At 38.7% G+C, this 72,089-nt stretch overlaps 3 protein-coding genes across 3 annotated transcripts; 2 read left to right on the forward strand and 1 right to left on the reverse strand.

Annotated features, from left to right (window-relative positions):
• The first annotated feature begins 3,261 nt into the window (after positions 1–3,261).
• On the forward strand, positions 3,262–5,041 carry LOC132639345 (uncharacterized). The gene is made up of 2 exons (XM_060355798.1): positions 3,262–3,447; positions 4,901–5,041. Exons 1-2 carry the CDS (start codon positions 3,262–3,264, stop codon positions 5,039–5,041), a joined length of 327 nt encoding a protein of 108 aa, XP_060211781.1.
• Positions 5,042–14,030: 8,989 nt separating this feature from the next.
• LOC132639346 (uncharacterized) lies at positions 14,031–15,648 on the reverse strand. The gene is made up of 2 exons (XM_060355799.1): positions 14,906–15,648; positions 14,031–14,709 (listed from the first exon to the last, which is right to left on the reverse strand). The coding sequence occupies exons 1-2, from the start codon at positions 15,646–15,648 to the stop codon at positions 14,031–14,033; spliced, it is 1,422 nt and encodes a 473-aa protein (XP_060211782.1).
• Positions 15,649–36,634: 20,986 nt separating this feature from the next.
• Positions 36,635–39,873, forward strand: LOC132639348 (uncharacterized). The gene is made up of 2 exons (XM_060355800.1): positions 36,635–36,985; positions 39,754–39,873. Exons 1-2 carry the CDS (start codon positions 36,635–36,637, stop codon positions 39,871–39,873), a joined length of 471 nt encoding a protein of 156 aa, XP_060211783.1.
• Positions 39,874–72,089: the final 32,216 nt, after the last annotated feature.

Consider the following 72,089-nt stretch of genomic DNA (forward strand, 5'->3'; position numbering starts at 1 on the left):
GGTATGTTCAACATGAGACGGTGAGTCTAACTCATCGCGTGAGTTCGATTATTGCTTCCACTATGGTTCATAAGAAGGGAGATCCAGGGGCATTTACCATTCCGTGTAATATTGGGCTTCGTGCAATCAATCGTGCTCTGTGTGATAATAGGCCGAGTATCAATCTAATTCCCCTTGCTATTTTTAAGCAATCCGAATTAGGAATGCCTAGACCGACTTCTATGCGATTACAAATGGCGGACAGATCCATCAAGAAGCAAGTTGGGGTTATAGATGATGTGTTGGTACAAGTAGGTAAGTTCATGTTGCCTGCTGATTTCGTTATTCTAGATTGTACGGTTGATAAAGATATTCCCATCATCTTGGAAAGACCTTTCCTTGCTACGGGCAGAGCGCTTACGGACTCTGAAAAGAATGAAATCAAGTTCCGAGTAAATGATGAAGAGGTGACTTTCCAATCAAGTAAGGGAATGAAATTTCCAAGTGCTTATGTGAATATCTCAGTTATTTATTCATTTGAGGACGCTATCAAACATAAAATGAAAGAAGAAAGTTTGGGAGAATCTCTTGCTGCTATTCTAGTAAACTTTGATGCTGATGATATGGAGGGCTACGTGGAAACGGTGAATGGGCTTGAGGGTCTAGGTTTTTACACTTACCACCCAAGAAAGCTTGATCTTGACCTTGCAAACAGAACCACTCCACCAGATAAGCCTTCTATTGTTGAGCCACTAAAGCTTGAGCTTAAGCAGTTCCTATCACACTTGAGGTATGAGTTCTTTGGTTCGAACAATAAATTGCCAGTAATTGTTTCAGCATTATTGACTGAGGAACAAATTGAGTGATTATTGGAGATTTTGCGCGAGTATAGACATGCTATTGGTTAGATCATAACAGACAGTCAGTGTATTCCTTCTAGTATTTGTGAGCATAAAATTTAGCTAGAGGAGGACAACAAGCCGAATGTTGAACATCAGCGGAGATTGAACCAAAACATGCAAGAGGTCGTGAAAAAGGAGATCATAAAGTGGTTAGATGATGGGGTAGTGTATCCGATTGTAGACAGCAAGTGGGCGAGTGCAGTTCAATATGTTCCAAATAAGTGAGGTATCACTGTGGTGCCCAATGCAAAGAATGAGCTGATTCCCACTCGTACAGTTACTGGATGACGTATTTGCATGGACTATAGGAAGCTAAACTTAGATACTTGTAAAGACCATTTTCCCATGCCTTTCATTGATCAGATGCTAGATAGGCTAGCTGGGAGGTCTTACTATTTCTTCTTAGATGGGTACTCTGGCTACATTCAGACCAACATTACCTTAGATGATCAAGAGAAGATGACTTTCACTTGTCCTTATGAGACGTTTGCGTTCAACTGAATGCCCTTTGGGTTGTGTAATGCACCGACAACTTTCTAGAGATGCATGATGTCGATTTTTTCTGACATGGTAGAAGAATTCTTGGGGGTGCTCATGGTTGATTTTTCGGTTGTAGGCGATTCGTCTGATGACTGTCTTGACCATTTGGGTCAAGTGCTGAAAAGATGTGAAGAGACAAATCTTGTGCCAAATTGGGAGAAGTGCCACTTTATGGTAAAGGAAGGGATTGTCCTCGGTCATAAAATCTCTAAAAAGGGAATTGAGGTTGATCAAGAGAAGATAGATGGGATTGCAAAACTTCCTCCACCCATCTCAGTTAATGGTGTTCGGAATTTCTTGGGACATGCTGGGTTCTACAGGCACTTCGTTAAAGATTTCTCCAAGATTGCCAACCTGATGTGTAAGCTTCTTGAAAAATAGGCTAAGTTTGTGTTTGATGGCAAGTGCAGAAAGGCATTTGATGAATTGAAGGAGCGTCTCACTTCTGCTCCTGTTATTGTTACTCCTGTCTGGTCCCTGCCTTTTGAGTTGATGTGTGATGTTAGTGGTTTCGCGATAGGTGTTGCGCTTGGCCAGAGGCACAATAAAATTATGCACCCAATCTACAATGCTAGTAGGACTCTTAATGCAGTGCAGATGAACTACACGGTAACTTAGCAAGAGCTGCTTGCTATAGTGCATGCTTTTGAGAAGTTTAGATCTTATTTGTTGGGGTCCAAGGTTGTGATGCACACTAATCATGCTGCATTGAGGTATCTTCTGGCAATGAAGGAAGCTAAGTCGCGACTGATTCGTAGGGTCCTTTTGTTGCAAGAATTCGAGTTCGAGGTGAAATATCGAAAAGGGTCCGAAAATCAGGTTGTTGACCATCTGTCTAGGCTTGAGGAAACTGGAGTGCCAGCAGAAGAACTTGATATTGATGATGCTTTTCCGGATGAGCAAGTTTGGTGATGACTATGCAAGTGGCACCTTGGTATGCGGATTTGGCTAATTACTTGGTGACTGGTATCATTCCTGACGAGATCAAATCTTACCAGAAAAAGAAATTTTTGCGCGATTCTCATTAGTACTATTGGGATGAGCCATACTTATTCAGAATTTTCACTGATAACAGTATTCGGCGTTATGTTCTAGAGGGATATCATAGTGGTACGAGGACTGCTGCAAAGGTTCTCGAATGTGGTTACTATTGGCCTACTCTCTTTCATGATGCTAATTTGATAGTGCGATCTTGTGATTAGTGCCAACGGCAAGGGAATATTGGTAAGAGTAAAAAGATGCCTATAAACTTTTTGGTTGAAGTTATGGTGTCCGATGTCTGGGGGATTGATTTTATGGGGCCCTTAGTGAGGTTTTGTGGCATGAAATACATCTTGTTGGCTCTTGACTATGTTTCTAAATGGGTCGAAGCGGTGGATTTACCTAATAACGAAGTCAAGAGTGTCATGGGACTTTTGAAAAAAGAAAAACATATTTACTTGTTTTGGTACCCTAAGGGCGATAATCAGTGGTGGTGGTTCTCACTTTTGCAATAGAGCATCTGCAGGATCGATGGAGAAGTATGGAGTCAACCATGGGGTGGAAATCACGTATCATCCTCAGACAAGTGGGAAATTTGAAGTCTCTAATTGGGAGATTAATAGTATTTTGGCTAAAATGATGAATGCAAACAAAACTGATTGGACCCATACGCTCGATGATGCTCTATGGGCTTACCGAACTACTTTCAAGACTCCGATTGGGACTTCAACTTTCAAGATAGTTTTGGTAAAGCATGTCACCTGCCAGTTGAACTGAGTATAAAACTATGTGGGCCCTGAAGAAATTGAACATGAATTGAGAAAAAGCGACCAAACTTAGGTTGTTTCAACTCAATGAGATGGATGAGTTCCGCTATCAGGACTATGAAAGTGCAGCGTTAAATGACGGAAGGACGAAGCAGTATCATGACAAAAAAATCTTGAAGCGGGAATTTTACAAGGGTGATCTTGTCCTGCTATTTAATTCTAGAATGAAGCTGCCACCGGGCAAATTAAAATTAAGGTTGTCCGATCCTTTTGAAGTGGTAAGTGTCTCACCCCATGGAGCGATCGAATTAAAGCCCAAAGATGGAACTTAGACATTTAAGATGAAAAGGAAGAGGTTGAAGCACTACCATGGTTGCATTGAGGGGGATAGAATTATCGATCGATACCTGTTAAAGCATCTGGGAATGAATCCTGAACCAGAGTAAAAAAAGGTACCATTGTCGTGCTGCGACGTTAAATCCAGTGCTTCTTGGAAGGCAACCCATGTCTAAATTTCTGTACTTTTATTTTTTTTAGGTTTAGTTTTCGAACTGTTTAATGGGTATTGAGAACCCTTCTTACCATCACTCAGAACCCCAATACCCTCTGCCCTTCAAAAACAAAATTTTCTCTCTATTTTTTTTGTGTTTTAACTCAAGTGTTCTTCTAGTTCTTGTCATAATCAGGTATGTTGAGCCAAAAATGACCCTTTATTGGTGTTAGTTGGGGCAATCTGTTAGGAAATTGTTCAAAAATATGCCTATGGTTCCTAACTTAATGTATATATGGGATGGGAACTAGGCTTGTGCATATACCATGGTTAATTAAGTTGGGGTTGTGTTAACTGGGTTGGGGGTGTGATATATGTGTTGTCGAATGCAGAGGGTAGAAATCATGACCTAGGGTTTGTACTTGTTGAATGAAATCCATGCTTAAACTTGAAATATTGTGAAATTGTTGGTTGGGGGATGGGAATTTGACATGTTTGCTATCAGTAGGACTCGTGGGGACAAGAATATCGTATCCCCATTGAGTCAGCGGGCATTTTGACCCATAATTTGTGTTGATTCATTATGCCCGCCAATGGTTCGTAAAAGTGAAATTCTGATAAATATGCAATTTGTGGAGTGAAGTCTGAGTAACTCCAACGGGTTGGAGGGTATTTCGATTAAAATTTTTTGGTTTGATATCATTATACCCACCAAACAAAACCCGAGAAATTACCAAAGGTCAAAAACCCCAAATGTGCATAATAATTGAATAAGTGTTTTCTGAATGATTGGATTTAAAAACTCGAAAATGAACCTGCAAACTTACAGTTGCTGCTGCCACGGCCGTAAATATGTCGACGGCACCGTTGATAGGTCGACGAACCATCTTTGTATAAATACGGTACCATTGATCTATTCGACAGTCAGTCGACAGGTTCGATGGTCCGTCGAAGCACATCTACGGTCTGCAGGTTCAAACTTCGGATAACTGGGTATATTTCTTTTTTGAGTTTTGATTTCACTCGTACGGATTGACTAGATTTTGGTTGTGATGATTACAGGTATGGCGCCACCCAAGTTGACAACTACACGAGGGGGTGGCTCAAGGAAGACACAAAGAACAACGGGCAAAAAGCGGCGCAGTGGTGAACCCGCACTAAGAGATGAACCCTCAGATGATCAGCTCGAGATTATACCATAGAGATAGAATAGGGTTGTCGTTCCCATTTGAAATAGGCAGGTTATTGTACCGGCTCCTACACCACCCAGTTCCTCGCACTCTGACGAGGAGGGATCATCTGCATCTGGGTTCAGTGATGGAATCGAGGAGGAGGGTTCAGAGGCTGCTTCTGGAGATGCCTCACCTGCCTCACAGCCATAATCTCCCGAGGATGTTGCTCAGTCCTCCCAGACACCTTTTAGATCCCCGACCCATTAGAGCTCACAGCCCGATGATGGTGATGATAATGCTGATAAGGCTAGGGCTCGAGAAATCAGAAGTAAGAGCCTTGAGGACTGTTTCACAGTTGAGGGTGCCAGGGAAATGTTTGATTATGGCATTGCCCTAAAAGACGACTGCAGCAAGCATGAAAACCTCACTATAAATGAAGAGCGGTAGATCAAAATTATTTAGGAGACCTAAAAAATTCCTGTCAAATGCAATTAACAAAGAAGATGAAAAGCCCAGACCATACACTGGGAAGAATTTTTTAGGGAACCTCAAAAATTGCGGCACAACGAGACGACAAAAAAGTCAATCAAATAAAGGCCTGAAATTAGGGCAGAATTTTTGAGAAAGATCTCAAAAATTTCATCGATTCAGGGACTCAGCAATGAAATCCCCTGAAAGATTAGAAGACTTCATTCGAAAAAACACATGTCATGACATCCAAAATGAAAACAAAGATTTTCAAAGAAAACAACACGCATTTTATAACTTTACTTTTAGATTTTCAAAATTAGAATAAGTTCTCTCTAAAGCCATCTCTTGAAATACCGAGCCCAAGAGGATTCAGAGGAGCTTCAGGAGAAGACACTAGATGGGAGGACAACGACGTTAATCGGCCTCTTAAGAAACTAACTATTTTTCTGTGGATGCAGGTTTTTAAACAGGAAGGTGGATACGTCATCAACCGGCTTACCCGCAACAAAGCAAAAGACAAAACTCGACCAGACATCGAGTGGCCAAAAGGAAAAGAGCATTTTTGGCCACGTGGGTCATGAAACAAAGAAAAAGAGCATCTCTGACCACGACGGTCATGAAACTAATGGACAAAGAGATATTCGACCAAGAGGGTCATGAAATGAATGAGACAAAGATATATCCGACTAAGAGGGTCAACAAACAAATGAATGGTAAAGACTTATTCGACCAAAAAGGTCGTATAAAAAATGAACGACAAAGACATATCTGACCATAAGGGTCACACAAAGAGCGAATGACAAAGACATATTAGACCAAAAGGGTCTCAATGAATGAGCATAAAGACATATTCGATCAAAAGGGTCATGACAAGACAAAAAGGACAGATCCGACCACAAGGGTCAACAACCCATACAATGGACGAAAGAAAGATCATCTGGCCACAAGGGCCATATCTTGTCATTTGCATCCGCATGCCAAAAGAGCCATTCATACAAACTGCCAAAAGGGCCATTCATTCAAACTGCCAAAAGGGCCATTCATTCACATAGCCAAAAGGGTTATTCATTCAAACTGCCCAAAAGGCCATTCATTCAAACTGCCAAAAGGGCCATTCATTCAAACTGCCAAAAGGGTCATTCATACATACAGCCAAAAGGGTCATTCATATTGAACTTCCAAAAAGGCCATTCATTCAAACAACCAAAAGGGCGATTCATTCAAATAGCCAAAAGGGCCATTCATACAAACAACTAAAAGGGTCATTCATATCAAACTGCAAAAAAGGTCATTCATTCAAACAGCCAAAAGGTCCATTCATTCAAATATCCAAAAGGGTCATTCGTTCAAACACCATGAAGAATATCTACAATGCTGTCAAAATTAGGAAACAGGCACACAACCTCCAGAAAGGAGTTGGCTCGCTGAACCAGATCCAAACAAATTGCGGAGCAAACCTGGAACTTTTTCTTACGTAGCCGATCAAGATAGGGTGCCCATGAGAGTCAAGCTCTCCAGACAGGATTTAGAAGCCATCCGATCTCAGACTCAGCCACAATTTTTTCTGTTATTTACTTTCTTTACTAAAAAACTGCGACTGGTCGGGAGCACACTGGGAGATCTAAAGATATTCCCATATAAGGGATATACTCTTCTCCAGCGAGTCGAACTATATATGACCTGATTTTATGAGACCAGGGATATGTAGGCGGGCTCGATACCAAAGAGTCGGCCACCTTCCAACAGCCGTCCTGAGAAATCTGAGTTACAACATTGAGGGATTTCAGGACTTTCCATCGAAATCACTTAAAGTCTTTAGTTGAGTCGAACTACAGGTGGCCTGAATTCTCGTATAGCTCGAGATAAGTAGAAAACCTAGAAACCAGGGTCCGGCCACATGTGTGAAAACGGCATAAAAATGAGAGGTAGAAAGAGTCGGGTTAGTAAAAAATTAGGGTTAGTCAAATTCTGTTGCTCAGGGATGGTCCCGCCATCCCTGAACACCGAAGGAGCAGTTGTTGATACCTAATTTTTGACCTCCCATAATTTATTTTAATTACTTAGAGTCCCTGGATGACAAACAAAGTGAACCATGCATTTTTAGAGGTCAAAATAATTTTTATAAAATTACTTAGGTCAATATTTTACCCTTTTAATTGGTAAAATAATTTCTATGATATCATAAATAATTTAGGAATTAATTAGTACATTTTGTGACATTTATAAGATATTTGTTAAATTTAATCAAAGAAAAGCAGTTCAAATAATTATTTGTTTAATTGTTTAAATTGTCAAAAATAAAATTAACAAATATATCATTCTCATTAATCCAAGGAATTTGATTAATTGAAAGAATTTACCATTTTACCCCTCAATTTTTAATTTTGCATATTTAACATGCATTAGCATAATTTTCTAGAATTGGTAATAATTATTTCTAAAATTTAAATAGGATTATGATCATTTTTGTAAATTAACTTTTAATTGTTTAATTGTTTCTGTTATGACCACAATTGAATTAATCAATTCATGGTTTAAGGCAAATGGGGTCATTTTGGCAAATATTAGTCCCTTAATGGCCTTAACTACAACAAATTTGGTCTTCAAGCACCCCGAAAAAGTGTGGCCTTTTATCAAAGGCCACACTTTTTGACTTTTGGCAACGCTTTTGAGAGGGTGGCCATAACAACCGTATCCTTTGACCTATGGCCACGCTTTTCAGACGTGGCCTTACTAGCCACGCTTAAAAGTGTGGCCTATTCCATGGCAAAGACCACACTTGTTATACCTCCGTATGGCAACACTTTCCATTCTACAGAAACACTTTGAAAGTGTGGCCTTTGTTATTTTATAGGCCACACTTTCTAAACGTGGCTTCTAACAGAACACCTATAAAACGTAGCCCTTGCCTATATACATAACAAACGTACAATTCCTATATTTACACTTTTAAAGCGTGGTAATTTTGGCTGGGTTATAAAATACTTTTTTAATAGTTTTGCTAACAAAAAGTTTTTGATTAAAAGATCACATTTTGAATATATCATGTAACTGATATTAGTCAAATAATATGCATTATTAGTACTATCACATATTTTGATGATATCAAGAATTAAATTAGATAATAAATAACAAAACGTAATTCAAATCTATATAATACTTGCAATGGACTTCAACTTAGTCCGTTGATACACATGATAATAAAATTTATGTATCAAAATGCTCATTAGCAAAAAACTTTACAAAACTGAATGTATTCATATAGTGTCATGAATGATAGACATCCTAATAGTTATCCAAAATTCTTCATCCATTCACATCAATAGATCAAATTGACTTTCTACCACCAATTGAATCACACACCTTCTCCTACACATAAAAAGAAATTAATAATTAGATGGAAATCAAATTTTGATCATTTGTGAAAGCAAGGTAAAAGTATGTTCCTATTTCACGGAAATTAACAGCCCATCAAAATAAATGAGGATAACCAACTAGTAGAACAAGCATTTACCTAAGGTACTGCTCAACACATTTACGTGAAGTAGAGGAATCTTAAGCAGCATATCCACCAAATCGGTGCTTTCCAAGGAGAATAACGATTTGAAAATAAAGCATCATACACAAGGAACACCAAGAAAAGAAATCAAGATAGATAACTACCAATTAAAACTCTTGCAAGAACTGAAGACTCAAATAAATTCCTCAAAGCGACTATTCAAGAATATTGCTTTTAAAATGTGCTGGGTTGTCTACTGGAACAAGCCAACCAACAACTTCTTCAATATCAAAAGTCATTGGAGCCATAAAAATAATTCAAGTGGAGGAGGAGCAATGATAAGAAACTCACAAGGAAAGATGATAATGGCTTACTTTTTCCGGTTTGAACCTAGCAAGAGCAACATTGCGGAATCTTAAGAACTCTTGTTTGGGGTCCAATGGTGTATTCATCACAATATTATAAATCTGGAGCTACAAACCGACTCTATTCTTCTCATGTCATGGATCAAGGATGCATTTAAAATCCCTTGGCAGGTTGATAAAATCATTCGAGATATCAAAAGATCCCTGGAGGCTACTTCTTGGTCTATCCAACACTATTTTCATGAGGCCAACAAGGTGACATATTTGCTCGTAGCTATGACTCATAATAATTACACGGACAGAGTCGACACCAACTTTGAAGAACTTCCAAGACAAGTGAAAGGGCTTGTCAATATGGATAAATGGAGATTTCCTAATTTTAGGATTAAGAACAAAAAGATCAAGGACATTAAATATTCTAATGTGGTTCCTCTATATAGTCTAATCTTACACTTTTGGAAGCTTAACTATGATCAAAAGAGTCATACTCTCATCATCTGTTTAGTGACCTTTGGTCTTAATTTTTGTAAATTTTCTAACACTAAGGCTTGGTTAGCAAGAATTGAAGCAAAGGGAATGTCCTTTACTTTACAAACTGTATATAAGGTTAGGCGCTTCATACCTCGAGCGCATGTATTCTCCTTTTGGTTATTAATATACAAGGTAGGGGTCCGGCCTAACACCCACCTTGAAGGTGCTTTTAAATTTTAAAAAAAAAGACTTTCAAGGACACTAAAACATAACATGTACCTCTTGAAACTATAGCCTACTCAATACCACCTGTATCTTTATATGCATTTTTTTAGATTGAAACGCTTATGTGCAGGGAAAAAAAAGACATAATGGAAAGAGCAGAACAGGACAAGGACCAAAAGAATAGTAACTTTAGGTTCAGTTTGCTTCCTAAATATACAGTGAATAAAGCCAACTGCTAGGAATTTGTCCCATAAAAACTTTAAGTTTAATGAGAATGTGGAGTATAAATACCTTTTCAAGAATTAGTCCATGAGTTGATCCAGAAGAATGTGGAAGATTTTGGCCTCTAACAGCCTGTCCACTAGTAGCATCAACTGGAGAAGGTTGGTTAGATCCAACAACCCCGGGTATTTCTTGAACATTCAGTCCAGCGTTGTTTTGTACTAATAGATTAAAGCTATGTCGCAATTGCCTCAATTCTTGCATTTCTTCTCTTATTTCCTTGATTTCTTCTTTCAAAGTAGAGACTTCATTGTTATGCTTCTGTTGGAGCTTGTTGATTTCCTCATCTTTTTTTTAGAGTACTTTTTGTCACTGATCTACCATAGCATCGTACTCGACCAGGCTGCTCCTTTCCAAACACTGCCTGAAATGCTTCATCTGCTGTTTCCCCAGAGTGTTGACGGTTCTGAAGTTCAGACTGTCAAAAAGAAATATTTGTTAGAACAAAATTTATATATAAAAAATCAAATTCCATGATTAGAAATTAACTGCAACTTGACTTACTATTGCACTTTGGGAATCTTCATGAACTTGCTTTCCCTTTTTTGTACGAGTTGCAACAAACATTTCAGATTGTGATGGATCCTCCTTGTTCTCTTTAGAGTCACGCTACAAATTATATTAGAATCAATAAAAAAACATCAACATAGAGTAAAAAAGTATGAGTAGAAATGGAAGTCATTTTTTCACAAACTTCCAAATAAATATTACCAATGCCACGCGTACTCTTGCAAAACTAATAGGTCCCATCCGATGCCTCCACTTTTGTTTTTTTCTATTTTCAGATTTTTTTTGGCTGATGGCCTAAAATTCCACCAACAGAAGTATATTAGTTACTAATCAAAAAGAAAAAAAAGATATAATTTAATAATATGTTCAAGAGTAGAATGCATTGTTTAATCTCACTTGGACATCTTCATCCATCCAATATTCAATTAATTGGCGAAATTGAACTTCTGGTATCTCAGGGGGTCGCTTTTCTACCATATCTTCAATACTACGATTCATATCAAAATGTCTCTCCTCAGTAGTTTTCTTGTGTCGTCTCCAAGCTTCACGAAGACCATCCATCACCCACTTGTTTCCTTCTGCTGGACTGATGAACTTGGTCTATGCAAATGACATATATGTTATCTTCATTTGGTAAGAAACCCAATAAAATACACAATTGAAAATTTATTGTTCTTACTTTAACATAATCCACCATTCGTTGTTTCGTATCATCTGGAACAGCATGCCAATTAGTGAATAGTAATGTGATAAATCTAGGATTCCTGGCAACTGTTCCTATGAAGTTGCTTAACTGAGACACTCTTTTACCGGTTGGTCCCACGACTTGTCCTTTGTCAAATGTCACCTCCTCTCTCTCCTAAAGATTTCTTGCATGAATCAGCATACATTTGTTTGCCCTCGAACTTTCTTCTTATCTGATGTTCCTGGATTGATGTAACAATCTATATATAAATAAATAAAAATATAATGAATACAAACAAAATTACAAGGTTTAAGACATACCACCGTCCATAGCTTCGTCTCTAACACACTCATCATCGCCAACTTCTTCTTGTGCATCAAAATTATCAAGTTCAATATTATGCACATCAACAAGAGGGGACGGCACAGATCTGGCCTCATTAACTGGCTGAATATCAGGTAGTTTCTCTCCACACACATGTGTTCATTTTTGTTGTAGGAAAACATCAAGACTTGTCGTCGGTAAGACCGACTTTCTCTTCACCTTTTTGACATTTTGTAGCTCATGAATGCCAAGTTGTTTTTCTCCTTCTCCTTGTCTTTTTTCAATCATATTTGAAGTGTTAAGAACTTCCTTTGAAGACAATTGGACTGTGGATTTGTGCATAGGTAATTTACCATTTCCTTGCTGCTGAATGGACTCCTTAGATTGAATCAACCTTTGTCTACTTTGTCCTTCTCTTGCATTTGATATTGTAGACATAGGATTCTTCCTTTTATGACTTAATGGTGCTTGCTGTTTCACAGCTCTATTCTCCCGATCATTAGCAAGTTTTTCTCTCTTAATCTGATATTGCTTGGCTAGTTCAACACTCGATCGAAATTGGAAATCGTAACCTATCTTCTTCATAGGACTTTGAGCTTTGTTTGGATTCAAAACCTTTTTCTTTTCTCCTGGATTCATTCTTCATAAAGATAAAAAAAAATACTTTAGTCCAACAATAAAAGGAATACATAACATTGTACAAAAATATAAAAATGCTATGCAGAAATGCTGTGTGAAAATAATAATAACGCAGAATGCTAAAAATAGTGTTTCTTGTAGAGGAAGGTGTGAAATATGGGTGATGAAGGCAGTTGGAGAATTTCTACAAATCTGCTTATGATGGAATTTGCTGGTGTTAATAGTCAGATGAAGACAGCCTTGGTGCAAGGAAGTAGGATGGTGCTACTGGCATGCATGGAAAGAATTCAAGATTACATGGACAATTCAAGGAAGAAGTGCAAATCTGGAGGTTGTTGGCTGGTCTTATAGGGATTTTGACCAAGGGTGTCCAGAGTTAGTGGATGTTGGTTATAAAAGGAACTGCAATGCTAAATTTACAGAGGAAGTTTGTTGGTGATGAACTGAAAAGGAAGCATTATCATCATGTTCAAGTCCATCTGGAGGAGAACATGGTGATAAATATTTTCACTAACATTGTTTGCTCTTTTGCAAGTACATTTATTGCTTAGAAGTATAAGAACACCAGGAAATTAACTCAAACTAGATATACCAGAAATGCACCTGCAGTTATATGTGTCATTGATCCTAAATAGTATTGAAATGATTTGGCTCATTATTGGTGGTTCATGATTGAAGTTTGCCTTTCCATTGATCCTACTTCTGTAGGAAATGATATTGTTTTATGAGGTTTTAAGAGGACAAGGCAATTTGATGAAAGAAAGAGTATTCAGCAAATGGAAAGGTGCACTGGTACTGGTTTTCTACATCAGGAAAAAAGCTGCACTAAGCCTAGTATCAGTCATGACATGGGTACTAGCATGATGAGCAACAATGGAATTTGTTTTTTGAGAAAATTTATAAAATCAGCCCTAGGCACAAGCCTAGTGGATTTTTTTTTTTTTTAAACTTTGCTGAAATGCAGTGCAAAAAAATACACTGCAGAAATGCTGGAAATATTGTGCAGAAATGCAGTGCAAAAATGCTAAAAATACTGTACTAAAATGCTGAAACTTAGTACAGAAATGCTGAAAAAAACCTGTGCAGAAATGCAGAAAATGTTGTGCAGAAATACTAAAATCCAGTGCAGAAATACAAATACGCAGTGCAGAAAAAAATCACTGCTGAAGCACAACACTAAAAAAATACTGAAAATCAGTTTAGAAAATCATGCAGAAATGCTAAACGCAGTGCAGAAATGCTGAAAAACTGAGCAGAAATGCTGAAAAATTGTGCAGAAATGCTGAAACACAGTTTAGAAAATAGTAAACTGCAGTGTAGAAATACAGAAACGCAATGCAGCAAAAAATACAGTGCAGAAATATAAAAACGCAGTGCAGAAATACAGAAAATGCAGTGCAGAAATACTAAAATGCAGTGTAGAAAAAAAATCTCTGCAGAACACAATTGCAGAAATGCTGAAAATGTAGAAACGTAGTTCAGAAATCCAGAAACACTATGCAGCTCAATATTACTAGTATTTGTATCCAAACATTTCCACAATAACTGCTTAATATTAGAGCTTGATGAATTAGACAAGAAAGCATCGACAAAATAAATGTCATCAATTTGACATCTAAAGCAGGAAACTCTCTAGTTATTAATCAAGTAAATGACTGAACTATTTTTCTAGCTGAACATTGTGCAAATATTCAACTTCTGAATTAGAATTAAACTCAAGATGTATCTTCAAACATCAAACTCATCTCCAGATCCAATTTCAGTTTGTTGCTCAAGAAATCCTTCTAGAGGCACATCAATAATGGTTTCAGGTACATCACTCCTTACTAAAACAACTTCACCATTATCATTTAGTATAGACGGGGCCATCGAATGTTCAGACGGCTCATCTCCATAACAGTGAGGAGCATCAGATTCAAGTTGATCACTTATGCTAAACAAGTCTCTCGGGACGGTCTTCATAACGTAGTGTTTATCTTGATCATATGGATCTTGCACATAGAAGCATTGGTGTGCTTGGGATGCTTGCACAAAGGGCTCTTCTTGATAGCATCTCTTGTTGAAGTAGACATAAGTAAGACCGTAAGTATCTTCTGCAGCCTCATACCAGTCAAACTTAAACAACCCAACCTTAAAATGACCATAATAATCTAACTCAACTATATCAATTATTCTGCCATAATAAGTCACATTTGCATCAACTGGATTTTTATCCTTTGAGCTTGCAAAACTTGTAGTTAGTGCAACTAATGTAATACCACTATTTTGTGTTTTTCTCCTTACATCACGCTGCCTCACATGGAATCTATATCCATTAATGAGATACCCAGAGTATCTTTTAGCAATTGAACTTGGTCCTCTAGACAATTGTTTTATCAAATCAGGCACATCGTCATGCAAAACACGGCTTTCAAACCATTGAGCAAAGTTTTGACTATGAGTCTTGGCCTTGCTCCATTTAGATCTTCGCTAATGACTATTAACTTCAAGCTCGTGATCTCTACACAACAAGTATTGTTATTTGTTAGCAAAAAGAAGCATTAAATAATTTAAACATTTATTGATATAAAAGACAATTTTATAATTATAAGTGAGTTAAATACCTGACATAATCTTGAATTTCTTCACAATTTCTCAATATGTATCTATGTGCTTGATTTAGTGACTTGTCATCTAGCTCATCTGGATCACCCATTTTCCCTCCTAAAGGACAACCTTTGTTAGGGAACAAACTACAAGTTTGTGCATCAGTTGAACCACATTCATCATTGTTTCGGGATCTTCTGTTATATCTGGTATGTACACCACCATGTAAGTATCTTGAGCATAAATTTAGACACTCTTCAACTAGATATGCTTCAGCAATGGATCCTTCTACATGGTTTTTGTTACGAACATATGACTTGAACCTACACATAAATCTTTCAGGAGGATACATCCATCGGCCCTGGACTGGACCTCCTAATCTTAGCTCGTATGGCAAATGGATAGCCAAATGAACCATTATATCAAAAAAACAAGGAGGAAAAATTCGCTCCAATTGGCTCACTGTCTCTCTAATCTCTACTTGCAAACAATCTAGATCCTCTGGTGTGATAACCTTTTGACATAAACGACGAAAAAAAGAGCTTAGACGAATCAAAGGAATAGCAACATGATCAGGAAGTATGCTTTTAATTGGTATTGGCAACAAGTAATGTAGCATGAAATGGGCATCATGGGTCTTATAATTAGATATTTTTCTTTCGGCTGGTTGCACACATCGGGAAATGTTGGAAGCACTACCATCAGGTAGCTTTGCATTCTTTAAAACACCACAATAAGTAGATCTTTCTCCCTTAGTCATAAAGTAGCTGCTTGTGCAAGCTTTATTTTCTTGCCATCCTTTGTATCTTTTGGTTGAAGGTATTTCCTAATGCCCATCTCTTTGAGGTCATAACGATCATTTTCATGATCCTTTGTCTTGCCAGATATATCCAAAAGTGTTCCTATTATGTTATCAAATATGTTCTTCTCAATATGCATTACATCAAGGTTGTGGCGAAGCGAGTTGTGCTGCCAATAAGGTAATTGAGGTCATAACGAGCATCTTCTCAATATGCATTACATCCTGTAAGAGTGTGTTTTTGTGTATTGTTTTGAAAAATAATCTACTCTGGATAATAATCACGATACTTTGACCGACTCTTTTTCGTCGTCTTCAGATGTTTCCATCATTCAATGATAGTTTCTATTGGGATGTGGGTCGGGCTATATCGCATTTCTGTGAACCTATACACCCCAGTCCGGTTCTCGTTTTCGTAAGTCGATATGTCAATCATGAAAGCCATGTCTTCTCATTCGGGGCCGTTTTTGTTTCTTACGATGTCTATTACCCTAAAAAATTTGACGTCACATCATGTTTGCATATCGCGATGATTGTCCAAATCTGGTGTCGCACATCCCGTTATCCGCATACGGTGATCGCGGTATACCAGTTGGTCTAACATCACCTATAGTAAAAAATACCCAAATGTAGACTGTACATCAGAGTGCAGTATCATATTCATCTCATGATGACTGCTAACCCCTGTGTCCAGAATTACAACATTTAGTCAGAATTTTCAAGTTAACTGCTGCATATTCAAGTGCGAAGCCTTTTCTTATGACTACCACCATCCCTGAACCAGGATTATGTTAACTTGAAATAAACTGCATTAGCAACCGCAAATCTTGATGTAGGAATCACATTCGTATTTCAATGATTGCGGACATCAACCTTGGAATTATGCTACCTATTATTGGCTATATATATATATGGATAATAACTCAGCCCCTTCGGTACGTAGTTGCTGCCATGTGACCAGGAGGTCACGGGTTCGAGCCGTGGAAACAACCTCTTGCAGAAATGCAAGGTAAGACTGCGTACAATAGACCCTTGTGGTCCAGCCCTTCCCCGGACCCCGCGCATAGCGGGAGCTTACTGTGCCGGGCTGCCCAGAACTCAGCCCCTTCGGCACGTAGTCATTCAATTCATATCGTCATCTTGAGGAATGAAGCTTACCTCGGTGGCAAGACTTACACCTTCCTTTTTTGACTCCGGGAAAGAATACTCCCCCCCCCCTCCCCCCCCCCCCCCCCCCCCCCCGGCGACAGGATTCACATCTTCCAAAAGGAGCAGACTCGATTGTGAATAACGACATTCAATCCCGCTATCAACGAATCATTTTAAATTTTAGATTTTTGGACGTCCACTCAGCCAATGTATCAAGGCAAGCCATGCGACGTCTAGACCGAGGTCTCAATACGTTGATACAAAAGCTATTTTTAGTGGAAACCCGGCTTCTAATACCATGATTATATCTTCCAGTAGTCCTTAAAGTTTTTTTTGTTGTAAAAAACTTTCGTGCTCTGCGAAATGAACAAACTTATTAGCGTAAAGAAAACTTTACTTAGGGAGGGTTTCGTTGCCCTTTCGTATACTCGTTTGTGCCGCTATTCTTTGACGCTTGTCCTTCACTTGGCTCGTCGTCACTACCCTGTTTTTAACATTCTAGCAAACGAGTTAGTGTAAAGCATCCAAGCTTGCTTGTTCCTGTATCCACAGAAAAATTTGTCAGTTTTCTATATGGTCGACTACTTTTCCTGCGTATGGACTTCCTCCGTTGATATCTTGGTCATGAAAGGATGCTTATTTTCCTTAAAATCTTTAATTTTGTAGCAGACCAAAGAATGTTTTTTGTGCGATGACTTGAAAATACATGTATATATGTTTTGGAAAATAATATTTGATATACGCCCTTTTAATGTCATGACATTAGTTACTCAAGCAATGTCTCTCATTTCTTCTTGTTCTTGTTGATCTCGACTCGTGAAAAGTTTCGAATGCTTTTCGAAAATTTTGCCCCAGTTTGTATATGTATTTCTACCAACTCGAGTTTGTTATGTCAAAGGAAATTTTGAGACCCTCTAAAAAATTTTGCCCAGTGTAAGTGTGTACTTGTCATTTCTTGATTTTGCCGCGTTTGAGGAATTTTTGAGATCTTTCTAAAAAATTCTACCCCAGTTTCCTTGTAGGGTTACCTTCATCTTTCTTTTCGCCAAATCATTTATGAAGTTTCCTAAGATTTATTAGGAATTTTGTTCGGAATGACCGAGCTCAGGAGAGCGGCTTCATATCCCAAAAATGGGAATCAGGTCATGACGTAGTTCAACATACATAATTTTGGATTTTTGGGTTAAAGCAACCGAGCTTGGAAAAGCGCCTACGTATCCCCTCATAAATATAGGGAATCAGGTCCTTGGGTAGTTCGTACATAATTTTCGGGTTTGGTTTTTCTAAGAAAAAATGCGAAATTACAAGCAAAGGAAATGCAGCTAAAAGAAAAACCTAAACTATGGAAACTTTAAATCTTCACAGTTGCCTTCTTCTTCACACGTAGTATCTTTTGATGACATCTTGACCATCCATTTCAGCAAGTACTATGGCTCCTCCTGATAGTACTTTTCGCGCCATGTGGGGCCCTTACCAATTTGGCGCAAACTTCCCCTTGTATCCTTCTTGTTTAAGGAATATTTGTTTGAGTACCAATTGCCCGATTTGAAACACGCGCCATCCTTTGCTGGTATAGTTGACCATGACAAACAGCAATCATTCTCTTTTTATCTATCAGAGCCAGTTGCTCATGCCTTTTGCGGATCCATTCCGCATCGTCCAACTCAGCTTCTTGTATTATTCGAAGTGAAGGGATTTCTACTTCGGTTGGTATCACTGCTTGGTTTGAATCTAAGAGAAATTCTAAAGAATGTTTGCTATCCAGAATTTTTTTTGTCTTTTCTGAGTGATAAGGAGAGAAAAAAATTTGGGTCAAAAGAAAATGCCATTTTGGAGTTTTATCAACAATTTGCTTGTGTAAGCGGGTGTTATAGTGGTACCAGCTACAACCTTCTTACAGGTGACATACATCATTTGTTGATTCAAATCAAAGATAGTGAGAGTTTGTGCAGAGTAATGAACACGCTTCAAAATCAGGCATTTGAAATCAGTGCCATACACCAATAGGTATGGGGTGGCTCCAGTCAAAGTCCTGGCATTAGTGCGGTATCCCAGCAATGCATAAGGCAACTGATCATGCCAGTCATTATAGTTATCAATCATTTTTCGGAGGATTTTCTTGATGTTTTTGTTGGTGGCTTCCATAGCCCCATTCATTTGTGGTCGATATGCAGTTGAATTCTGGTGAGTGATCCGGAACTGCACACACATATCTTTCATCAAGTTGCTATTCAGGTTAGCCCCATTTTCTATTACGATTGATTTTGGGATGCTAAATCGATATATGATGTTGCGCAAAAAATCTGTGACCTCTTTTTTTGTCACTGATGAATAAGATGCTACTTCTACCAACTTGGTGACGTAGTCTATGGAGACTAAGATGAAGCGATGTTTGTTTGACGCAGGTGAATCAATAGGTCCTATGACATCCATTCCTCAAGCGGCGAATGGCCAAAGTGACGTCATAGCATTTAGCTCTATTGGAGGGACCTTTATCAAGTCTCCATGAATCTCACACTTGTGGCATTTCTGGACAAATTTGCTACAGTCATTTTCCATGGTCATCCAGTAATAACCTGTTTTCAAGATTTTCTTTGCTAGCAAGAACCCATTCATGTGAGGCCCGCAGGTTCCATCATGCACTTCTTCAATCAATTTTGTAGCTTCAAAAGAATCAACACACCTTAGCAATCCCAAATCTAGAGTTCGTTTGTACAGGACATTCTTATTGAGGGAGAAACCATTTACCAACTTCCTGATAGTCCTCTTCTGATTTATGGTGATTCCTTAAGGATATTCTCCTTTCTTTAAGAATGCTTTAATGTCAATATACAGCGATTTTCCATCAGTCTCAGCCTCTACAAAAGCATAGTGGGCTGGTTGATCTCTAATTTCAATTCTGAAAGGATCAATATATCTGTTGTCGGGATGTTGAATCATGGATGCTATTGTTGCCAACGCATCGGTAAACTCATTCTGGGTTCTTGGTATATGTTTGAACTTGACCTCTCGAAAACGATCTGCCAATCTTTGCACAAGTCCAACATATAGTATGATCTTTTTGTTTTTGATGGCCCACTCTTCTCGTATTTGATTGATTAGCAAATTTGAGTCGCCGATTACCTGAAGTTCTTTCACATATATGTCGAGGGCTAAACGTAGACCCAAGATACAAGCTTAATATTCCGCCATGTTCTTGGTACAATTGAAACTTAACTTGGCCGCCACTGGATAGTATTGGCTCGAGTCTGAAACCACGACGGCTCCAATTCCCGATCCTTTAAAATTGACTGCTCCATCAAAGTATACTTTATATCCTGATTCGTCTTCGCCTTCCTCGCCTTCAATTGTCATTATTTCTTCATCTGGGAAGTAAGTCCATAAGGGTATAGTATTGTCATCTACCGGGCTTCCTGCCAGTAGATTTGCCAATGCCTGCCCTTTGACTGCCTTCTGTGCGTCGTACTGGATGTCAAACTCACTTAAAAACATTTTCCATTTGGCCAGCTTCCCTATGGGCATAGATTGCCGAAAGATGTACCTTAGTGGATCCATTCTTGAGATCAGATGAGTCGTGTATACAACCATATAATGTGTCAGCTTCTGAGATACCCAAGTTAGAGCACAACACATCTTTTCCACCAAGGAGTATCTGGATTCGCAAGGTGTGAACTTCTTACTGATGTAATAGATGGCTCTCTCCTTCTTGTGTGTTTCATAATTTTGTGCTAGCATGCATCTAAAAAATGATCTGATACTGACATGTATAGAAACAGAGAATTTCCCGGCCTTGGCAGGACCAAAACAGGTGGATTTGATAGGTATCTTTTGATTGTGTCAAAGGCTTTCTGACAGTCCTCTATCCATTTGGTTGGAGCATCTTTCTTGAGGGGCTTGAGGATTGGTTCTATGATTACTGTGGACTGCGCCATGAAGCGTCCAATGTAATTTAACCTTCCTAAGAAACTCATGACCTCTTTCTTTATTCTTGGCGGTGGTAACTCTTGGATTGCTTTGATCTTGGTGGGATATAACTCAATACCACGACGATTGACTATGAACCCTAGCAATTTTTCGGCAGGTACTCCAATGCACATTTTGCAGGATTCAACTTTAAATCGTACTTGCAGAGTCTGTCAAAGAATCTTCTCATGTTCGAGGTGGTCCTCACCTATCCGTGATTTTATGACAACGTCATCTGCATACACTTCAATCTTTTTGTGCATCATATCATGAAAGACGACGGTCATTGCCCTCATGTAAGTAGCGCCAGCATTCTGAGTCAAAAAGGCATTACACGGTAATGATATACTCCCTATGGTGTGATGAATGTTATCCTTTGAGCATCTTCTTCATCCATCAATATTTGATGATAGCCTGTGTAACAATCTACAAAGGATTGTACCTTATGCTTGGTGTAGTTATCAATAAATATGTGAATATTTGGGAGTGGAAAATTATCCTTTGGGCTAGCGCGGTTGAGATCACGGTAATCCACACAAATCCTTATCTTCCCATCTTTCTTTGGTACCAGGACTATGTTTGCCAACTATGTTGGGTACGGTGTTACCTCAACAACCCCGACTGAATCTGTTTTTCTACTTCTTCTGTTATTCGGATGCTGACATCAGGCTTAGGCTGTCTGATCTTCTATTTTACCGGGGAAAATACTTCAAGGATCGGAAACCTATGGGCACAATATTCGTACTCAAACCCAACATATCGGCATACGACCAAGCGAAGACATCTTCATACTCTTTCAGCAGGCTCCGATACCTTTCTTTCTCAGCTTCTTCAAGTGCACACTTATTCTAGTTTCTCGTACCAACTCCTCACTTCCTAGATTAACTGCCTCTGTTTCCTCTAGGTTTGGTGTTGGTCTATTCTCATATTCTTCTTCGACATCTATCAACCCTTCCGGTTCAGTTATCTCTTATTTTTTATCGTCATTTTGTTCATCGTCATTTTTACTTGTTTCGTAACATGTCATAACATTATTCGTGGCCTCTGTATTATTACTGTAAAACAAAATAACATGGTTATTAATCATGTAAAAGAAATTTTAACTATGTATGAAGTAAAACGATTTTGTTTTATTGCAAACTTTGAGGCGTTTTCATTGAATTTTAAAAAGAGCAGTACAAATGACAGTCCTGACTCAAAATGGAACATGGAGCCATTTCCATTATTAAAAACGCATAAATAAGAAAACATAAAAAGGCGATAAGCCAGGCCTCAAAGCCGACTTTCGCCGTTTTTTCTTAAAATGAGTATTCTTTCTACCGCAGAGTGAACCACGGGGTAGAAGTCCATCCACTTGTTGTCTCTCCTGGTTTATCAAGATGAATCTCTAATGCTTCAAAGCATTCTTCAATGATGGCCATGTATTCTCCTTCCCAAAACAGTGTCCTTAAACCCTCTTCTGGATCTCCGCCATTGTGACCTAATGGGAATGTTGTGAAGGATTAGTAGAGATGAGGGAATGGCTTTCTTATTTCAACAGGACCTCCTGCCCGTATTTTTTTTCTTCTTCTTTTTCTGCATCACATGGCTCGTATCTAACCCTAAACCGATACTTTCGGGGTTTGATACTTACTGGTTCTCTGATTCCCTGTAAGTTCTTTCCTAGACCTTTCCCGAGCTCAAACCCATTCCTCATCATAGTTGTAGCAACCATCTTGTAGACAAGTGGCATAGGGATATCTTTATCATCTCCCCTAGCTCAACAGTGTGAAAATCAGCACCCGCCAGTGATTCTCTATGACCGGTACAGAGTTATCTGGATAATTGTGGACACTTCTTTTTCCGTGAATCACAACTTCTTGATCATCCCATATGAATTTGAGATATTGATGTAATGAAGATGCTACAACTTCAGTGGCGTGCAACCATAATCGGCGCAACAACGGATTATAGCTTGTTTTGATGTCCATGATGACAAACTCCGTTACAAACTCCGCGGGGCCTATTTGTATGTGTAGATCTATTTCTCCAATCGGGTCGTTGGTTGCACCATCATAAGCTTTTATGTTGCTCCGACTCTAGCAGATCTTGCCAATATCATACCCGAGCTGTTTCAGAGTCGTCATAGGGCACAGATTAAGCTCAGCTCCTCCATCAATCTATACTTGAGGAATAATTTTGTCACTGCATTTGACTGTTATGTGCAGGGCTTTATTGTGGGACTTTCCCTCCCTTGGAAATTCATCGTCAGAAAATGATAGCCTATGTGCTCGCACAACATACCTCACTATTTCGGCCAATGTTTCACTTGTAGTGCCAGCGGGTACTTGGACTTCATCCAAGGCTTTCATCAAGGCCAAGCGATGTTGGGATGAACTGAGTAGCAGTGACATTACCGATATCCTAGCAGGAGTCTTATGCAGGTGCTCAACAATCGAATAATCCTTGACCGGTATTTGCCTCCAGAAATTTTCAGCTTCACCTTCGGTTATTGGTTTTTTCTGAGGGTTTTTTGCGATGAGGCACTTCGGGCACAGGTTCTTCTGGGGCATAACACCTTCCTAACCTGGTCATACCCTGAACCACATCAGCTATTTCTTTTTCTTTATTGATCACATCTAGTGCAGTGGTTTGATCACAAAGTGTTCATTCTCAATTGATCCTGATGCGTTGAGTATGAATGGATCATTGTGAATTCGAGCGACTATTGAGGGGTATTTGAGCGCGAAAGGTTCTCTTTTGGCTATGGTAGATATCTCAGACTCCTTTGTCAAAGGGCCCAACGTTTCTTCTCGCTCTTGTAAAGACAATGAGGCGACGATGTTCTATAACCCTTCAATATCCAGATGAACTATCGCCAAGCTCTCTTCCCGTTCATTACCTCTCTCTATCATGTGAATTTAGTTTCCTCCATGCTTTAGGAGTGGATTTATGGCCACATTTGGAGGTGTTGGCTCTTAGATGAGCTCACGATTGTCAATCATGTATTGTAATTTGTGCCTTAGGTTTATGCAATATTCAGTGACGTGGCCAACTTGGTTAGAATGATAGGCGCAAGTGAGATTTGGCCTGTACCATCCATCCGTGGGATTAGCGGGGACAACTCTTATTCGTCCGGCATCCCTTAGATTGGCAAATAGACTTGTCCTTGGTTCTGGCAAAGGAGCGAATGCTCTCATAGTTTTCCTTTGGGGTGCCTCATAGTTTGTTGGCGGAGGCTGATTCTGGAAAGTCTGGTTTTGTGAAGCTTGGTTATTAGGTTCTAGCATTCGATAATTTGGTCATGGGGTTCGGTTGCCTGGTGTGGGTATTTGATAATTTGGTTATGGAGCTTGATAGCCAGGTTGTGTGTAGCATACAAACATTGGGTTGTATTGGGGTGAAGTGGTCATATAGTTGGTTGGTGGAGGTGATTGGTAACTATCTGGGTTTTTGTGGGTCATCTCTTTTCCTCGGATTTTCGGGCTAGTAGTCCTAGAAACATAGGCTGTATCTTCTCTTTTCTTTTTGCTACTCATGGTGCCAGACGCACCTGATCTGTTCAATATACCAAAAATCCTGCCGGTTTTTTAGGCCATCTTCGATATCTTCTCCAACGGCAACTAAATTTGCGAAAGAACTCCCTTTCATAGTTATCATTTTGTCAAAGCAATCAGCTTCTTGGTACCGTATGATTGCGGCTACTAGGTCAGTTTCGGCCATAGGAGGTTGTACATATATGGGCCGCTTTATCTCTCCGGCAACTAGCATATTCTCAGTAGGTTTCAGTCGATTTCTGATGAATTTCTCCAACGAGAAGCGATCAGGCATATTTTTCACATTAAAGCAGAATCTTTCCATGAATGAACCTGCCAATTCCTCCCATGTTTTCCATCGACTAATATCTTGAGAGATGAACCATTCCATAGTCGTTCCTGACATGCTTCGACTAAACAACCTCATGAGCAGGGCTTCATTTCCGCCACTCCTAACCAACTGGTCGCAGTAGGCCCTCAAATGGGCTCTCGGATCGCCTGACCTATTAAAGTGATCAAATTTGGGGATTTTGAAGCCTTCAGGCAGATCCAAGTCGGGATAGATGCATGAGTCAGAGTGTCTCAACCCTTCTTACTTCTTAGAGCCATGCTTCAGCTCGGCAATTTTCTTCCCCATCTCTTTCTCTATTTTGTCTATTCTTGCTTCAAAGAACATTTCCATGTTCTCCAATTCTGGCAAAGAGTCACTATGGGTGACATGGTCTTGAAAAGTGACATTTGGTTGTCCAGGATGGGTCACAGGAACTCTTGTTGCTCGAGGGGCTTGATAAGCATTTGCATTTGTAGCGCGAGCTGGTGTTTGAAAAGCTGGGGTTTGGTGGAAGGAACTCCCCACATGGGTGGTATTTTGGCGCACTGAGTTTTAAAGGTAGCCCAAGCCTGGGTTTGAGGGAAATGATTAGAAATTTATAAATCCAAATTTGGGAAAGTGGGTGGAGGTCTTCTAGTCTTAGCATTAGTGGCATTTTCTTTCTCGTCCTCAGGTGGTCTACTTCTTCTCTGGCTTCAGCCAATTGTCTCATCAGTAGACTGACAGCCTCTTCCAGAGGCATTCTGACTATGTCCGCTATTGGGGTACCTTCTACTAAAACATTTATGCTTGGTGGTGGAGTTTCAGGCATGTTTTCTTCTTGAGGGTTTAAGGACGCCGTGGCAGCTTTTGATTGAGTAACTGGTGCCAGCGAATCTACCCCTGTCTATAAGAGAAAACAACTCAAAAGCTTTCAAGTTAGCGTTAGGTTTAAGCATGAAACACAAGATATCACATTGTTTGCTGTTTATAGCACACATAATCATATATTTTGTTTCAACTTCTTGATTGATTCACATTCCAAGGGTATTTTTTTTTTTGTATTTTCGGGGAATACTGATTCTCGGTAACTAGTTTGTATGGTTGATTTGCTTCTACCAATCTTATTCTAAGGGGGATTTAGATTTTTATTATAAAAGGACCGAGTCTTAAATAGACTGCCTACGTATCCCACTAAAGGGAAATCAGGTCCATCTGTAGTTCATGCATACACAGAAAAGATTTTTTCCTATGCTACCCGAAGCTTAGTTTTTTCTACCCTGCCCAGGCCTTATGTGGGTTTCCCACGTATCCCTAACGGGACATCAGGTCGGCGTGGTTCTTTTTACATAAAAAAGGAAAGGGATACTCTATCTTATTGAAAGCAATAAAGGGATACTTATGTTTTTCTACCCAACGATCCATACTAAGCAGATTTTCATCATCTTTTTTATCTTCATCTTCTATCCTCGTCCTCCTGCGACAATCCAAACATGCCCTTCATTCACAAGGTGTTCCAGCTCAAGCTTGAAATTCACACATTCTTCAATGTCGTGGCCGGGGCGACCATGGTGATACACACAAACCCTTTCTTTCGGAGAACCTGGGCGACCCTGATAGGTTTGTGGCACTGCCCTTATCTTCTTGACACTGCATAATAGGGAGTGAATCCTGGCATATGACTCCTCAAATTTTGAAAAGTCGTTTCTGTAGAACCTAACCTTTGATATCCTTTCTGGGTGATTTCTTCCTTGGCCATGAGTCAGGACAGAGTGGGTTCCCCGCAGTTGGCTAATTCTCCCTTGATCAATCCATTGGATAAGGTTTCTTTCTAATGACATACACTCATTGGCGGTATTACTTGACTGACCTCGGTGGTAGAGGCATTTTATGTAACCCATAGAAAGAGCGCATAGTGGCAACAGATTTGCGCTTTGTGCGTACACTCCATTGCTTCCCAAAGTTTCCAAGAGTTCTTGTTTTGACTACTCTACTGGTGTACCCCAATTATGTGATTATGTGTCTTTAAGAACAATTGTGCATGAAACAGGAGGCTCCTCAAGCTGAGAATTGCGCGGGTCTCCATAAACTTTCCAATTGAGGATAAATAGCTCGTCTTCTCCATACGGTATAGGGTCAAGACCTTCTTGTTGGTTGAGTGGGACATAACTCCCAAGTGGTGCTTCAGGTGCCTTCCCCCATTTTACCCGATGGCAGGGTGTTTCTTTGTTAGTTCCTCAACATAAGCTAGGAGAGTTTCCGCTTCTTTCATTTTCTCATTGGCCGCCTTAGTACAGCCTCTTTCATTCTAGCAGTGGCTAAGGCCATTCTTTCATCCCATTGTCGGTTTTTCTCACTTGTTGCTTCCATGTTCTCGTCGTCGCTGACTAGGTTGATGTAAGGTGAAGTTGCACTCATGCTATCTGGAGTCTCCATTTTCTATTAGCAAATCAACCTTTCAAAAAGTGGATCTAAATTTGTTTTGATGGTTATTTTCTTTGGTTTTTCTTCTGGGTGGTGGCCGGAATGTGGACCAGTCAAGAGTTCCAACAAATTACACAATTTTCACACAAAGTAGATATATCAAGTAAGCATTTAGATAATATATAATTTTCTTTCCTATACCTCTTGCTCCGAGGCTACTAGCATATAAACCAAAATTGTGTCATATGTAAAACAAATGTATTGTTCCCAAAGATAAAACCCCCAGTGCTTTTCATTTATGATATTTTCCCAAGTGGGATTACAAGAATTTTAAAGTAAATGCAATAATCAGAAGAAGTTCACTCCACGGAAACAAATCTGCTCTCTATCATCTCGCGCCTTCTTGGCCCTTCGAAGGGCAGTCTGAATGGCTACATGGGCTGGCATCAATATTGTCCCGATCCATTGACCCCTCTGATCGTCAGTCATGGATGTCCCTGTATCTATGGCTTTCTTAATAAAAGTGTCAAGCCATTCGAAACTCTTCAACGAAGCATCTGCCTCGTCTGTCAAACTCTGAATTATCTTTTGATCATATTCTATCTTGGCTTGATGATCCAGTTCTCTTCCTTCTATTTGTCGTTTCATTCTTCTAACTTGAATTGCATTCGTGGCTTCCCTATCCTCGGGAAATTTTTTCAGATACGGTCCTGGAGCAGCAGTATCAGCTAATTCAGCCCTAAGCCACTCATAGTAACTTTCATCATGGCTTGGGTTGTTTGGATCCTTATCCAACTTATCTTCCCTTATCACATTTTTCCAATCTTTATGGCCATCTTTTATTCCCTCGATGCGACCTTCTTCATAATCGAGTGCAAACTCTCTTATATTACCCACATTCGGAATAACCTGTCTCATACCAAACTGTCTAAGAAATCTCAATGGTGCGTAGGGTCTGATTCCTCTAATGCCCATAAGTATTAGATATGGCCATCTACGGCTCTTAACACAGATAGTCTTGGAGTGAAAATCAGGTACCCTCCACCTGATATGTTCTTCTCTCAGTCTGGAAAAGATGTGAGCCCATCCCTTTTTATCCTGAACACCACACGGCATAGCAGGGAATCTCAAGTCACCCTCTCTCAGGGCTAGATCTCGGCGGGTAGGTAGGTCATTCCTATCCAAATGCTTAAGTATCCACCATTGGACTAAGAGGTTGCAACCTTGGAAGTAGTAATAATGATCACGACATTTTCCCAAAGCCCAGTATATTTCTGACAGGATAATGGGGATGATGTCAAAATATTTGGTAAGCCCATTCGTTGTGACTCCTCTAAGAATAGCATGAGCAACAAAGACGACTCAGGTATCAATAGTTAGGGAGGCATTTTGTGGAAATACCATGGTCCCCAATAGGCAAGTGATAAAAGCTAGCTTTAGATTGGCTTCCCAGGACTGGGGTGAGGAAAACTCAATGATGTGGTTCTCGTACCCCTATTTGGATGAATACCTCCCATATAACTCTCTAAAGGCTATAGTAGGTCCCTGCGCCCAATCGGCTTTATTGACAACAAACATGTCTTTGATTTATTTTGGGGTAGGTTTGTGAGGGATAAGGATATTTTGGGCAAATTCTTTTTGGATCTGTTGACACTTCCTACGCTTTCAAAAACATCTCTAATCTCTTCGAAAGTGGGAGTCATCTCTATCTCTTCGAATCTGAAAACCATTCTGTCGTTATCCCAATAACCGGTAATGATCTCTAGCAAACCCGGATCCCCCATCATATTCATCAACGAAGGTAGATGCCCTATATAACTCTTTATCTCTTTCTTCTGATCATTAGTCAAACCCTTCCACCATATCACTAAACCTAGTGGTGGACCTAAAACCATATCAAACTGTACATTAGGAGACATCTGCAAAATAAAACACTGTTAGTACCCCACCCCCAAGAACAGTAATTTATTTCACATATAGCATAATGATGCTTCCTAATAGCAAATGGTGGGATGCAGTGTCTTCGGGTTTATACACCATCTGAACACAGTAGGGTGTCTTTCCTGTCCGATTTAGGTAGGTCTGAAATACCCAAACCGGTCTATGGTCAGTATGCGCTATATCAGTAGGGATTTGACTTCGCTCTACGCTTATTATTCGAGAGTGGTTTTCAAACAAATGACATAGGTTACCCAAGCGGACAAGCTGGAGGTGGGCTCTCTAAGGCTGTGGGATTACTGTATACCTACTCGACCTTAGAGATCTCCAAAAATATATTCAGGGTTTTTTAGTGAAGGTATGACCGCAACTCATCCCGCGTTGTCATCCTTTAGAAAAAAATATAAAATAAATGTCAGGAGTGGAAGAGTATGCATGCATGAATGACAGTTATATTTTGCGGAAATTTAAATACATAAACAATTTATATCACTTAAACAATTTATATCATATAAACACACAAATAATTGGAACCTTATTGTTAGAACCTTAGAAGTCCCCAGCAGAGTCGCTAGCTATAGCGTGTCATATTTTTTCCGATTCGCATTTGCACTTGCCTCATTTAAAGAAGAGAACTGTCCCGGGGAAGTACGGTTGTCAATCGTACCGGGAAAATGGAAAAAATATACTTCTACGTAATGATGCTCTAAATGGACTTATTTTTAGAGTCGCCACCTAATTTTTAGGAAATTAGACAAAATCGAGTCGAAAAGGTTTCATTTAAAATAATTATTTTATGTTTATTTTAAAAGAAACCTAATCTACAGAGAGTCTACGTAAGAGTTCTGGTGATCCTCCGGGGAAGGTGTTAGGCACCCCGGTGTTAAGGATCCGCTCTATTCCAGTTTACTTATGAGTTCTAATAATATGTTTATATAGATATAAATTGGTTTATGATAAAAAATAGCTTCTGTTTAGTATTTCCGCAAATAAATATTAGTCATTTATGCAAAAATAGCGCATTTCAAGAATCAAAAGTAGTAAAATTTTGCCTAAAATTGGACGTTTGGGGTGTCAGACTAGAACACTTAGGCTAATACCCGAAGACTCTTAGCCTAAGTAGGACCATACGTAAGTCCACCCAAAATAGTTTTGAATATATGTATGTATACATATTTTAGAAAATAGTTTTTAACAAAAAAATTTTTTTTAGGCAAGCTATTATAATTCATATATTAATAGTATACTATATAGTCCATTTTTATTCTATGTTTTGGTCAAGTTTTAGCCAAGTTTTAGTTTTTAATTTAAGTCTAAATAGCCACAATTGGTCCCACAAGTTTAGTCCAAATCATCCCATACGTTCAAGTCCCTTTGTTTCGTCCAAATCAGTCCCATAATTTTATGAAATCGGTCGTCTTAGTCCAAATCATATTAAATCAATCCGTTTGAAGTAATAAGTCTTATTAAAGTTTGCAAAACTGATTGTTATATAGTTTCAGAAATCGGGTTTAGGCAACTTTAAATATAGGGTAACCTTAGGGGTTCTAATTGATAGATAAATACACAACTTTAGAATTTAGATGCATAAATAAATCAGGAGATAGGGATATTGGGCCGACCAAGCCCAACAAGAATATGTTATGCATTTGGGGAAACCTCGGGTCCAAAATGTATGCTCCGTTTTTTGCTTCAAATTGGGTTGACTTAATCTATATACGTAGTGGGGCTCGTAGAAGCCCACCAACGGTTTTTGGGGTCAAATTCAAAAGGGATACAAGTACATTAGTACGCATTCAATAATTTAAATTAAGCACGTAATTTTGACTATAATCAATTATTACAAGGAAAGAATAAATTACAACCCTTGGGCTAAGCCCAATAATTAAAGGGCCAAATCTGAACGATTCAATAGCCCAAGAATAGGTACAAATCAATTGAAAATAGTTTAACAAGGCCAAGCCCATTTATTGGCCCAATAGTAGTTTCAGCTTTCAAATTTTTCTAAGTATAGAAGCATGGTATGCATAGATATACCACTCCCCAAAAATTTCTAAGTATAGAGAGTGTGATATACATCAATATACCATTTAAATATAATGCTTTTCTTTGAAATTTACTACGTATAGGCAACTTAATGTACGTAATATACCTCTCATAGACCTAGGATATAGAGCGCAAAACCACCAAGAGGAGCATACCCTCTTATATCCACCTTAAAACTCACATTATATTATGCATTTATACTCAGATTTGTACTCTCCAACTTAATAAAACATAGCTAAATAAACACAACTTGGAATCAGATTAATGAGAAAATACTCAGCATGACCAAAGTTCAATGGACACAATTGGTAAAATAAATGATCTAATGCATAATACATGTCAATTAGCCTATATGAGGGCAAGTTATACAATGCCATAATACAGTAGATGGGTTATAGTGCAAGTTCTAAGTGTTCATGACACACATGATGAGGCAAATAAGGAAACACTAAGCACATAACAAGTAACGGTGGGAACATATAGAAAAACGTTAAGATTCACCAGATAAGACCTTAAGATGGACACAAACACTTAAGGGGGTATTCTAGTTTCTAAATGACACTATTCTAAGCTCATTTTATGTCCAGATTTGACATAAGTAGTTTCATACACGGAATCTAGTCACAAATTAGCATTTAATAAGTTCAGAACATTAAGCATGGCAAGTTATGGCACAGAATACAAGTGCAAGTTCCACAAAATCATTTTTTGTTCCCAACTTCAATATCAAACAGCCTAATACCCAACATATTCAAAGATCCAAGCCTACGAATGATCTTCCAAATTTTGAGATATCAAATTTTAGTTCAATAATGAGTTAAGGGGATTAGCAAAACCAATCAATATAGACAGTCTTTGAGAGCAATTTCTATGGCAGTCTTGAACTAAGTTTTATGTAGATGAGTCTCACATTAGTTAAGCAGACAACTTAGGATTACAAAATGACAAAGATACACTCAAGTCACACCCCAGTTGCAAGTGTATTCCACCCAGACGATAAAGTTGGGGACTGCTATTGTGGTCACTTGACCGCTATAGCGGGACCGCTGCAGCTGTCGACAGAAGGCAAAATGCAGGGTTTAAATGCCTTAGTTTTATTTTCTTATTCATAACACCCCAACACACTTCCCAACAAACACTTAGAGAGAATTTTCAAGCTAAGGCAAGACAATCTTTTAAGGTAAGTTCCATTGTTTCCATTCTATCATTCCTTTCCCCTTCATGATTATAATCATCCTCATGGGTCTTTAATGGTGAAATTGAATTAGAAACCCTAGAATATTAATGAAACTTCTAAACTTGATGGGTTATGATTATTATCGCCTAGTTATAATCTAAATGTGTTGGTTAGTTTCTATTTGTCATAAATTGAACATCTAGAGACATAAACTAAGTGATTGGAGACCTAGGGTTCTATAAACATGGTGTCTTTGCCATGGAAAACTGCTTGTAGAGGGAATACTGATAGAATGTTGTTATAAAGTGATGATTAATGATTACTAAGGGTCTAAATAGGTTGTTTATCACCTAGAAAATCATCCAACCCTTGGAATGGGGTAAGGGAAGGGTATTCTTGAGTTGTAACTTGTGATTGAGTAGTATGACTCATTGGGCCCTCTATTTCTAGACTTTGAGCGTTCTAAGGCTTTGAGGAAAGGGAAGGCTATAGCAGAGTGACTTTTATTGTACCAGCTCTGCTTTGAGATAGGTTACGGTTTACTTTAGTTAGACTTTGGTTAGTTGAATGTATGTTTGTGATTTCATTAGCAGAAAGCATGTTTAGTATTCATTACATGATATTGTATGATTGAGCTCCTATGTGTTGTGATTGAATGTTGTGTAGGCTTCATGCCATTATTCCTGTGTGATTTAATTTGCAGTGGTTGTATTATGAGGAGAAGTTAATATAGTCTTCTGGAGGGTATTGTGACATGAAATGATGAGGTGAATATGGATATTGAGAAAGTAAGAAACACTGTTCTGTAAAAAGGTATGACAAGGCACATACGTGGCCTAACCTATGGGCTCGTGGTCCGAGGTTAGTTTTGAAAATGAGAGGTTTATGGTTATATCCCGCATTCGAGGTTCATTCCGAAGCGGAGGTTTTGCTCGGATCCGAGGAGTGTTTCGGAACGAGTGGTACGTGGACACCATGAGTCTCCTGCAGGTCATGACTACTGAGCTATGACATCAGATAGCATGTGTGTACAGCGAGGACGGGTGTAGTGTACTTTATCTCCGTTGTAGTTAACGTGTTTGTGATTCTTGGCAATTCTGTGATTTTTTGTGTTCGTCTGTGTTTGACTTGTTGTGATGTACTGATATTCGTGTATAATCTACTGGCTTGTTGATTTTAATGATTTCATAAGATATGCATGATAGTAATCTTAGTTGGCCTATGATTCATACCGGTACATAATGTTTGTACCGATACTACCTTGCTGCATTCTTTGAGTACAGATTTTGATATAGAGATCGCTACTCATCCTCACATCTAGCGTGAAGGATATTTGCTGACAGATTTTGGGGTGAGCTCTTTCTCATGCTAGGCCTCCCGAGGAGCTTCTACTTATAATGTCTTTTTTTTTCTGGACATTATGGATATTCATTAAATAGATTTTGGTTCTTAGACGGGTTTTGGCTTAAAGTCTTGTACGATGACTTTCGAATTTTGGGGAATTTGTAATAGTTAGACTTTCGCACTTGTTTTTAGTATTTTATGGCATGACTTACCTAGTTTAATTGATGCATCAATGATTTTAACCGTTTGACTTGCTTAATATAAAGTCAGACTTGAATGAATAGAGATCTTGTGTGTTGGTTTGCCTACTAGGATTTAGTTGGGTGCCAGTTATGGCGGGTTGGGTCGTGACAAAGCTGGCATCAGAGATTTAGGTTTGTCCATCTCATCGTACCAGGACATGTCTAGCAGAGTCTTGTAGATCGGTACGGAGACGTCTGTACTTATCTTCGAGAGGCTGTTGGGCACTAGGAAAACTCCCTTTTCTTTCTTTTTTCGTGCTACTTGATTCCAATTGGTGTCTGCTGATTCAAATTGGTATCTGACTATCCTTCATTCTCTCGCAGATGGCGAGAACACGCGCGGCAGCAGCTAGAGGAAGAGGTGGAGGCAGAGGAGCTGGCAGAGGGGCGGCCCCAGCTGGGGGTGGCATCCCAGTGGTTGACCCCGAGCCTCCAGTATTCCCTAACGAGGCAGCGGGAGTTGCAGCCGCACCAGCCCAGCCAGCAGCAGTACCAGTCCCACCATGAGCTGCAGCTGCTCTGGGTGTACCAGACGCGATGGCACAAGTGCTGAATCTGTTGCATGGGTTAGCACAGACCGGAGCTATACCAGTGGGTCCAGCAGGTAAGGGCACAAAGGCAGTGGCTCCAGATTCGGATGGAGCACATGCTTCAGGAGTTCAGTACGCGGCAGCGGTGGCGCCTCGTTTGGATGAGGTACCAGGTTTTGAGGCCTTCCCAAGCCCTGTTGCAGGGCCAGTAATGACTGGTGAGGAACATGATCTATTTTGGAGGTTCACAAAAATGAAGCCTCTTATGTTTTATGGTACTGAATCAGAGGACGCATATGAGTTCATCATTGACTGCCATGAGTGGCTCCATAAGATGAGGGTTGTGGATAACTACGCAGTAGAGTTTGCGACGTTCCAGTTTTTGGGTGATACCAAGCTTTGGTGGAGGGCTTATATGGAATGTAGGACAGCTGGGTCTCCTCTGTTAACTTGGGTCCAGTTTTACTCTGTGTTTTTGGACAAGTATGTCCCACGTACTCTGAGGGACCGAAGGAAAGATGAATTTGCTACTATTGATCAGGGGAACTCGTCGGTTGCGGTGTATGAGTCCCGTTTCCACTCCCTATCCCGATACGCTATTCAGTTGTTGCCCACTAAGGGGAAGAGGATAAGGTAGTTTGTGAAAGGGTTGAATACTGGGCTTCAGTTATCAGCTCTTCAGCTTGTGGCCACTGGGGCCTCATTTTAGGAGATAGTGGAGCACGTCCGTACTGTTGAGAGTATTAGGCAGGAGAGTCAAGCGAAGCATGTAGAGAAGAAGGCCCGTAAGGATGGGATGTTCAGCAACTCTTTCTCGAGGGGTCACAGTTCACAGGTTTATTTAGGGCGTCCGGTTCAGTCCGCGATACAGGTGTCAGCTGGGGGCCTACTAGGGGCAAATTATCAAGCTTCCGGTCAGCATGGGGGCTACACTGCTTCATCGGCATCTGTTCAGTGGCCTATGCTGGACCGTTCTTGCTTCGAGTATGGTGAGATAGGGCATCTTAAGAGATATTTCCCCAGACTTAGACAGAGTGGGCAGGGGACTCAGTATCAGGCTCCCCGAGCTCCATATGCACAAGATTGAGGGGGTAAGGATCGCGTACCGGTAGGGCGCGGCGGCCAAACCACGAGTAGGGGTGGTACCCAGCCTAACCGAAGTGGTTCTCAGGCAGGAAGAGGAGGACAGCAGCCCGGCAGGGGCGGGGCTCAGACTGAATATTTCTAACATAGGCAAGGTGTTGGCTTATATCGAGGCGCGGTCATCATTTTTAGAGCAGATTAAGGCTGAGGAGTTTGAAGATGTTAGGCTATGTAAAATACGAGATAAGGTGTTGTCTGGTAAGGCCAAGGAGGCCGTGATTGATGAGGAGGGTGTGCTGCTAATCAAAGAACGAGTGTGTGTGCCACGTGTGGGAAACTTGATTAAGACCATTCTGACAGAGGCTCATAGTTCGAGGTACTCTATCCACCCTGGTGTCACTAAAATGTATCGTGATTTGAGGCAACATTACTGGTGGACTAGGATGAAGCGAGATATTGTGGAGTTCGTTGCACAGTGCTTAAATTGCTAACAAGTGAAGTATGAACATCAGAAACCTGGGGGTACATTGCAGAGAATGCCCATTCTAGAATAGAAGTGGGAAAAAATAGCCATGAATTTTTTAGTGGGTCTTCTGAAGACGTTAGGGATGTTTGACTCCACCTGGGTTATTGTTGATAGGTTAACTAAGTCTGCCCATTTCATTCCGGTGAAGATAACGTATGATGCAGAGAAGTTAGCTAAGGTTTACATTCGGGAGGTACTTAGACTCCACGGGGTTCCTATCTCCATCGTGTCCGACAGGGGCACTATGTTCACATCCTGGTTTTGGGAGTGTTTGCACAAGGAGTTGGGTACGAGATTAGATCTTAGCACCGCCTTCCATCCTCAGACTGACGGGCAGTCTAAGCGAACGATTCAGGTTTTGGAGGATATGCTGCGTGCGTGCGTGATAGATTTCGGTGGGCACTGGGATCAGTTCTTGTCCTTAGCCGAATTTGCCTACAATAATAGCTATCACTCGAATATTGATATGGCTCCGTTTGAGGCATTGTACGGGAAGAGGTGTAAGTCTCCTATTGGGTAGTTCGATGTGTTTGAGGTGAGGCCGTGGGGAACTGATCTTCTGAGAGAGTCCCTAGAGAAGGTGAAGGTGATTCAAGCCAAGCTGTTGGCAGCACAGAATAGGCAAAAGGGGTATGCGGACCGCAAGGTCCGAGATCTTGAGTTTGAGGAAGGGGAGAAAGTGTTATTGAAGGTCTCACCCATGAAGAGTGTGATGAGGTTTGGGAAAAATGGCAAGCTTAGCCTGAGGTTCATTAGTCCGTTTAAGATTCTCAAAGGTCTGGGGGAGGTGGCTTACAAGTTGGCTTTACCTCCGGGGTTATTGGGCGTTCATCTGGTGTTCTATGTGTCGATGTTAAAGAGGTACCATGGTGATGGTTTCTATATCATTCGTTGGGATTCGGTGTTGTTAGACGAAAATCTGTCATATGAGGAAGAGCCCATTGCTATCTTAGACAGGGATGTCCACAAGTTGAGGTCTAATGAAATAGCCCCTGTAAAAGTTCAGTGGAAGAATCAACCAGTCGTAGAAGCCAATTGGGAAACAGATGCGGTATGCATAGTAAATACACTTAGCTTTTCGCCGAATCAGGTAACTCCTCCCTAGATTCTCATTCTTATCCGTTCGAGGACGATCGGTATCTTAATTGGTATCTGGTGTAATGGAAAATGAGGACTCCATTGGGAATTTCGAGGTCGTGGATGGATTCGTAGGGCGTCTTTTATTATGTATGCATGTTTCGTTTTGTGTTTTAAGGCCTTGGATGAAATGTGGGGTAATAGGGGGAAAACCTGGACAGAAAAAGACCTCACTGCCCAAAATGGACCGCTACAGCAGTGGGATTACCGCTGCGGCGGTACCACTATAGCGGTGCCTCGACCGCTTCCAGTAGCCAACTATTTCTTTGGTAGCCGTTGTGGCGGAAGGTGAACCGCTATTGCGGTGAACCAACTGCCATAGCTGTCAGATGATAAAGTTGGGGACCGCTATAGCGAGACTACTGCAGCGGCGTAACGACCGCCGCAACGGTCAACAGGAGCCAGAATGCGGGTTTTAAATGCCTTAGTTTTATTTTCTAATTCATAACACCCTAACACACTTCCCAACAAACACTTAGAGGGAATTTTCAAGCCAGGGCAAAACAATCTTTTGATGTAAGTTCTATTATTTCCATTCTATCATTCCTTTCCCTTTCATGATTATAATCATCCTCATGAGTCTTTAATGGTGAAATTGAATTACAAACCCTAGAATATTAATGAAACTTCTAAACTTGATGGGTTATGATTATTATCGCCTAGTTATCATCTAAATATGTTGGTTAGTTGCTATTTGTCATAAATTGAACATCTAGAGACATAAACTAAGTGATTGGAGACCTAGGGTTCTATAAAAATGGTGTCTTTGCCATGAAAAACTGCTTGTAGAGGCAATATTGATAGAATGTTGTTATAAAGTGATGATTAATGATTACTAAGGGTCTAAATAGGTTGTTTATCACCTAGAAAATCATCCAACTCTTGGAATGGGGTAAGGGAAGGGTATTCTTGAGTTGTAACTTGTGATTGATTAGTATGACTCATTGGGCCCTCCATTTCTAGACTTTGAGCGTTCTGAGGCTTTGAGGAAAGGGAAGGTTGTAGCAGAGTGACTTGCATTATTCCGGCTCTGCTTTGAGGTAGGTTATGCTTTACTTGAGATAAACTTTGGTTAGTTGAATGTATGTTTGCAATTTCATTAGGAGAAATCATGTTTAGTTTTCATTACATGATATTGTATGATGAGCTCCTATATGTTGTGATTGAATGTTATGTAGGCTTCATGCCATTATTCCTGTGTGATTTAATCTGCAGTGGTTGTATTGTGAGGAGAAGTTAATATAATCTTCTCGAGGGTATTGTGACATGAAATGATAAGGTGAATATGGATATTGAGAAGGTAAGAAACACTGTTCTGTAAAAGGTATGACAAGGCACATATGTGGCCTAGCTTATGGGCTCGTGGTCCGAGGTTAGTTCCGAAAACGAGAGGTTTATTGATATATCTCGCGTCCGAGGTTTGTTCCGGAGCAGAGGTTGTGCTCGGGTCCGAGAAATGTTCCGGAATGAGTGGTACATGGACACCATGGGTCCCCTGCAGGTCATGACTACTTAGCTATGACATCAAATAGCATGTGTGTACTGCGAGTAGAGGTATAGTGTACTTTATCTCTGTTGTAGTTAACGTGTTTGTGATTTTTGGCAATTCGATAATTTGTTGTGTTCGTCTGTGTTTGACTTGTTGTGATGTATTGATATTCGTGTATGATCTACTGGCTTGTTGATTTTAATGATTTCATAAGATATGTATGATACAAACACTAGTCGGCCTATGATACTTACCGTTCCATAGTGTTTGTACTGATACAACCTTGCTGTATTCTTTTAGTGTAGATTTTGATATAGAGACCGCTACCCGTCCTCACATCTAGTGTGGAGGATATTTGCTGACAGATTTTGGGGTGAGCTCCTTCTCATGCCAGGCCACCCAAGGATCTTCTACTTATGATGTCTTTTCTTTTTTTTGGACATTATGGATATTCATTAGATAGATTTCAATTCTTAGACGTGTTTTGGCTTAGAGTCCTGTATGATGACTTTTGAATTTTGGGGAATTTGTAATAGTTAGACTTCCGCACTTGTTTTTAGTATTTTATGGCATGACTTACCCATTTTAATTGATACGTGAATGAGTATAACCGTTTGGCTTGCTTAATATAAAATCAGACTTGAATGAATATAGTGATCTTGTGTATTGGTTCGCCTACTAGGATTTAGTTGGGTGTCAGTCATGGCGGGTTGGGTCGTGACAGTGTGCATACTTATCTGAACCTTCTAAGGTCAATCGAGGATTAGGGTAACCCAGTGATTGTAATATAATAACAAAACTAGTTAAATCATCCATCTACATTAATACTGTTTAATCATGTGATTGGGAATGATTTAATGATAGAACTTTTATATGGTCATAAGGACTTATGAGTGAACTAAAGACCATATAACATTGAAGAGCCTTTTAAAAGGTGCCTTGGGAGAGGATCAAGGGGAACCAAGCATTACTTGGTTCATAAAACCTTTCCTCCACATAAAAGGCACTATGGCACTTCTGTAATCCTATGAGGTATGTGTTTGCTATATAAGTGCATTATGACTTTATAAATTCCATCATTAGATCAAGGGGGAAAGGCTAAGATCTAATCTGTTTGTTTAGGCTGCTTTCTCTGACTAAACCCAAATGATGAACTTGTTAATGCATAACTGATTGACTTTATACAAAAATAGGAAGGAACAATGGATTTGGTTGATGTCTTGATAGTGAGTTTATCTCAAGAAGGTGCCAAATCTAAATCACTGGCTTTGTTTAAAGACCTTGTATTATCCCCTTCCTCAAATTGTTGCTGAAATTGCATGTCATAATTGTTTCCTTCATTCCCTTTCATTCATTTGAGTCCTAATACAAATATGTCATGCATGTGTCTTGTATTGTCACGACCCAACTTATAGGCCGTGTGGGCACCTGCCGTGTTTCTACCTAGTAGGCAAACCCTTACCAACCAACCTAATAACCAACACATTTTTATTACCAGTCATGCGATTGATAATCATAAGTTAAAATAAAACTCCATAAAAAATTGGTTATCATTACAAATAAACTAAAAAATCCCCGGGATCTAGTCTAGACAGGTATAAGAGCTCCTATTACACAAGGATAAACAAAATAAATGACACAGCCTCTACTTAGAATGAGATGAGCAAGGCTGTAGGAAGATGTCCGGAATCCACAGAGAGAAACTTCCACTTATAACCTGCAACACATCTACACCCAAAAAGGATGTAGCAAGAGTAGTAAAAATAGACCACACATACTGGCAAGCATCATAGGTCAACTAAGATTAGTTCATACAACACAATATAAAATCAATAAGATAAGCAGAAAAGTCCACGGTGTCCTCAAGACTCCTATTATAGATAAATACACCAATCCGAACTTACCTCTCTACTCCCAGTTATTTCATCTCTCTTATTTACACAGTTATACCAGTTATCCGACTAGTCGAGAGTAGTCCTATTTCGAAATCCCTTTAGAGCCAAATTAATAAGTCTTTACTATTTGTTACCCTAACACCAACTACCTGGTTATTAGCCATAGAGCTTTCTACCCGGTTCACTCGCTAAGGTATGACACAGCCACAGAACATACTCACCACACCTCTACACACCAATGGAACTCTCTAAGTCCATCAGACTAAATGCAGAATTCTACAACTTTTACACCAACACCTTGTTGACACCTATTTTTCACCTCATAAGATGCGTATTTTAATTTTCAAAATTTCCAAGTCCAAAACGGAGTAAGGATACACTCTTAAAAAATCAAAAATTCAAAAATCCCAAGAAAATTGCAAGATCGGGCATTTAAACAATATTTCATAAAAATTGACAATTACTAGAAAATTGTGAGTTATTTACTTTCGCGAATATGATTTGAAAAAAAGATATGCATCGTGCTCCGTCTAACTCAAGAAATTTTTTAATTAAGACGACATATGAATTATGGCTCATTTTGACCGCATTTTTCACATTTTTAAATATTACTCGGAATTATATCAATATTGGGCTTGTTTTAAAGCTTGTAATTTAAAATTACGTATTGTAAATCTTGTTTTCGTCCAAAGTTATTTTACAAGGAATTTTTAGACGAATACATTTTAAAAAGCATATATATATATATATATTAAATGAGTACAATGTTTGGAGAGGTTAATTAAAACTTTTAAAAAGCTTTAGGGGGGAAGGTTTATTAAAAAGGGGGAGTGAAAGCTTAATAAAATAAAACTTTCACCCCCACTTTTCATTTTCCTTTGCCCGACCATCCCTTCTCTTCTCAGGCAATATTAAAGGCGATTTAGGGTTTCCTTCGATTGCAACCAATTCATGGCAATTCAGGGCTAATTCTCGCCAGATTTTTTAGGGCTTTTGCCCTCGGTCTAGTTTTCTCACGGTTCGCAAGTTATTTTTTGTATATATCGCATTGTATTGACTTGAATTCAATGGTTTAGTAGGGATGTTGCTCGGATCTTCTGAGTACGTGGTACCCATGGGTGGGGCCTTGAGCCCTTGGCCAACTTGTGCACCACGTACTAAAAACGGAGGATCTAGGGTAATTTCCCAAAAGATTCTGTACAATTTGAGTATCATTTTAGGGGTTTCTATCCTATTTGTACAATTTAGACGTTGGAAGGTACTGTTGTTTCTCTTGTTGATGACTAGGTGTACTATCCTAGTATTTTGCTGATTTGTTGGATTTTTTATTTGGATTTTAGGATATAAATTTGTTATATTGTGTGATATGTGTTATTTTCTGATTGGTAGTAGTACAATTAGTATGAATTTGTTGAAGAATTTGCTTGCCTTTTACTGGAAATTTGAATGTTTTTGAATAAGGGTTTCAAATTAGGGGGAAATTTTGTTGTGGATTGGTTTCCTTTCCATTTTTGTCCCTAAGACCTATTTCTACTCCTACAAATAGAAGGAAAATGTCCATTTGAAGGATCTCTTTTTTTTTTTGCTAGGCTGAAAATCCTAAGTGTTAAAGAATCATATAAATCCTTCATTACTTATATACTACTAGATATACCACAAATATTCAACATATACCACCTATATAGTATAAAAACACTGCTAATATATCACTGCTATACTACGTAAAAACATTACAAATACATACTCTACTAAGACTATTCTAGAGATACTTATATTATTCAAAAACTCTAAGAAAAAGGTTGTTTTCCAAAAGTTTAAGTGTTTGTTGAAGTGTTGATCCAATTCCTTCAATTTGATCTTTTGGTTGCCCCATAAAAAGGTATTATCCTATTCTAGAGCATTTTTTATTCATGTTTCAACTTATTTGATGTATTATCTTGCCTATGTTTTATTTTAAAGCTATTTTAATTTTTCTATTTGAAGAACCTAGTATTTATACATGTTTTAAGTCTATTCATATTGATATAAACCCTGTTTGGCTACTGTTTCATTAAAGCATTAAGGCTGTTATGATATAATGTTATAATGAAGTACAAAAGATTTTAAATACTAACTATTAGGTAGTAGGGTTAAAAATAAGGTTACAAACGGAGTAGGATGTTAGTTTTGGACCTTGGTTTACTGTTACAATGGTTATGTTGAGATTCTAAGGCATTATCTTTCATTTTGTGTTTTTGGCTGCTGTTTAAGGATTCTGTGTTTCCTTTGATCTTGTATTGACTTGTTTTAAGTTCAATTTGTTTTTTTTTTATCTTGGATGCAATGATTTTTTAAATAAGGTATAGATATTGTTTGTTTTGTCCGAAAGATGGATGCTAATGTTTTGTATGAAAAAACAGTTTTAAAAACTTAAAAAATGAGATTTGTGTTCTCATACTTGCTGTTACTAGCCAAGGCCTAGGTTAGAAGAAGTCTTGAAGTGGTTTTAATGCCTTTTGAAATGGTTAGATAGTCTTCAGTCAAGAGCTGGTGTCTAAAATGGCATTTGAGCCTATATTTTCTTCTGTATTAGCTTGTCTGTGTGCATCTACGAAGTTTTTTTTTTTTTTTTTTTGTTATTGAAGTAGAACCTGCCACATATTTTCTGGATCGTGAAAGTTTTGGACTGAGGTAAACTAAAAAATAACATGAAAGCTTGAAATGTGATTGTGTGTTTCTATGTTGTCTATATGTATCAGACTGGAGGGTATCTGAATCTCTGTAGGCCTGTTTTGCTTGTGTTTGGGCTTATTTTCATCTTTTAAAGACTTATTCTTTTCAAAATTTGCAAGAAATAGTTCTCAACAATTTGCAAATCGATAAATTTTCTAAACATGAACCTTTGATCTTCCTACATTTTGGCTAAATGATTGTTAAAGATTATAATAGGGACCTGTATGTTCTTCTAACTTCCTTGCCTTACTTATATTCATTCTATAACCTCTGAATCTTGCTTAAGCTTTAGAAGAAGTAGTAAATGAACCTCTTAGTTTGCTTTGTGTATTCTGGGATTGCTAAGTTTGACTTAAGGCCTCTAAAACTAAAAAATTGTCTAAAAACTTGATAGATTTATAACTTGTCTTGTTGGGTTTTGGGAATAATTTGAGTATTATCTGGTCTTATGTGTGTTGACCATTTGTTTTGGAACTGTTAGAGGAAATAAATAAAAGGAAGTAGGAGAACCTATTTTTCTTGTTTAAGAAAGTAAAGATTAGAAAGCTAGGCTAGTATCTTTAGGACTATGGTTGTGTTTGTGACCCTTTTGTGACTTATCCTCTCTTTCAAACTTGTTTGATTGCCTAGGCTATTGTATAATGTGCTCTGTGAGTGGTGTTTTAATTAGGTAGGCTTTGAGTACTTTTGCTTACTAGACTAAATAGAAGTTAGGGATATGAAAAAAAAACTAAAATTGAACCTAAAGGGAAATCTGAAACTAGGTGCAACAACAGTCTAGGTTCCCCCCTTCTTTCTCATACTTGATCCTGCAACCTACATATCTTGTTCATTATACACTGTTGGCCTATGCTGCTTATGGGTGCATCATTTGTGACTTAGTAGAAGTAGCAGGTACCTTCTTTATTCACCATATGAACATTGGGCCATTATTGTGCATTATATCTAGTTGTGTATCTGCTATTGATAATACACATACTTTGCCCGCATTGTTGGATCACATCAAGTTGCTCAAAATTATTTTATGACTAGACTGTCTCTTAAAGGTTTGATTTAAACTTGTAGGATTTGTGACATCTATTGCAACCTAAGTTTATGACTTGACTTGTGGGACTGAACTTTTGACTAAAATCTCTCTTTTTGAAACTACACTATGAACTTGTTCATATTGGATTTTTTACTGAACCTAATGCAATGATAAAATTGAAGCTAAAATTGCCTTGAAAGAACAAATATGGCATCTGCCTATTTATACCTATCTTTATAACTTGTTTGTGAATCCTATGGTTCATATGTATGATTTCTCGCCCCCGCTTGCTTGTGTGAGCTAAAACATGACTAATGCGACAGTTGTTGAACCTAGGATAGTATCATGAACCCATTATGGCCATAGTTTAGGACTTTTTGGAGCTATATTTATTACTATACAAGCTTCCTATCATTTGTGACTTGCTATGACTGCAGTTTGAGACATATTTGCACCTAGGATAAGTTTCATATTCCTTTTGCTACCTGTGAATTTACTGATCCTATCTTGGGAACCTTTTATGGCGTATAAAGACTTTGCTTGATCCTGCATTTTTGTTTGGACCTATCTGTTTAATTCTTGGATTGAAATAAGCTAAAATTATCATCTTAAGACCCTGCAGTTAGGCAGAATTCTTTCATAGTATTGACATTTAGCCTAAAACTGGTATTGAATCAGAGTTGGCATTGTATATTTAGAGATTATAAGATCTTTTAGAGGATTCAACTTACATTAGTTGGGTCATTTTGCATAAAGATATATGCATTTCTGCTGTTTTAAAGGTTGCACTGCACTTGGATCTTTGGGAAACTTCAAGTTGATTGGAGACTAAGTGGAGACTGTATGTGCACATGCCTTACCTGGAATACTTATGAAAATGTTTCCCTTACTTTTCTATGAGTGTTTGCCATATTTAGACCTGAGAACCTGTTTTAAAGGCTGAGAAACTAAAAATCATAAATAAGCAGACTGAAAATCTATTACTTATGCTTGAAAGAAATTTGGAAAGGGAGCTGTACGTTTGAAAATATGAAGACGTTTTTCTTGTTTGTTTATTAGCTTGGTCGTTCCTGAACCTTTACTTAGTATCTTGTATTGATCCTCAGTGACACTGCACATTTCCTGAGTCCTGTTTGGAATGGCCTCTTTGTTTGATTAGGAAAACTTAGAAGAATAATGCAATCCTGTTCTTTTTATTTGTTGTGCATCATTGTGTTTCTAAACACAACTACTAAGTGTGGTCTTTGCTTGTGAATCCCTACTCCTCTCTACTTGAAATTGCATAAGATCTGTAAGATTAATTCCCTTAGCCAACATTAGAAGACTATGTGCAGCTGAAAACAGATTGAAAATTGCAGTTTTGACATCTTAAGAAACTGAGTATTGCCCCCCTGAATGATCCTATTTGGCACTAGGCTTGATTTTAACTTTAGGCATACTATTCTATCTGTTATCACCTCTGAACTCTGTCAAAAAATAGGTTTAGCTTGACTGGAAGTTTGTTTGTGGCTGCATTAGTGGAAATTGTATAGGTATCCTTGAAAATAGGAACTTTGAAAAGCTTTATTTGACTAAGTGTTTCCTTTACTTTAGTCAAGATTAATCATGAGTTCAAAGTGAGAAATTGACCCTTAAAATATGATTTGTGCTGGACACTGCCTCATATGCATTTGTTTTGGCCTAGAACTGTTTGTTACTCTCTTATCTTTGACTGAGTTGTTGCTTGTTGTGCTTGTCTGAGTTTTCTAGGTTAGAATCCATAACCTTAAGTTGCCTATATGCTTGATTGCTTGATAAAATCTGAATATTTTGAACCTGGAAAATTTGTGCAATTTCTGGGAATTTCTTGAGTTTCTTTGGGTATTTAAAGGAGGCATATGTACAGTGAATATTAAAGGGTATATAGTGTATGTTGGTGCTATATGGAGGGTATGCACTTTAATGGGTTTTGCTCTCCATATGAGAGTGTATCACCTAGTATACCATGTATATCATGTTTTGACACTTAGAAAATTTCACGCATTCTAATGGTTGGGCCAGTTGGGCCCGCTTGAGCTCTAGCCGATTTATATTTCGAAGAAATGTCCCTTTTGCATAATTGTCCCTCCCCCATTAGTTTAATCATTATGGGCCTAGCCCAATTCTGTTGTAATTTATTTGTGTCCTTAAGTCAAATACTAATACATTTTATGCCCATTTTATTTGTAAACAACCTATCCGTTGGTGTGTCCAATGAGGCCCACCAACTCACTTAGATTGTGTCAACCTCATTAGGGACAAGCCACGCATTTGAAGCGGATTTGGAGCGGACATAATTTTAATTGCAGTTTATTTCTGTTGGGCTTGGTAGGCCCAACTCCCTCACTTTTTATTATTTATTTGGTGAAATGGGTTTATTGGAACCCTTTAAAAATTGTCACGAATTTAGAGTTGCCAAAAACTATTTTTTAAGATATAAAAACTGATTTTGGATGAATGATAACGTGCAAAAAATTGATTTTAAGACTAAAACTGCCTTATGGTTAAAAATGGACATTTTATGCAAATCATGATTTTGGGCAAAAAAATGACTTGACAAATTTATGGACATTGAGACAAAAATTGTGGACCGTGCATATGGACTAATTTGGATTTATTGGACTAATTTTGACCTCCAAAACTTGGATTAAAATTGATAAAGAAAAAGATAAATGTAGTTGACAAAAGGGACACTAATAGTATGCCTTAAACTATTTGCAGCACTAAAATAAAAACCCTTTAAAAGACTTAAAACTTAAAAGGGTGGGCTTACGTGGTGTTCTACCTAAGTTAAAGGCCTTCGGGAGTTAACCTAGGTGTTCTAGTCCTGTCACGATCCATTTCACGAGTCGTGGTGGCACCTACACTCCCCCCCCCCCCCCCCCCCCTTCCGAGTAGGCGAACCACATTCCCAATAACAAGTTAAATAAGTGGAAAATTAAAGAAGAAGAAGAAGAAGAAGTTATCAAATTTAAAATACTCATCATCACTAGAAATGTCACAACATCCCCAAAATCTGGTCAAATGGTACAAGAGCGCTAAACATAGTCCTGAATACAAGTCTGAAAATATTCGTAAGGCTAAATATTGTCTATCGAATACAAAAACAGAAATAAATAAAGAAGGTCCTTCAAGGCCACGGATGACTAAGTAGCTCACCCTGAATGACTGAAAGATGTCACCCTCACGTATCAGCCATGGGGTGTAGAACTGGAGCCTGGATCATACTCTGCATTCAACAAAAAGTGCAGCAAGAGAAGTATCAGTACAACACTAGTACTAGCAAGCATCATAAGCCGACAATGATTAGATAACGCATGAAGAAGTGGAAACTAACAAGTAGCACATACAACAAACAGGTATGGTCACGTATCATATACAAGTAAAGTGTAAAGGAATCATGAAATCAACCAAGACAGATATAGTTCACCAAATGATCAGTCAAATATATTAGTGGATGAATGCAATGCAACAGTCACCTCTCTCACTCTACTCCCGTACACACATGCTAAGGGTAGTGCCTCAAAGCCATAACCCATGGGGGACCCGCGAAGTCCATGTACCACTCGTGCTCTCCGGTAGAAACCTCGGAGGCTATCAATAACCCTCAATCTCCGGAAAAGATCTCGGAGTCCCTCTGACACTCTCAATCTCCGGCAAAGACCTCGGAGTCTCTTTGTCACTCTCAATATCCGGCAACGACCTCGGAATCTCTCAATTACGTACCTCACCATCATCACAAGAGTAACATGGAAGGCATGTCATGCATGATATCAGTCTCAACAATATCACCAATATATAATCAACAAATACAAGTCATATTACTGTCCACTATTCAATTATCAATATTACCATTCCTTTTCATGTGATGAGTGAGCTAGTATGTGACAGAGATACAAACAGGTGATAATCACAGAAAATAACATATATGGTGACAAGCCCACATAAAGCTGACAGAGCCAACCTAATTGGAATTCACCTCCACTTCATGCCTGAAGGCCTACCATGCTATCCCCGTCACTTTCTACAACTACATACGATTCTCTAAGCAAAGTCTAACTAAAGTAGACCATAACCTACCTTAAGGCCGAGCGGGTGTGACGAACAATCAAACTTGAACTTTCCCCCTTCCGGAGCTCTTCCGAATGAACAATTCCTATCAAATATATAACTTATGTTAATTACGAGTCTAAATATTAACTTAGGATTAAAATCTCACTTTTTATAACTCAAATATCATGAATTTGAAGGTGTACATGTAATCCAAAATACATAATATTAAGTTACATAATCCAATACGTAAATATTAAAATGGCAAGATGATAATCATAAGAGGATTTTGTTTTTCATGAAACGGTGAATGAGTGAACGAAGCTTAAGCACCACAATACATCTCCAAATTGATGGACCCGTGCAAACAGAGTGGAGTAAATGTTGACTACAAAACAATTTGTTTCTATATACTCAATGTATAAATGAAGCTAAATCTTCATACGAATAAGAAGCCAAAGTTTCTTATGCAGTAGATTAAACAATAATTTCAACTAGAAAAATATAGGACTCAGCCATACACCCATCTATCATTATTGCTCAATGATTATCTCAAATAGACGTCCAATCATTTAATCATCATTTGGCATAATGATCCACTAGTCCTATCACCTTTCTCAAAATAGCCAAATACCACTGTTCGTGTAAAAGACAATAGGACTTGATTTCATTCTACCAAAATAATATAATATAAGTTAATGTGTAGGTATATAACCAACTATCCCATCTACCGAAACTTGAGAAATCAAAATATCCAAATATAAAGCTTTAATTTAAGCTCTTACCTGAAGCCTTCAATTGTTTGTTGTTGACGCCGTCGAGTTACTTTTGCTCTAATTTGTTTTTAATGTTATACTTTGTCATGTCAAACCCTACTTATATATAATGTAGGGTACTAAATTACTTGCGGACTTAGCCCATTAATCATCAATTAAATCAATTGTCGAAAATAACCTTTTTACTCAACTACTATGCCAAAGGTGAAAATTGACCCACTTAGTCGATTACATTATTCACCAACTTATACCTTATACGTATGAAACTCATATTCCTATATATATATACTATTCACACACATTAAATAAATATATTTCAAAAACGTGTTCGCCAATTAAATCACCGTGCCGCCAATTAAATCACCGTGCTGCCAATTAAATCACCGTGCCACCGATTCCCGCAAGTCAAAAAACCCTTTAAAACAACGAAAAGAGTATTTTAGCGAAAACGAGTTCAAAATGCTAAATGAACAAACGGGTCATTACAAGTTTGAAACCCAAACGCCCAATTTTGGACAAAACTTCACCACTTTTGCTTCTTAAAACGTGATATATTTTTTATGAATGACTAAACTCTTTGTTGTGGAAATATAAGCCGAAACAATTTTTCTTCATTATAAACAATTCATATCTACAAAGGCATACTATTAGAACTTGTAGGTCAGCCGTATTTTATCGATCTTTAATACTGAGGTGTGTAACACCTTCCCCAGGGGATCACCTGAACCCTTACCCATACTTCGGTTAGATTAGGTTTCTTTTAAAATTTAGCCATTTTAAATGAACCCTTTTCGAACAAGTTTTTCCTAATTTTCTAAAAATTAGGTGGCGACTCTAAAAAATATCCATTTAGAGCACCATCACGTAGAGTTATATTTTTTCTTTTTTCCGATACGATTGACAACCATAGTTTCCCGGGACACTTTTCTTTTTAAATGTGGCAAGTGCAAATACGAATAGTAAAAAACATGAACAACTACAGATGGCGACTCTGCTGGGGAAATTTTAAGGTTCTAACCATAAGGGTTCCAATAATTTATGTGTTAGTATAATATAAACTGTATAATTGATATAAATTGTTTGTGTGTTTAAATTTTCGCAAAATATAACTGTCATTCATGCATGCATACTCTACCACTCCTAGCATTTATTTTATATTTTTTCTAAGGGTGATGACACAGGATGAGCTGCGATCATACGTTCACTAAAAACCCCTTTTTGCTATATCCTTTGGAGGTCTCTAAGGTCGAGTGGGCATGCGATCATCCCACTGCCTTAGAAAGCCTACCCCCAGCTTGTCTGCTTGGGTAATCTGTGTCATTCGCTTGAAAAATCACTCTAGAATAATTAGTGTAGAGCGAAGCCAAATCCTTACCGATATAGTGCATGCTGACCATAGACCGATTTGGGTATCTTAGACCTACCTGAATCGGACAGGATAGACACCTTACTGTGTTTAGATAGTGTAAAATCTTGAAGACACTGCATCCCACTATTTGCTATTTCGAAGCATTATTGTGCTTTGTGTGAAATAAATCATTGTTCCTGGGGGCGGGGGACTAATAGTATTCTATCTTGCAGATGTCTCCTAATGTGCAGTTTGATATGATTGTGGGTCCACCACCAGATTTAGTGATGTGGTGGGAAGGTTTGACTAATGATCAGAACAAAGAGATAAAGGGTTGCATAGGGCATCTACCCTCATTAATGAATATGACTGGGGATCCAGGTTTGCTAGAGATTGTTACTAGTTACTGGGATAATAACAGAATGGTGTTCAGATTTGGAGAAATAGAGATGACTCCCGTTTTAGAAGAGATTAGAAATGTCTTGGAAAGAGCGGGAGGCGCCAACAGGTCCAAAAACATGTTAGCTCAAAATATCCGCATCCCTCATAAACCTACCCCAAAAGACATCAAAGACATGTTTGTTGTCAGCAAAGCTGACTGGGCACATGAACCCACTATAGCCTTTAGAGAGTTGTATGGGAAGTATTCATCCAAACAGCGGTACGAAAACCACATTCTTGAGTTTTCTTCACTCCAATCCTGGGAAGCTAGCCAAACGCTAGCCTTTATCACCTGTTTATTGAGAACCATGGTATTTTCACTAAATGCCTCCCCAGCTATTGACACCCAGGTTGTCTTTGTTGCCCATGCTGTTCTTAGGGGAGTCACAACGAATGGGCTTACCAAATATTTTGACATTATCGCTATTATCCTATTAGATATATACCGAGCATTAGGAAAGTGTCGCAACCGTTATTATTACTTCCAGGGTTGCAACCTTTTAGTCCAATGGTGTATCCTAAAACATTTAGATAGGAATGGTTTATCTTCTCGTCGAGATCTGGCCTTGAGAGATGATGACTTGGGAGTCGCCGCTATGCCTCATGGGGTTCAAGATAAAAGAGGATGGGCTCACATCTTTTCCAGACTGAGAGAAGAACATATCAGGCGAAGAGTGCCTGATTTTCATTCTAAGACTGTTTGTGTTAAGAGCCATAGGCGTCCATATTTACCGCTTATGAGCATTAGGGGAATCAGACCCTGTGCACCATTGAGAGTACTTAGACAGTTTAGTATTAGATAGGTTATTCCAAATGTGGAAAATATGGGAGAGTTTGTACGAGATTATGAAGAAGGTCATATCGAAGGTATAAAAAATGCCCAGAAATAGTGGAAGCATGTGATAAGGGAAGATAAGTTGGATGAGGATCCAAACAATCCAAGTCATGATGAAAACTACTATGAGTGGCTTAGGGCTGAGCTAGCTGGTACTGCTACTCCACGACCGTATCTGTATAAATTTCCCGTAGACAGGGAAGCCACGAATACAATTCAAGTTAGAAGAATGTAATGACGGATGGAAGGAAAAGAAATGGAACATCAAACAAAAATAGAGTATGACCAAGAGATAATTAAGAGTTTAACAGACGAGGCGGATGCCTCATTGAAGAGCTTAAAATGGCATGACACTTTTGTTAAGGGAGCCATAGATACAGAGATGTCATTGACTGATGATCAGAGAGGCCAGTGGATCGGGACAGCACTGATGCTGGCCCATATAGCCATTCAGACCGCCCTTCGAAGGGCCAAGAAGGCGCGAGATGATAGAGAGCAGATTTTTGTCCATGGAGTGGACTTTTTCTGATTATTGCATTTTATTTACTTTAAAAAGATTTGTAATCCCACTTGGGAAAATATTATCAATGAAAACCACTAGGATTTTTATTTTTTGGAAACAATACATTTGTTTTACATATGGCACAATTCTGCTTCATACGCTAGTAGCCTCGGAGCAACGAGGTATAGCAAAGCAAATTATATATTGTCTAAATGCTTATTTGATATAACTGCTTTGTGTGAAAATCATATTTATTAAAACTCTTGATTGGTCCACATTCCAGACACTACCTAAAAGCAAAACCAAGAAAAAGAACCCCCAAAACTAAATTTAGCTCCTCTTTTAAAAGGGTTGATTTGTTAATAGGGAATGGAGACTCCAGAAAGCTTTAGTGCAACTTCTCCCTATGTCAACCTAGTCAGTGACGATGAGAACATGGAAGCGACAAGTGAGAAAAACCGACAATGGGATGACAGTATGGCCCTGGCTACTACTAGAATGAAAGAAGCTGTCCAAACCACTAAGGCGACTAATGAGAAAATGAAAGAAGCAGAAACTCTTCTAGCTTATGTTGAGGAACTAACTAAGCAACACCCTGCCAATCGGGTAAAAGGGGTAAAGACATCTAAAGCACCACTTGGGAATGATGTCCCGCTCATTCAACAAAAAGGGCTTGCCCTTATACCTTATGGAAGTAATGAACTACTTATCCCCAATCTGAAAGTCTATGGATACCCGCACGAATCTCAGCAGGAGAAACCTCCAGTTTCATGCAGAATTGTTCTCAAGGGCATAAGATCGCCCAGTTGGGGTACGCCAATGGAAATGTCCAAACAAGAACTCTTAAAGACTTTGGGGAGTTTTGGAGTGTACGCGCAAAGCCCACATCTGTTGCCGCCATGTGCTCCATCTATGATTTACAGAAAGTGCCTCTACCACCGGAGTCAGTCAGGCGATACAGCCAATAAGTGTGGAGCATTGGAAAGGAAGCTTATCCAATGGATTGACCAAGGGAGAATTAGCCAACTATGGGGGCCCCATTCTTTCTTGACCCATGACTAAGGGAAAATCATCCAGAAAGGATATCGAAGGTTAGATTCTGGAGGAGCGACTTCTCTAAATTCAAGGAGTCATATTCAAGATTCACTCCCTACTGTGTAGTGCGAAAAAGATAAAAGCAGTGCCAAAAACCTATCAGGGTCGCCCAGGATCTCCAAGAGAAAGGATTTACGTGTATTATTATAGCCGCCCTGGCCATGACATTGAGGAATACGTGGATTTCAAGCTTCAACTGGAACGCCTCGTGACTGAAAGCCATGTTTGGATTGTCGTCGGAAGACAAGTATAGAAGATAAAGATAAAGAAGACGATGAAGACCTTCTTAGTATGGTTAGGTAGGAAAACCATAAGTATCCCTTTACTATTTTCAATAAGATAGAATATCCCTTTCCCTTTTTATGTAAACAGAACCACGCAGACCTGATGTTCCGTTGAGAATATATGGGAAGCCTACATAAGGCCTAGACAGGGTAGAAAACTAAGTCTCGGATAGCATACGAAGAAACCTTTTCATGCATGTCTGAACTACGGATAGACCTAATTTCCCTTTGGTGGGATACGTAGGCAGTCTATTTAAGACTCGGTCCTTTTATAATAAAAATTAAAAATCCCCCTCAGTACAGGATGGGCAGAAGTAAATCAACCATAAAGACCACTTACCAAAAAATTAATATTCCTAAAAACACAAAAAGACCAAAATACCTTTAGAATGTGAATCAGTCAAGAGTTGAAATAAAATATATGAATCTATATGCTATAAAGTGCGAACAACGTGATATCTTTTTTTTGTGCTTTAAATCTAACGCTATCTTGGGAGCCTTTGAATTGTTTCCTCTTATTGACAGGGGTCGATTCACTGGCACCGGTTACTCGATCAAAAGCTGTCGCAGCATCCTTAAACCCTCAAGAAGAAAACATGCCTGAAACTTCGCCACCAAACAACAACCAGAACAAAACTGCGTTAGTCGTGGGTACCCCAACAGTTGATATAGCTGGGATGCCTTGGAAGAGGCTGTTAACTTGGTGATGAGGCAATTGGCTAAAGCTAAAGAAGAAGCAGCCCGCCTAAGGGACGAAAAGGAAAATGCTACTAATGTTGAGGTTAGAAGACCTCCACCCATTTTCCCAAATCTGGAATTACCAATCCCTGACCATTTCCCATAAACCCAGACTGGGCAACTTTTCAAACTCCATTGTGCCGAAATACCACCCATGTGGGGGATCCTCCCACCAAATACCAGCTTTTCAAACACCTACTCACGCTACAACATCCCATAACACAAATGCATATCAAGCCCCTCGGGTAGCAGGAATCCCTGCGATCCGTCCCGTGCAACCAAATGTTGCTTTTCAAGACCATGTCACCCATATTGACTCCTCGCTAGAACTAGAGAACACAAAAATGTTCTTTGAGGCAAGAATAGACAAGATTGAGAAGGAGATGGGGAAGAAAATTGTTGAACTAGAACATGGCTCTAAAAAGAAAAAAAGACTGAGATACTCTGATTTGTGCATACATCCAGACCTGGGTCTACCAAAAGGTTTTAAAATTCCCAAATTCGACCATTTTAATGGATCGGGCAATCCCAGATCCCACTTGAGGGCTTATTGCTACCAGTTGGTTAGAAATGGCAGAAACGAAGCTTTGCTCATGAGTTTGTTCGGTCGAAGTCGGTCAGGAACAACCATGGAATGGTTTATCTCACAAGACATCATGCGGTGGAAGACATGGGAAGAAATGGCAAGTTCATTCATGAAAAGATTTTGCTTTATATGGAAAATGTGCCTGATCGCTTCTCATTGGAGAAAATTCACCAGAAATCGACCGAAACCTACAAAGAATATGCCTGTCACTGGAGAGATGAGGCAGCGCATGTGAAACCACCCATGGCTGAAGCTAAGCTTGTAGTTCCATTTATATGGTACCAAGAATCTGATTGTTTTGACAAAATGATAACTATGAAGTGGAGCTCCTTTGCAGATTTAGTCGCTTTTGGGGAAGATATCGGAGATGGCCTCAAGACTAGCAGGATTGTCAGTGTGTTAAATAGGTCAGGTGTGTCTGGCCTTGCGCGAGCGACAAGAAGAAGAGAGAAGATATAGCCTATGTTTCTAGAGCTACTAGCTCGAAAAGCTGAGGAAAGGAGATAACCCGCAAAAATCATGACAACTAACAATCACCCCCACCAGTAAGTTATATAACCACTTCACCCCAATATAGCCTAATAACTGTGTGCTACGCACAACCTGGCTACCAAGCACCATAACCAAATTATCAAATACCAGCACTTAGCAACCAAGCTCCACGACCAAATTATTGAATGCCAGCACCCAATAGGCACCCCAAAAGAAACCTCTGAGAGTATTCACTCCTTTATCAGAATCAAGGGCTAGTTTGTTCGCCAAATTAAGAGACGCTGGTCGAATAAATGTTGTTCCACCGAAACCTGCTAACCCTTAGGATCGATGGTACAGACCAGATTTCACTTGTGCCTATCATTCTAACTATGTTGTCCATGATTGACAATCATGAGCTTATCCTAGAACCAACACCTCCAAATGTGGACACAAATCCTCTCCCGAAGCATGGAGGGAATTAAATTCACATGATAGAAATAGGTGATGAATGGGAAAAGAGCCCTGCGATAATTCATCCAGATATTGAAGGGTTGGAAAGCACCGTCGCCTCATTGTCCTTACAAGAGTGAAACGAAGTGTTAGGCCCTTTGACAAAGAAATCTGAGACGTCCCAGTCATTCGCGGTAGCCAAGAAAGAGCCGTTCGTGCTTAAATATCCCTTAACAGTCGCTCGAATTCAGAACGAGCCGTTCATACTCAAAACATCAGTGCCAGTTGAGAATGTACCTTCTGTAATCAAACTACCGCACCTAACAATGGTCAATAAGGTAAAGAGATAGCCGTTGTGGTTTAGGGTATGACCAGGTCTGGAAAATGTTATGCTCCAGAAGAGCCTATGCTCGAAGCGCCACTTCGTGAAAATCCTCAGAGAAAGACAATCACTAAAGGCAAAGCTGAAAAGTTTTGGAGGCAAATGCCAGTCAAGGATTATTCGATTGTCGGGCACCTAAACAAAACTCCTGCCCGGATATTAGTAATGTCATTAGTACTCAGTTCATCTCAACATCGCTTAGCCTTAATGAAAGCTTTGGATGAAGTTCAAGTGCCCGCCGGCACTACAAGTGAAATATTAGCCGAGATTGTGGGGTATGTTGTACGAGCGCATAGGCTATCATTTTCTAACGATGAATTACCAAGAGAGGGTAAGACTCATAACAAGGCCTTACACATAACAGTCAAATGCCGCGATAAGATTATCCCTCTAGTACTGATTGATGGAGGGGCTAGGTTGAATGTATACCCCGTGACGACTTTGAAACAACTTGGGTACGATGTTGGAAAAATCAGCTAGAGTCGAACAAATGTAAAAGCTTATGATGGCGCAACTTGCGACCCAATTAGAGAAATAGATCTATACATACAAATGGTCCCGCAGAGTTCGTGGTGGAGTTCGGCATCATGGATATCAAAACGAGCTACAACTTATTATTAGGACGACCATGGTTGCACGCCGCTGGAGTCGTGGCATCTTCGCTGCACCAGTCTCTCAAATTCGTATGGGATGATCAAGAAGTCGTGATTCATGGTAAAGGAAGTATTCATAACTATCCAGAAAATTTTGTACCAGTCATAAGAAGTCGCCAGCCGGTATTGATTTTCACACTATCGAATTGGCTATGATAGATTGCAGGGAGATGATGAAGATATCCCACACCACCAGTCTACAAAATGGTTGCTACGACTATGATAAGAAGTGGGTTTGATCCCGGGAAAGGTCTGGGAAAGAACTTATAAGGAATTAAAGAACCAGTGTGCACCCAAAATAAGAAATATCTATTTGGGGTTGGATACGAGCCGTGTGAGGTAGAAGACGAAGAAGCAGAACATGGACAAAGAGGTCCCGTTGAAATAAGAAAGTCATTCCCTCATCTATACCAGTCCTTCACAGCATGCCCACTGAGTCACAACAGTAAAGATCCAAAAGAGGGTTTAAGGATGTTGTTTTAGGAAGAGGAATGTGCAGCCATCATTAAAGAATGCTTTGAAGCATTGGAGATTCATCCTGCTGAGCCAGGGGAAACAACAAGTGGATAGACTTCTACCCCGTTGTTCACTATGCGGTAGAAAGAATGCTCACTTTCAGAAAAACGGCGAAAGTCGGCTATGAGGCCCGGCTTGTCGCTTTTTTTATGTTTTCTTGTTACGTGTTGTTTAATACTGGAAATGGCTCGATGTTCCATTCTGAATCAGGACCACAATTTGTATTACTCCTTTTAAAATTTCAATGAAAACGCCTCAAAGCTGACAATAAGAAAAAATCGTTTTACTTTACCTATATAAATGTGTGTGTGTGTGTGTATATATATATATAATATACGTAATTAAAATTGCTTTTATGTGATTGATAACCGTGTTATCTTATTTTATAGTAATAATACAGAGGCCGTAAATAATGTCATGACATGTTACGAGACAAGTAAAAATGACGATGAACAAAACAACAATCAAGAAGAGAGATAACTAAACCGGAAGGATTGATAGATGTCGAAGAAGAATATGAGAACAGATCGATGCCAAACCTAGAGGAAACAGAGGCAGTTAATCTAAAAAATGAGGAGTTAGTTCGAGAAACTATAATAAGTGTGCATTTGACAGAAACTAAGAAAGAAGGGTATCAGAGCTTGTTGAAAGAATATGAAGAAGTTTTCGCTTGGTCATACGCCGATATGCCAGGTTTGAGTACGAACATTGTTGCCCATAGGTTGTCTATCCTTGAAGGATTTGCCCCGATAAAAATGAAAATCAGGCAGCCTAAGCCTGATGTTAGCATCTGAATCAAAGAAGAAGTAGAAAAATAGATTCAGTCGGGAGTTGTGGAAGTGACACCATACCCGACATAGTTAGAGAACATACTCCCGATACCAAAGAAAGACGGGAAAATTAGGATTTGTATGGACTGTCGTTATCTTAACTGCGCTAGCCCAAATGATAATGTCCCACTCCCAAACATTCACATACTCACTGATAACTGCGCCAAGCATGAGGTGCAATATTTTGTGGATTGTTATGAAGGCTATTATCAAATACTGATGGATGAAGGAGATGCTCAAAAGACGGCATTCATGACACCATGGGGGTATATCATTACCGGGTAATGCCTTTCAGGCATAAAAATGTTGGCACTACTTACATGAGGGCAATGACTGCCATTTTTCATGATAAGATGCATAGAGAGATTGAGGTATATGTAGACAACATTATCATCAAGTCTCGAGTGGGTGATGATCATTATGAGCACTTAAGAAAATTCTTTGACAGACTCCGCAAGTACGATTTGAAGTTGAATCCTGTAAAATGCACATTTGGAGTGCCTGCCGGAAAATTACTGGGATTCATAGTCAGTCATCATAGTATTGAGTTGGATCCCACAAAGATCAAAGCAATTCAAGAACTCCTATCACCAAGAACAAAGAAAGAGGTCATGAGTTTCTTAGGAAGGTTGAATTATAGTGGATGCTTCATCGCTCAGTCCACAATAATTATAGAACCAATTCTCAAACTCTTCAAGAAAGATGCTCCAACTAAATGGATGGAGGACTATCAGAAAGCCTTTGACACAATCGAAAGATACCTGTCAAATCCACTTGTTTTGGTCCTGTCAAGGCCAGGAAGTCCTTTGTTGTTGTACACGTCAGTATTAGAGAATTCTTTTGGGTGCTTGTTGGCACAAATTGACGAAACAGGCAAGAAAGAGAGAGCCATCTATTATATCAGTAAGAAGTTCACACCTGTGAATCCAGTTATTCCTTGGTGGAAAAGGCGTGTTGCGCTCTAACCTGGGTGTCTCAGAAATTAAGACATTATATGGCTGCACACACAACCCATTTGACTTCAAGAATGGACCTCCTGAGGTACATCTTTCACCAACCTATGCCGATAGGGAAGCTGGCCAAATGGAAAATGCTATAAAGAGAGTTCCACATTTAATACGTTGCACAGAAAGTAGTTAAGGGGCAAGCATTAGCAGATTTACTGGCAGGAAACCCAGTAGATGACAATCCCGTACCTATGTGGACTTACTTCCCGGATAAAGAAGTGATGACAATTGAGGGTGAAGAAAATGAAGATGAATTAGGCTAGAAAGTATACTTTGATGGAGCATTCAACTTTAAAAGAACAGGAATCGGAGCCGTCTTGGTTTCAGACTCAGGCCAATATTATCCGGTGGCCGCCAAATTGAACTTTAGTTGCACCAACAACATGGCATAATGCGGGGCATGTATCTTGGGTCTATGTTTTGCCCTCGACATGGATGTGAGAGATCTTTAGGTAATTGGCAACTCGGATATGTTAATTAATTAGGTTCGAGGGGAATGGGCCACAAAAAATGAGAGGATCATACCGTATGTTGGACGTGTGCAAAGACTCACAGATCGGTTCCAAGAAGTCAAGTTCAAGCATATACCAAGAGCACAAAATGAGTTTGCTGATGCATTGGCAACAATAGCATCCATGATTCAGCATCCCGACAGTAGGTACATTGATCCAATCAAAGTTGAAATTAGAGATCAACCGGCTCACTATGCTTTTGTAGAAGCAGAGACTGATGGAAAACCTTGGTACGCTGACATCAAAATGTACTTGGAGAAAGGAGAATATCCTGAAGGAATCACCATCAATCAGAAGAAAACTATCAAGAAGTTGGCGAATGGTTTCTTTCCTAACAAGAATGTTTTGTACAAAAGAACCCCGGATTGTGTTGACTCCATCGAAGCAACAAGATTGATCGAATAAGTGCATGCTAGAACCTGCGGGCCCCATATTAATGGGTTCATACTAGCAAAGAAAATCTTAAGAACAGGTTATTATTGGATGACCATGGAGAATGATTGCCACGACCCAACTGGAGGGCCATTACGAGCACCCGGAACTAACCCCCCCCCCCCCCCAAAAGCACCTCTCCTTATACTACCACAATTCTATCTAGGTGAGCCACTTGGCATACTCATAATCTCTATGCATCAATAACATAATTTATATCGGGCTAAGGCACTTTTATATCAATATCAACACTATGCCCATATATATATATATATATATACACAAGCCGACGAGGCTAACTATGAGCCTTAGCTCTTCTAGGAATGGAGTCATCATAGAAGACATTATAGATTCCACGTATTGGTATACAACAATGGGATCATGCCTTAAGGAATAAGGGTTAGCTTTACATACCTTTATGTCTTCTTAACTACTTAACATTCACATCCGATGCCCGAGAAATCTACATTCAAGAGGGTTCATACCAAGGTTAGGTCCCGAAGACAATCTTAAGTGCAAACTAGTATTATTCGTAAGCTAGCGAAAATTGGGCAGCATTTCCCTTATTTCCTCTACTTTAACCAATTTCCAAAACAACTCCCAAACAACAATGACATCATCAACAATACCATAATCAAGAGGCTTCATTCAAGTTAAGCATCATCCAATCCTCAAAACTTATTTTCAATATCATTCATAACAATAGCTACAACACAACACCATATATACTTACATACAATACTTCCTCAATATCATTAATAACATCCACAACAAGATTATACTTATAGCATGCCAAGAATCACATTTCAAGTTAATCTATAGCTCACAATATCCTCAAATTCATACTTGAACCCCATTTTCACTTTTTCTTCCTTCAACCAAATGGTACAACAATCAAACAGCCTTAATCATATGCAAGAGATGTAAAAAATTATCTTAATCTTAGTCTTGGATCAACTTACTCCACTAAAGTGAAGTCTCCAACATCAATACCATAGGAAATCTTGAGTTCCACAAACCCTAGCAAGCTTCTTAGAACTTGAATCTTTTGATTCTCTTAGATTTGACTTAGATTAGTTTATGGACTTGGAGAGAGGGTTTTGGAGAGCCTAGGATCTGTTTTGGCGAAACAATGAATCCAAAAGAGGTGAAATGAAATATATAAAGCGTAACTTAAAATCCCATCAGGCAATTCCATGCTTACTTTGACAGACCGTCAAAATTCCTACGGTCTGTCAAAATGCACCGTGAAACTGCCCAGCCAAACATGGCTCACTGTAACTATTTCATGGTGGAGCTCCACCATTTGACGAGTTGTCAAAGGCCCTACAGTCGGTCAAATGGTCCATCAAGTTGTCCATTTTCAATAAGTTTTCTCTTCGATTCATTTGACTTCCAATCCTTATGGAACCTTCTTGGCACTTGTATAACACTTCATTAACCATCTAAGGGGCCCTATAGCTCCTCCTCAATTCAATTTCAAACAAGGTATAACTCAATTGTTGCGAAAGTTTCCCAAACATGGCTCACATTCTAATTCCTTCGACGAACTTAATTCCACCGATTCATATGACTCCAAAACCTTAATGTACACACTTAAAGTTATCAAATACCCTCCTTAATCTCACAAGGACTTCATGTCCACTTTAAGCTCGTGTTAGTCTACTCATAATGCAAAAATCCAAAATCTCCGAGATATAACAATGATTCTAACAAATTCGTCCAGAAATGCCACAAGTGTCATGTCACGACCCGACTAGGGGCCGTGACGGGTACCCGGGGCTAACTACCGAGCACCACTCATTCTATTACTCATCATACTCATTAAGCGTTCTTTTATCAAATTCATACTCAAATCATAGAAAATCATTTTTCGTTTGGAAACATAGTTACTTTTATATACATAAGCCCTTCGGCTATCAAAATAATAATACATACACAATAGTAGCATCGTGAGACCATACTACCCACATATGCGTATCTACGAGCCTCTACTAGAGTGCTAGCCATAGGGATGGGATAGGACCCCGTCGTGCCCAAAATATGCATATATGCACAAAAGAATAATCAAAGGCACCTCCGGAACAATAGAGTGCTCTCAAGTCAGCTAATAGCTCCTACGAGTCTGGATCACCTACCTGTCTACCTGTGGGCATGTACACAGCGTCCAAAGAAAACGGACGTCATTACGAACTTTGTACTGAGTATGAGAGGCATAAGTAATAATAATACGTCAATGAGATAAATGAAGCATCAAATAAGGAGCAACCTGTAACTGACTGTCAATTATAAAAGAAATAATGCATGATGGCTTAATTCATAATCATCATCATATCATGTATGCATATATGTATAAGCTGCCCGACCATATAGGTACGGTGTGATAATCATTAGCCTGCGTCCAGGCCTCCCGCGTCCAGGGTACCATCTCATGCCGCCCACTAGTGGTGTCTGCCCATGCCATCTAGACATGGTGTATACGCTGCCTGCCTTAGCGGTGTCTGCCCGGCCATATAGGCACGATGTAATATCCTCAACACGTACTTATCATAATGCATGCATAGAAACTCAAAGACAGCTATACATTATCGAGGTGACATAAGGTCGTGAACCCCCGATTCCATTATGGAGCATTTATAAGCATTCTGCCTCACCTTGAAGGAAATAGCATATAAGGTGAGTGTATACAATAGACAACATCATTAGCTTTGTAGGAACATCATATCATGAACTCTAGAATCTTTAGACTTAAGCTCATCATCATCATTATTGGGCTCATAATGTATCTCTTATGTCATATGACTATTCATGAACATAGACTCTTAGTTTTTCGGGATGTAGGAGATTCATGGAGAAGAAGGAAAAATCATGCCATAGGATTCATGCCTTAGAAAGAAAGGACTTGCCTCACATACCTTTTTCGTTTAACTAATCTATCGCTTGCTTGTTCTCCTTCAATGCCCACGTTTCTACCTTCAAGAGAATTCGCATTAACATTAGCTAATCGATTACTTAAACGTGCTTACTAAAGCTAAAGAAAATTGGGCAGCATTTCCTTTGTTTATACAACTTTCCCCACATTCCATATCAACTCCCAAACATCGATAACAACATTCACAATATCACAAGCAACAATCATCATTCATCTACATTACCCACATTTCGCAATTTCACTCCAATTTCTCCATAATCATGGTCATAGTTCATTATTGCATTTTCTCACTTATAATACTTATTCCATGTTCTAAATGTCATTCATAACATACTTATAATCACAACATATCGATAATCATGACTCAATCCAAGCCTTTACCCAACAATGACACTATTCTCACATTTATGACCCATTTTCTATATCTTTCTACAATCCAAGTGTTTTAACTTTCAACACCTTAAACAACAAGGAATGATCATAAAACTCACCTTATATAATGGGAGAATAAGCCTTGAGTGGGAATTCTCTTCTTGCACAAAAACCCTAGTCCACTTCCCTTGGGATTTCTTGGCTTAGATGAACTTTGATATGTTTCATACACTTGATTTTGTGGGTTTGATAAAGTTGATCATCAATTTCTCTTAGGTTCTTGTGAATTGAGAGTGGAGAGGATTCTAGATGATTCTTGAAGTGTGGAGAGGAGAAAATGAAATGAATTAATGAGAGAGAGAGAGAGTCCTTATATCGTTTTAAAATCTGTCCCGACCAGATTCTACGGACCAACATACGGTCCGTATAAATTATACTGACCGTATGTCTGGCCGTAGATCTGGTCCAGTGAGGTGTGCTATTCTGGGCTGATTATACCGTCAGACATACGGCCAGAATAATTTATACGGCCAATATGTTGGGCCGTATAATGCCCAGTTCATCCGAACTCATTCTCGTTGACTCGTTTGATCTCCAATCCTTATGGACCCTTCTTGACACTTGATTAACACCTCAATACCAATCTAAGGGACATTATCAGTATTCTCCAAAACATCTTTAAGCCATCATTAACTTGTCGCTCATAATGCTTACCCGACACGTAACATATCCCTGGCTTTCCTTGACAACCTTCTTCCCTTACGTCAAATGTCTTTGAATCTCGATTGGGATCATCAAATGCTATTTATTACTTATCAAAACATCGTATCCTTCGCTAGCCCATTCACTGTACGTTAACGGGAAATTTTCCAAGGTGTAACATGTCAAATTCATGGAGACTTGATAAAGGTCCCTCCAACAGAACTAAATGTTATGACGTCGCCTTGGCCATTCGCCACTTGGGACATGGATGTCATAGGACCAATTGAGCCAGTTGCATCAAACAAACACTGGTTCATTTTGGTCGCCATAAACTACTTCACCAAGTGGGTGGAAGCGGCATCTTATGCAACAGTAACAAAGAAAGTAGTGGCAGATTTTGTGCACAACAACATCATATGCCGATTTGGCATCCCAGAATCAATCATAAAAGATAATGGGGCTAACTTGAACAGCCACTTGATGAAAGAAATGTGTCCACAGTTCCGAATCACTCACCAAAATTCAACCGCATACCGACCACAAATGAATGGGGCTATGGAAGCCGCCAACAAAAACATCAAGAAGATCCTCAGAAAAATGATTGATAATTACAAAGACTGGCATGAACAACTGCCATATGCATTATTGGGATATTGCACTACTGCAAGGACTACAACTGGGGCCACTTTGTACCTATTGGTGTATGGAACTGAAGCAGTAATACCCGCCGAAGTAGAAATCCCTTCACTTTGAATCATACAAGAAGCTGAGATGGACGATGCAGAATGGATCCGCAAGAGGAATGAACAACTAGCTTTGATAGATGAAAAGCGACTGATTGTTGTTTGCCATGGTCAATTGTACCAACAAAGAATGGTCCGAACTTTCAACAAGCATGCGAGAACTAGGGTTTTTCAAATCCGGCAATTTGTGCTCAAACGAAAATTCCCAAATCAAGAAGAATACAAAAGAATGTTTGCACCAAACTGGCAAGGGCTCTATATGGTGCAAAAGGTACTATCAGGAGGAGCAGTAGTACATGCTGAAATGGATGGTCCGGAGTGTCCAAGAGCAATAATTCAGATGCCATCAAGAGATACTATGTGTGAAGAAGAAGATGACTACAAAGATTTAGAGTTTTTATAGTTTATGTTGCTTTAATTATGTTTCCTTTTCTTGTAATTTTGCTTTTTATTTTATTTAGAAAAACCAAAATCCAAAACTATGTACGAAGTAAGCGAGGACCTGATTCCCTATACTTATAAGGGGATACATAGGCGCTTTCCCAAGCTCGGTCGCTTTAATCCAAAAATTCGAAATTATGTATTTTGAACTACGTTATGACCTGATTCCCATTTGGGATACATAAGCGCTCTTTTGAGTTTGGTCTCACCAGAAAAATTCCAATATATTTTACCCTGAACTACTTTTCGACCTAATTCCCGAAATGGGATATGTAGGCGCTCTCCCAAGCTCGGTCATTCCAAAAAAAATTTCCAATAAACCTTAGGAAACCTCATAATTGATCTAGCAAGGTAGAGATAAAAGTAACCCCACAAGGAAATTGGAACAGAATTTTTGAGAGACCTCAAAAATTCTTTAAATATATCAGTTCGAAGGAACGAACTGATTAAAACTTCTACACTGGGGTAGAATTTTTTAGAAGAATCTCAAAAATTCCTTAAGCATAGTAAAATTCATAATCGACAAGTACACACTTACACTGGGCCAGAATTTTTGAGAGGGTCTCAAAAATTCCTTTGACATAGCGAAATTCAAGTTGGTACAAAGATTTCTACAAACTGGGGCAAAATTTTCGAAAGGGATATGAAAATTTTAGTGCAAGATAAGACCAAGAGGAAGAAAAGGGATAGAGGACTTTGTTCGAGTAATCAATGTCATGACATTAAAAGGCTGTGTATAAAATATATTGTTTTCAATATCAATATATATATATATATATATATATATATATATATATATATATATATATATATATATACAGATTTATTACTACAAATATATATCATTTTTTCAAAAATCATCGCCAAATATTTTCAACTTTGCTAAAAAAAAAAGGGATTTTTAAGGAAAATGAGCATTCTTTTCTGCCAAAGTATGATTGAAAGAAGTCCAGCGAGAGCAGTTGACCATATAGGAAATTGATAAATTTTTCTGTAGATGCAGGAACAAACAAGCACGGATACTTTTACACTAACTTGTTTGCTAAGATGTTTGAAACAAGATGACGACAACGAGCAAAGTGAAGAAGATACTTCAAGTAATAGCGGCTAAGGAGAGTATTTGAAAGGGTAACGAACCCCTTCCTAAGTAAAGTTCGTCTTACGCTGACAAGTTTGTTCATTTTGTAGAGCACAAAGATTTTCACAAAGAAAAATGTTAAGATTACCAAAAGATATAATCATGATTTACCGAAGTCTATTCTCCACTAAACAGTATTGTATCAAAATATTGAGACCCCGACCTAGACATCGCATGGCTTGCCTTGATACAATGACTGATTAGACATCTTAAATTTAGTAAGCACGACCCTCACCTGAATTAGGTGACATAATTCTGACATCAAATTTAAGATCATCGACATAGAATGTCAGCAAAGATGGATTAATTTTGACCCGAAAGGTGGTCACAATTTTCATCCTGACAATCTGTGATTTGAAGACGATGCGTTAATATCGGCATTGAAATGTCTTATTCACAATAGAGTCTAGTTCTTCCAGAAGATGTGAACCTTGTCGATCGGCGGGTATTCTTCCCCGGAGTCAAAAAAGAAAGGTGCCAGTCTTGCCACCGAGGTAAGCTTCATTTCTCAAGATGATGATATGGATTAAACGACTACATGCTGAAGAGGCTGAGTCGTCATCCATATATATAACCAAAAATAGGCAACATAATTCCGAGGTTGATGTCAACAATCGTTGAAATACGAATGTGATTCCTACATCAATATTTGCGGTCTCTAATGCAATTTATTTCAAGTTAACATAATCCTGGTTCAGGGATAGTGGTAGTCATGAGAAAAGGCTCTGCACTTGAATATGCAATAGCTAACTTGAATATTCTGACTAAATGTTGTAATTATGGACACAGAGTTTAGTAGTCATTATGAAAGGAATATGATACGACACTCGGATGTGCAGTCTACATTTGGGTATTTTTGACTATAAGTGACGTAATCCCGAACTGATATATTGCAGACTTCGTATGAGGATAATGTTGCAGTCGAGGCCAGACTTGCAACAGTTATCGCAGTGTGTGAAAATTATGTGAGTCCTGATTTTCAAGGGTGGCGGATGTCATAAGAAATAAAAATGACCCCGCACCTGAAAACATGGTCTTCATTAGTAGAATTCTTCTTACGAAAACGACAACCAGACTGGGGTGTGAATGTTTCACAAAATACGGTATAGCCCGACCCAGATCCCAATGGAAGTTATCATTGGAAAATGAGAACATCTAAAAATAGCGAGAAAAGAGCCAACTGAAGTATCGTGATTATTATTCAAAAGTATGTCAAAAAACAAATATACATGCACAAAAGCACACACTTACAAGAAAAGAAGAAAAGATGGATGAACTTCACCGAGAGCCGGATAAATGACAGAAACTGACGGAGTTAACCTTTAAAACAGATGGCAAGAATGCCGCACAGGTATAACGTTTACAATAAAGATAAATATTTCAGATCACTAACACGTAGGACTCGACACTTGGAAATGGCTAAAAGCTACCGAGATAGGAGCAAAAGAGCCAGACTCAAGGCATGTGGAGAAAACATGGAATTTTTCTTGGGCAACCGGTCAAAAACCATGTACGAAGTCAAGCTTTCTACACCAGGGATTGGAAAATCACTTCAAGCATCAACACTAATAAATATTTTTCAAAAACCGTCTCCGATTTGGATTCCCAACAGGATATAGTCAAAGGGATTCCCTCATAAAAGGATATTCCTTTTTGGGCTATCGAGTCGAACTACAGTTGGCCTGATTCCCAAAACCAGGGATATGTAGGCTACTCAAATTTCAAGGATCGGCCATATTCCTATGATTATTTTAGGACACCCTGAGATAGTTTAAAAGTTTCTTTATGTGTTAATCCTCATAGAGTCAGAATTACAAACGGCCTGAATTCTCATATAGCCTGAGATATATAGAAAGCCCAGATAATGATCGAATTTGTTTTATAAATGAATTTGTAGTTACTAGGGATATTAATGAATCAATTATCCTAAATCCTTTTTTGATACCATTAAAAAGGACCTTTTACAGGTTAAAATAATAAGTAAAATAAATGCGGAATTTTAAGAAGACACTTACAAGAACTTGAAGATCTTTATTCAAACATTGAAAGGTAAATGGGAAATTTATATGATGGGAGAGGAAGAGGGTATTTCAGAATCGGGGGTGATTTCTGAATGCCTTAACTGATACATATTGAGAGTCTTATATAGACCTCGAAAAGTAAATATCATCTTTAAGATGATTACATGTGGATGGCTGATCTTGAAGATGCCTTCTACTTTTGCTTTTGAAAAGTTGGACGACTCCTTTTGTAAAGTTGTCGGCCACCTGCCTTTTACCTGAAGGGGTAAATACTTTTGAAAAGTTGGACGGCTGCTTTTTGTAAAGTTTGTCAGCCACTTTTCTTCTTTTTCCTTCTGCTTCTCTGAAGAGGCAACCTTATCTTAAATCATAGTCAAGATATGCTTGGGCCACTTCTTGTGGGTCTAACATATCGCCATTGTCACTGGTTGATGATTAAGCTATATCCAATAGTTCTTGTATTTCTAGAGGATCTGCTTCGTCTAGTCTGTTTAAAGCTTGAAGTAGTTTTTTCTTTAAATCTGCTTTGGATTCGGTTGATCCTGTTCTGCTGCTGGTTGATGGTTGTTTAGCTTTTTTCTTTTTATCCTTAGGGATCCATCCCTTGATTTTTATGGTCTTGCTAAGATGTTTAATCCTATGTACCTCAGTAATGTCAAAGGACCAACTGATGATATAGGATATCCTTTTAGTAACATAATATTTGCATAATTTAATATGCTCTGGTAGAGTAGAGATTCCTTGTTCAATCTGGAAAGCTTCATAATGTTTTTTGAAGCTTCTGGGCATGGTAAGCTCATTGCCTCCAAACCTTTTCCACCAATCATAAAACCATCTAGGGATGATAGATCTGGAAAACTGCTCGCAATACTTTACGAACCATGTGTGGGTATTAGGTCGTACATACATAAAGTTGTACCATGCTTGCTCATAATTGTAATAATTATAGACTTGGGGTCTATGTTCTTCTGATAGAATCATGGGAGTGTGGAGATGATCCACGTTCCATTGAAAAGGACTAATCACCTTGTTAATAGTGAATTTTGAATATTCAATACTGTCTGGGTCATTTTTATCCTTTAATTTATGTTCAATGGTTAGGGATCCTGTGTCTGTCAGGATGAATTCAAAATATCTCCTAGTCTTGATAGGATCTTCTGTATCAACATACTGAAAATTAGTGTAGCATGGTTTTAGTAAATCTGCTACCTTCCAATTTTCATATTATTTATCAAGTGCCATGACTTGTATCTCGGTCTTTCTGATAATTTCGAACTCTTCTGGAGGTTGTTGTTGTGCTTCTTCCTTTGCTGAAGGAATATTAGGATTCACTGCTTGTGCAAAGGTCTCTGGGGCCTTCATTTTATAACTCTTACTTGTTTGAACTTCTGGTGTACTGGATGATGAGATTTGTTCCTTTTTAAAAGGGGACGAAGGTTCTGTTTTGGGGATAGAACCGAGTATGGTTAAATTTGGTTTGGTAGAAGGTAATGTAGGCCTCATGGGCCTAAGTGATGGGTTAGGATATTCAGCAAGGGTTGAATACCTATTTGGCGGGTTGGGCCGTATTTGGTTGGGTTTTTTCTGGAAGGGTGACTTTGAGCCTCCTGGCCTCATGGTTTCCCTGTAGAAATTCCCTTGTAAGAAAATCTGGTAAAAAATTTAAATCACCTTTTATAAATTCGATTTCAAAATCGAAGCTGGATAATAACGCTTGCCATCTGGCAAAAATCTGTTTAGAAACAATATTTTTAACATCTTTTTGTAAAATGTCTTTTGCTGATTTACAATCAACTCTTAGTAAAAATTATTTATTTATCAAGTCATCTTGAAACATTGTAATACATAGTACTATAGACAAAATCTCTTTTTTGACTGTACTATAATTCTTTTGTGCAGGATTCCAGATCCCTGATGTGAAACGAACTAATTGTTCTAAAGAATCTGAGGAGAGTCTTTGTTTAACAATTCCACCGTATCCTTAATTAGAAGCATCAGTTTCGACTATCATAAAAGTATCCGGATTTGGAATACCTAGACACGGAAGTTTCTGAACAACAGTCTTGATTTTCTGGGCTGTCTTAGTTTGCTCTAGACTCCATGGAACTGGGTTTTTCCTGAGACGCTTATAAAGAGGTTCACAGATTTTCCTAATTTTAGGAATGAAGTATGCAACATAATTAAGACTTCCTAAAAACCTTTGTAACTGGGTTTTGTCAGGAATTTCATCTGGAAATTTGGATGAGAACTCTATGGCTCTACAAATGGGTGTATAAGTACCTTGGTATAGGTCATGTCCTAAAAACCTAATTGTTGTTTGAAACAATTTAATCTTTTTAGCACTAACCACTAAACCATTATGTTTAACGATTTTGAAAAATATATTCAAATGTTTAAAGTGAGAATCAATGTCCTCAGAAAATATTAATACATCATCGATATAGACAATAGACATATTGCTATAAGGATTAAAAATATTACTCATTATGTTTTGAAATTCAGATGGGGCGTTTTTTAACCCAAAAGGCATAACATTCCATTCATATTGTCCAAAAGGGACATTGAAAGTTGTTTTATATTTATCTTTTTCAGCAATCTGTATTTGACAAAAACCTAATTTCATATCGAACTTACTATAGATATTAGCTTTGTAAGTCCTTTTTAATAAATCCCTTTTATTAGGTATCGGGTACCTAATCCATTGTAATACATTATTTAAAGGTTTATAATTAATAACTAACCTGGGAGATCCTCTTCTTTTTCTGCATTTTTATTAACATAAAATGCTGAACAACTCCAAGGGGATCTAGAAGGTCTTATTATCTTCTTTTGTAGAAGATCATTGATTTCATTTTTACAAGTTTCCATTAACTCGTGGTTCATCTGAATAGGCCTTGCCTAGTGGGAATAGCCTGTTCATTGAATCCGTCGATATATGGTAACTCAACAATGTGTCGCTTTCTTTCCCAAAAAGCATTTGGTAATTCAGAACAAACTTCTTTTTCAAGTAGTTTTTGAAAACTGTTGATTTTCCCTATTATTCCCGGGGTTTTTAAAGTTTGTTGTATCTTTGTAATCTTAATTTCATTTTTTAAGGATGAAACTTGATTAGATAAACAATTGATTTTAAAAATCATTTGTTTTTTTAAAGAATCACTTTCCTCTTGGGAAATGACTGTCAGATAAGGAAATTTTATTTCTTTTCCTAAAATTGTGGTGTAGATTGCATCTAGACCTGCATAATAAGGCTTGATTTGAGTTATAAAAGGAGTTCCTAGGATAATTGATTCATTAATATCCCTAGTAACTACAAATTCATTTATAAAACAAATTCCATCATTACAGATGTGGCCTTTTGAAAGCTTATAATTTATTTTTAGCTTTTCACCTGTAGCTGAGTATAATTTAGCAGTACTTTTGTCTAAGTACTTAGTAGGTATTAATCCTTCCATGATGCAGTTTTTATCTGCTCCGGAATCTACTAATGCTAACTTTTCAAGTACAATGTTTCCTACTCTTAAAGGGACAAAGATGTGCCAACCTTGAGCCTTAATCATTTGTACTTTGCCAGGTGTATCATTATTAGTTGTTTCAATAATGTCATTATGATCCTCGAC

The sequence above is a fragment of the Lycium barbarum genome, chromosome 5 (assembly GCF_019175385.1).
Source record: "Lycium barbarum isolate Lr01 chromosome 5, ASM1917538v2, whole genome shotgun sequence".
Classification (NCBI taxonomy): Eukaryota; Viridiplantae; Streptophyta; class Magnoliopsida; order Solanales; family Solanaceae; genus Lycium; species Lycium barbarum.

Bases quoted from the DNA above. Each gene is read 5' to 3' on its own strand.
- LOC132639345 (XM_060355798.1), top strand. From the start codon at position 3,262: ATGGATGAGTTCCGCTATCAGGACTATGAAAGTGCAGCGTTAAATGAC. The intron at 3,448-4,900 runs GTAAGTGTCTCA...TGAAATAGGCAG, and splicing joins TGTCCGATCCTTTTGAAGTG to GTTATTGTACCGGCTCCTAC.
- LOC132639346 (XM_060355799.1), bottom strand. From the start codon at position 15,648: ATGACTAAGGGAGAAAGATCTACTTATTGTGGTGTTTTAAAGAATGCA. The intron at 14,710-14,905 runs GTATTTAACTCA...ATGGTTTGAAAG, and splicing joins GAAATTCAAGATTATGTCAG to CCGTGTTTTGCATGACGATG.
- LOC132639348 (XM_060355800.1), top strand. From the start codon at position 36,635: ATGAAGAGTGTGATGAGGTTTGGGAAAAATGGCAAGCTTAGCCTGAGG. The intron at 36,986-39,753 runs GTATGCATAGTA...ATACAAAAATAG, and splicing joins CCAATTGGGAAACAGATGCG to GAAGGAACAATGGATTTGGT.